The 72,089-nt window shown below is 41.2% G+C and overlaps 1 protein-coding gene and 2 long non-coding RNA genes across 3 annotated transcripts; 1 reads left to right on the top strand and 2 right to left on the bottom strand.

Annotated features, from left to right (window-relative positions):
• Positions 1-13,410: 13,410 nt before the first annotated feature.
• Positions 13,411-48,828, top strand: LOC307030701. Its single transcript, XR_013805762.1, has 4 exons — positions 13,411-13,746; positions 15,716-15,854; positions 41,987-42,092; positions 42,439-48,828. It is a non-coding gene; the product is annotated as an uncharacterized lncRNA (long non-coding RNA).
• LOC307027902 (E3 SUMO-protein ligase ZBED1-like) lies at positions 22,971-24,887 on the bottom strand (the record flags this gene model as incomplete). The annotated part of the gene is made up of 2 exons (XM_079662596.1): positions 23,458-24,887; positions 22,971-23,288 (listed from the first exon to the last, which is right to left on the bottom strand). Exons 1-2 carry the CDS (start codon positions 24,688-24,690, stop codon positions 22,971-22,973), a joined length of 1,551 nt encoding a protein of 516 aa, XP_079518722.1. The 5' UTR covers positions 24,691-24,887.
• Positions 40,260-42,078, bottom strand: LOC307030700. Its single transcript, XR_013805761.1, has 2 exons — positions 41,368-42,078; positions 40,260-40,795 (listed from the first exon to the last, which is right to left on the bottom strand). It is a non-coding gene; the product is annotated as an uncharacterized lncRNA (long non-coding RNA).
• Positions 48,829-72,089: the final 23,261 nt, after the last annotated feature.

The following is a 72,089-nucleotide window of genomic DNA, read 5'->3' as shown; positions in this document are numbered from 1 at the left end:
TGGACAAAGTGTGACCTTTTACCCACAGACCTATACTTTTTCACAGCGGCAGGTTTGTATTGTTCCCAGCCTTCGTCCACTCATGGAGAATATTCATGTTATGCTATATTCCAGGGACTGTGATGCGCCACTCGCATGGCGCAATAGGCATGGATTATTATCTGAGTAGGTGTGTCTGTGCTTCTGGTACCGGGCGGACCCAGTGGGGCGCAGACTACATCATGCATTGCCCTTAACCCAATAGCGATAGCCTAGAGGACGAAGCCATGATATACGAAATAGAACTGAAGTCACCTAATGTAACTCCAGCAGCTATGAGTATAGGCGTAGCCCTCTAAGTTCTGGGCCCCACTGGCTCCACGAATAGCTGAAGAAAAGCTTTTTGTGTGGGAGCAGATTGTCGGGCCTCCTTCCTATTTATACCGGAAGTTAGTCCGAGGGTGGGGCCCACCTGGTGGGCGTGGACTACAAGTGTTTCAGTGCTGCACGGGTGCGCAGGGGATTACCCAATAGCGATAGCCTTAAAGGGCTACACCTGTAATCATAGAAACTGGAGTTACCGTGGTAACTTCAGTTATTTAGAAAAGAATAACAAATTAGAAGGAAAAAAAGTATTCTGAGGCTCTGAGCCCCATTTATTTTCCTCACAGACGGCAAAAAAAGTCAGACATTATACGATTTACAATAAAAAACAATAATCGTGGCTTGATATTGAGTAAGAACATGTTTTTATGAACCACAAAGCTTCTGGTCTTCCAAGACCCGAACGGACAAAAAGACTTGCTGCAGGCGCAAAACATACTACCAATAGAAATACATTGCTTTTAAAATCGTTCTGTGTGACATGAAAAATAGGGGAAAATCGTGTTGGTGAACACGAATCAATAGATTAAATGTCGTGACTATAACAAGAAATGCCGTGAGACTGGGTTGTGCTGCTATAACACCTGAATTTCCCTACGGGGATTAAAAAAGGTTTATCTTATCTTATTGTCTTCTAGGCCAGGGGTTCCCAAACTTTGCCATGCCAAGGACCCCCACATAGCATTATCGTCTGGCGGGGACCCCCCTGTAGCAATTTTTTTTTAATATGATGAGTACATTATGATGGAGAATATGACAAATTAATCATACAGCTTAATACATTTTCTTAATATATATTGTATTAATAATTAATAATCAGTTATTCTTCTAAACAATTTTTGTATTTACCTTTCATTCATTACATTCATTGTGTCTTCTGTTATAAACATTCTTAACACAATATTAAACAGTAATATCAACAGTAAACATATTTTTAAAGCATTTTTAAAGTGATTTCTATCTTTATAATATTATATAATTTTGAACAGTAATATGAACAATTAACATATATCTTTGGCATTTTTGAAAGCTACTTATGCCTTAATAATATCATATATAATATTCAACATTAATATTAATAATAAAAATATTTTATATTCATATATATAAACATCAATATTTGCTACATCCGCGCTCTCATCCAGCTGCATATTGAAATATTCACTATCTCTCACTTGCTCCAAAAGCTGAGCAGATACTCAGTTTCACTCTCAGTAGCGGCAGATCGATTCTCATTGGCTTGAAGGGCAGTCGCCTGATTTAAAATATATATATAAGTAAAAAATATTAAAAGATTGGCATCAAAGGACACATAGATTGATATATGCACTGCAGTTATTAATAAAATCAACAAAAAGTTTTTTAAATAAACAAAATAAAAAATTCCCCTTTCCCTCAAACTTTGCGTGACCCCCCTGGTGCTCCCTGGCGGCCCCCCGGGGGGTCGAGGCCCCCACTTTGAAAAACACTGTTCTAGGCAAGAGGAAACGAGGAGAGGAGCACCTCACAGTCCTGAGGGAGATGCACAGTGCAGATCTGGCGCAGCAGCTGGCCGTAGTGGCCTTTTACACTTGCATTTATGTATATAGTTATGTTTATAGTTTGCTTTTTACAATAACAAGTATTTTTTATCGTGATTTCCTCTGTGTTAATAGTAAATCTAAACAAACAAAACAGACCAAAAACAACTTTCTTAATTTATTAGATAGATTTTCTTTTTTCATGATCTGTTATTTTATCAAATGTTCTTATTATGGGGCAATATTTACTGGTGCTTGAAATTCAAATATTTACTAAATCCGTTTTCCTGTGTTGAAATCGACCAGCTGTGAAGGTGGGGGTGGGGCTTGTATACATAAGTAGTGAAAACACTTCCTCGTAGTCTGCTCTCGTGTATCCTCCCTTTCGTCTCCTCCCTCACCCCTCCTCGACTCCACCGTGTGCATTTCAAGTATTGGGACGTCCTTCAACATGGCGGGTCTTGATCGATTTCCGGGTCAAGTCCCGGAGGAGGGGAAGAGAGGAGTCGAGGAGGGGTATTGAGATGAACCTATGGTCTGCAGCGGCGAGTTTCCAAATGGTATAACTTCTGAAATACACATACAAAGCATACATATTTTAATACGTAAAAGTGGTAGCTAAAATGTATTAAATACTTGAAACACTTTGGTCGTATAGTGAGCGTGACCCTAAACACATTGCTAGTTAGCGAACGTTAGCTTACCTTGGCATTGTCGTTTTGTAGTGATCAGTCGCCTGTCGTCTGCGCTGCGTTGTAGGATTGCAAAAACTCTCCTGCTTTTATCTTCTGTATTTCGTCTTGCTATACGTGTTACGGCTGGACGGCGAGGTGTATATATAGGACCCAAATGCAGCAACCCGTTGGTTGAATTAAACTCCTTTTATTCATGGAAAAGGCCAGGCAAACAAAGTAAAGCAAGGCAAAACATAAACTTGTATGAACCAAAATCCATCCAACAACGTCAAGAATCTCACACAGACTGACAGAAAAAACAGAACTTAAATGCACACAAGGTTAATCACATAAACAAGACAAAGGTGAGGAGGGAGGAGAAAACACAGGGGCCATTTCTCAATGTCGAGTAAAGCTGCTACAGAGCCACTATTTCAAGTATACTACATCATCGAGTGGCGCCGAATGCTGGGCATTTAAACAGTCCTTCGGCGTCACTCGATGACGTAGTATACTTGAAATAGTGGCTCTGCAGCCGCTTTACTCGACATTGAGAAACGGCCAGGGGCACAAGGTGAACACAATCGGGTAATCAGGCAGGAGGGAACACAGAAACAGGAAGCAACAGACAAGACGAGGGGTGAACACTTTTCAAACTAAAACAGGAAAACAAAGACAGATCTAGACAGGACAAAATATAACAGACAGATTGTGACAATACACAGCCTTTTCTGAAAAAAAGTTTGCCTCCTTGCTGTGACAAAAAGCCACATACCAAGAACCAAGTACACAATCCTTTCCATATCCTGCATTGTTATGGTGTTTGTGAGTTGTGTCGCTTTGAAGATGACGTCAAGGCAATTTTACGCAGCGTCGCCCCGCCTACACTGCGTCGTTACTACCCCAGTCACTAACTGTAATGGAAACGCAGCCTAAAGTGAGCCGGGCCAGGCCGACCCAAACCCGGCCGCGCCAAAACCTGCAGTGGAAAAGCGCCAAAACAGACCTTTTTAAGAGCTAGTCCATCCACAAACTGGTTTCTAAATATTACGTTTAAAAGCTTATATTATTCATATGAGGTCAATGAAATAATGAGAGAGAAAGTGACTCCTGTGCGGAAATGGGAACTAATCTTCTAAATGCAGGCACTGCAGAGCCAGCTGTGCAGGCCCGGTTCTACGGGGGTGTATAAGGGTGCATTGCACCCTCAGTTGAGTTGTTATGCACCCTCATTTGAAAAATTAAAAGAGAAAAAATTCAAAGTGAAAAATATTACATATATAATAACAAGAAGAATATAGTTGAAATACAAATAAATTGTAATTGTGATTAAATAACATGGTCTGCTGCATTCATTTGGTCAATTTAAAAGGTAAGTCACATTATTATAATAATAAATGGGATTTATATAGCGCTTTTCTAGACCCAAAGACGCTTATGTCAGGTGCGCGTGACCTGTACCGCTGCACGTGATGATGGACATCAGAAAAGAGTTAAAACAAAACAACCAGCCCTTATCGCCAGCAGTAACACAGCATCTACTGCAGGCAGGGTGGGGAGGGTTACTTTGTAAATGTAATCAGTTACTGATTACTGATTACATGGCTCTGAAAGTAATCCGAATACAGTTACAGTTACGTGTCTTAAAAAAGTAATCCGATTACTTTTAAATTACTTTTGGATTACTTTCTTTTTCCATCACAAATGGGTATGTTTTGTTGTACAGGAGACACAAAAAGCAAAAGGAAACTGAACGTGTTTTTACTGTTTTAATGGCTTAACAAGAGCACAACTGAAATATAAAATTCTGAAACGATGTAACAACATAATACACTTTTTGGGGATACAGCTTGGGATGTGAGGAGTGAGGGACACGGCCTAGAACGGGCGTGTCGCCTTCTGTCCTGCCAGTGTTGGCAGGACATGAATTAAAATGAAAACAAAAATAAACAAAAATAAAACATTTGATCTCAGGTTTCGGGTGTTGATTTCACTCTTCACAGTGGTGATTTTGCTGTTGTAGCGTAACAGGAGCACCTGCTCAAAGTGTTCATCGGTCATGCGATTGCGTTGGGGAGTGAACAGGTTGCCACCATGGCTGAAGAAACCCTCCACAGCAGCACTTGAGGGCAAAGTGGTGTTGTATTTAATGAAGACCTGCTTAACGGTGGGGTAGTCCTCTAGTGCACCCAACTTCTTGTTTGTGCCCTCCAGATATTTTCTGACCTCTTCAGGTGGGCTAGTGCTGGTTTCTCTGTTGGCTCCAGGACCGTAGCTGAAGAAATCCTCCTCTCCAGAGTCACTGGAGGCAGGAGCAGCAGCTTTTGTGTTCACGGCTGATTCCATCTTAAACGTCTCAGCCACCAGCATTCTGCGGACATCTTCCTTTTCCTCTTCAGGCAGCCACCACAAACAAAACTGAGGGCTTGATGCTGTCGCCAATTTAGCCTCGCGACTTGAAAACCACTTCTGGAGGCGGGAATCGATTGCACTGATAACCGTTTCAATGACTTATGAGAAGAAGCGCACATGAGGTTTCTTGTCAGACAGCCTCTTCTCCAAGGTCTGCAATGCTGGAATTACAAGTCCAAGAAAGCACTTTGTTCCCCCTTGAAGAAGGTTAAGGGCACAGGGCTTGAGTACTTCTGCATATTCATTCGGGAATGCCAACTCATTTACTAGCAGCAAGGCGCTCACAAACCTCTGCCAGTTGGGCATCTGTAAGTGACACAATCTTCTGAACTGCATTGTACTCCGAATTCCACCGTGTCACACAGGGAATGATCAATTTCATTTTCCCAATCTCCTCCACTGCCTCTGCCGCCAAAGGTGATCTGTGAGCCTTATTCCAGATTGCAGAACACTTAGCCATGGCACTGTAGAAGAGTTTGCGTGTTGCCCCCTGTGACACAGCCTGCTCCAGATCTTTAGAGGCAATGAGGTTTAAAGTGTGTGATGCACAGCGCTGGTGTGGAGGCAGACAAAACTGTAGTCTATGGAAGCAAACAAGAGACAGAAGTATTTGAATTTTATCAGACACCGAATTTATAGCATTGAAAATAATTACTTTGAAAATCATGTATCTGAATTTTTTTTGCTCCGAATTTACCTATGTGAAATAAAAATGTAAAAATTAAAGTTAAAAAAATGAGAATGTTCAAATTCAGAATCCCAAAAATTCAAGTGAAAAAAATTAGACGTCAAAAAATTCTGTGTTTAAAAATTCGTTCATATCTAGTGTACATGCATGCAGGCCATGGAATGACAGAAAGATATGTCCCCATCAACACCATATGTGAGAAAATTGGAAAAGACATGTCTAACTGTCTACCAGCATGTCGTGCACTCACTGGCTGTGGCACAACAAGTAGTTTGTACAGAATAGGAAAGACAATCAGCATCAGCAGGTCGTTTGTGACCCTGACCAGAGCTGTTTCAGTGCTGTGGGCGGAACGGAAACCGGACTGGAATTTCTCAAAGAGGCCGTTTAGTTGGAGATGGTCCTGAAGCTGGGCGGCAACTATATGTTTAACTGTCTACCAGCATGCCGTGCACTCACTGGCTGTGGCACAACAAGTAGTTTGTACAGAATAGGAAAGACAACAGCATTCACCAAACTCAAGACCCATCTCAGCGAGCTCAAAGATCTGGCCCATTTTGGACTCTCTGCCAGCTTGGAAGAGTCTTTGCCAGTCGCAAGAGAATTGGTGCTTCTGCTATATGGAAAAAAGAAAAAGTAAATTGGACTGATGTGCACAAACTTTGATGAACTGAGGTTCATAATTGCATCAACAACAGATGCAGCCTCGGAAAATCTGCCCCCAACAGAGGATGCATTTCAACAACATGTAAAGAGCAATGCTTCAGACAGCGATATGGTGTCACAGGCCAAACCCAAACCCTTGTTATGGAGTCCTGTTGGCAAGGGGTGGATTGTCAGAGATGGGGCCATTCAACCACTGCTATTTACAAAACCCCCAGCACCTACAGAAGTGAGAGACATTACTCACTTGTATTGCAAAGATGCAAAGTGTGGAGAGAGTGGAAAGTACCAGTGCCTCTCTGTTGGCCTTCCCTGTACTTCCCCTGCACCTGCTGTGCAGAATGTCAAAATGTGTCCCCTAACGTCTCTGAGGAACCTGACATTTAACATTATATTCTAGTATCTATATACTTGACCTCTCACAGAATTATTTGATGAATTGTATACTATACTTTGAATTCAGGTTCCAGTTTCAATAAAACCTTTACTATATACACCTATCCATTTGTTTTCTCTAACGTTTCTTCAGATATAGTGGGAAACCATAATGTTGCTTCCTAGCTTTGTGGGGGAGCGCGGCTCCCATACAAAGTGAAGGCCGGTGCGATTAGCTGTTCTGACTACCTCTTTGTGTTCTCTCAGTCTCTTCACTCAACCTTGCTACTTTCAATATTGCAAGCTAAACACTTTCTCATGTAGCTTTTCCCTTCGTTCCTGTCCACCCCATCAAAACTTGGGGGGGGGGGGGTGATTGGGTCCATTTATTCGAGGTCGCAGCACATACAATGAGCACAATAAGCAAATAATGTAATAATAAGAATCAGTCTTGTAATGTTATATAAAAATAGACTCCACAACGTCACTTGGTTCCCTGGAAGGAAAGCATAGAAAAAGAAAATGTCCAACGAGGCGTTCTAGGGCAGCATAGACACGTCTTTTCTGTGTTAGAGTTTTACTCGCTACAGGGTGTACTTTGAGGGTTTGTGACTTTGCAGACCATTTACATGCATAAAAAGCACATAACACACAAGGGGACAGGTAATAACCGGAAAATAATGACATGGGACCTTTAAGATGGTATCTAATAAGATCTTTGATATAAAAAAATATCAAAATCTATTTTATGAAAATAAAGTCATGTTTTCAAGAATGAAATGTGTAGTTTTAATTCCGGAATTTTTATGATGAACCCCAAAATTGTTTGTTTGGTGTACACAACAGCTAAACAGCACTGAAATACTTTTAAAATTACCACATTTTCTCTTTCAAGGTGTTGAATATTCAGCTCTGCAAAGTGACACTACAGCACTGAATAACAGTAGGCCTACATTGTTAACTCCCTGAGGGTTCTAGTTTTACACTGTAAGCACTCAAACAGTGTCAAAAAGTACCCGTTATAGAATATATATTGACTCCTAAAGTGTTAAAATCTAACTCTTTATTTGGAGTAGTGTTAATTTCGTTGACTAAAACTATGATGAAATATGTTCGTGAACGACCTTTTTTTTCCCATGACTCACGAGACAATGACGAGGCGGCACCGACGTCAGTAAACATAACTGTAACGAAATCAACAGGCAATATTGTTGACGAAAAGTGACGAGACGAAAATGTAGTTTACTAAATAAAAACTTTGCCAAAATCTCTCTTTCCTTTCGTTGAAGAAAAAGGAGGAGACTAAATATTATCAAAGATAACGTTATATTTCTTATAGTCAGTTTTTCTCCCAGCAGATCTATTTCCGGTGCTGCGGCTGGGCAACAGTTGTGTGTCTGTGCTGCACGCGGCGGTACATTTGAATTACACCGGGCAGCGGCACACTAGGTCGGGAAGACTCGGATCTAACTAACCTTATTTTTAACAGAAAATAAAATGGCAACAACAGGGCTTGGGAGCAGTGGTCGCGTTAACCGAATATCCCCCCCCACCCCCCCCCCATCAGCGCGAGTGAGTGATGAGTTGTGTACAGACCCGACGGGTAATAATGGATTATGACGGAAATGTTACGATCCTGTCCGTCAAAATGACTGACAACGAAAAAGTCTAACGCCACCACTGCCTGGGAGAAAGAAACGAGGCGATATTTGGGCCTATTTTCGCTACAATGAGGTGGAGAAAAAACGCATTGTTTTATCAGAAGGGAAGCAATGTGGCCATAACACAGCTGGTATAAACACCACAAACCTGACCAGATACTCTTTGCACAGCTGCATTCTTAATCATTCAACCTGTGTTGTTCATCAAATAAGGATAAGATAAGTTTGACTAAAATTACAAATTATTGTTTTTGGCTAGACTAGTTTGACTGAAATGTTCTATATAATCTGATGATTTAAAAAGACTCAAATGTCAACCGTTTTCATTGACAAAAAGTAGACTAATAGTTAGTTTACTTTGACTAAAATAAGACTAAAATGCCCAGACTTTTAGTTGACTAAATCTTGACTAAAATAGTTACTATTTTCTTTGACTAAAATAAGACTAAAATGCTCAGACTTTTAGTTGACTAAAAGAAAAAAAAGACAAAAGAAAAACAGGATGAAGTTGACTAAATATGACTAAAACTAAAAAGGGCATTTGACACATGGACTAAGACTACGACTAAATAAAAAAATAGCTGACAAAATTAACACTAATTTGGAGTATATATTTTACACTTTTGACAGTGTTCAGAGAACACCAAACTCTTGGACCTATATAAACCCTGCAACTGGTGTTAAATGTACTCTTATAGAGTACAATGTACACTGCAGTTTTTGCTTAGTACAATCTGGAGGCAGAATATGTATGACAACAACATTTTGCAATTATGGTTGAATTACATTTTTTGAAATCCATTGTAAGAAGGTTCATCCAGCGACCGGTTTTGCTGGCTTGGCATAAAAGGGTTAATATTCAATAACTTGGAACACATGACCTCGTTTATGAATGTACATTGGAGACTCTTATCCCTAGGCTATTCTGACTCTTATCTTGACAAAATCTGGTTGTGTCAGTTACATAATTGACTTTTTGATGCTGTAAGATGTCCTTTTGTTGTTCTGTTTATGTTTTTTTTATGTTTCATGTGGAACCTACTTGAGCAGGTCTCCCTTGAAAAAGAGATCAATGGGATACACCTGGATAAATAAAGGTTGAAATGATGAGTACAAAAATAACGTATACAAAAATAGAAACAAAACGTTTGACTCCTTTTCAGGTGTAAAACAAAAAAAGGTTTTCACTTTAGTGTACAATCTATAGACAATTCGTCTTTTGAGCTGTTTCTATCTTAATCTTATTTCTATTTATTGTTTTGTTCCAGCTCTGCCAAATCAGTCCTAACTTCCAATCATTTTCTGGAAGTTGCCAGTGAAGGGTGACAATGTGTGAGGTGGTGTCAATTTGCTCATTTTTCTTTACCTTTAAACCGGAGCGCGTGTGAAGTTTGTTACAACTTCTCACGGTTCCGACCACCGGGGATCAGCCCACTGTCTTTTGTGAACTTTCATCCTCACCCAATCACCTGGCCGAACAGGAGTCTCTTCTGTTGTCTCGTCTGGTATCTCTGTAGTTTTCCTAGCCTGTGTAGACAAAACTTGGATAATATTACTCAGAGCTCTGACATATTCATCCACTTCTATTTGTCTAATATCTAAAACTGGACCACTCCATCCTTGGAGGAGGCCCAAGCTTTGGCGTACCTTTTGTTGTTATGAGACCTATTGTTAACTACATGTTATTATTTATTAACTACAACGTCACCAAAATCAATATATCTGTATAATCATGACACTCCCTCCTTTGAGCATAAAATGCTCAATTAATATTGCAACGATTACCCTATTATGAACAGGACATGGACAACCCATAACGTTGTATTAAATATGTATAAATTCTCTGTGTACCCACAAGGCGTACAAAGATGTTGTACGATGTATCGTTTTCCGATGGTATCAATGCATATTGACAAAAAATCTGCCATTAGCACAAAAATAGTTTACATGTTAGTTCAATAATGGCTTTTGTCATGGTATTATGTATCATTTTTGCTGCGAAAAACAATATCCCTGGTTTTGCTAATGCGTCTCAATAACTCTAGGATTAAAGGATTGGCTGATACAGCTGAACAAACATATCATGACAAAATAATATTTCTCTAAACTAGAGGGAAAATATGAACTATTCTCACAGAGGGTTACATGCAGGAGAACATGAAGGGCTGGTGCCCCTCATCATAAATCAGTAAAGTCACTTAAAAATAAATAAAAAACCCTACAACTTCTTCATCCAAGCTATCAATCAGCGGTATGTTATTTAGTTTTCAGCTCATGGCTTAAAACAGATACTTCAGACCGATTATAAAAATGCGTTTATGAGAAAATGTAATCTGACTCCATATATCACATAATTGTTTGACTAAAAAACTATACTTCAACGAACAATAAATGAAGTTCCCCTCTCAACACAGCCCCGGTCTTCTGAAGGGGTCTATCTATGTACTGGCTGGTTAATGTTGTGCCAGTTTCTGTCGCCCTATCACTGTTCTCCCGCTAACAGTCACTCTCTAGTTCTGCTGGGTTCTTGTTGACTTCTTCACATGGTTTGAGACAAGCGATCCTATCGAAACACCTCCCTTTGTAGCCAGACTTCACCACAGCAGAATCAAGTTTCTGTTTTCAGGCACAACTCCACGTCAGGTCACATGTATCATCGCCCCTTGAGTTGCAGTCGGTGTAAACAGGAGGACTTGGTAAGGATCCTCCGTCTTGGGCGTGTTGATCCAATAGTTTTCTGTGTGGGGGAACAACATCACTCGTAATCTCTATCCTTCTCATAATTACAAAAATAGTCTGCTAAATGTTCTACTATGTTTTAATGTTCTACTACCAATCTGTGGATGCTTCATACGTAAATGCAATATACTACTCACTATCTTTTAAATAACATTCAACCTCTCCCTCCTGTGGTGACAGATGTGGCTCAATGTAGCTGGATTTCAAAATACCCTTCTTGGCTGAAGATTCATCACCTGGTGGTCTGTTCCTCTGAGCTTCCTCATTGTTGTGGATGATACCTGGCTGTCAGTGGCATTTGATTCATGTTTGGAAATCCTGTTCCTCTTTGACATCCCTGAGACCCCCTGCATCTATCGTAGTCATGGAAACCTCCCCCTCACACTGTGTGTGCGGAGGGCCGTTGTTTGGTGCAATGTTCTGCGGACACTCTCTGGACCTATGTGTCAGCTGACCACATATGTAGCAGCCTTCAACTCTTCTTCCTCTTGATTGCTGCTCTCCTCTCCATTGTCCCTTTTGTTGATGCTGTATGGGAGTGTATACCAGTGGCGTAGCCAGGAATTATTGTGTGGGTGGGCCTGGAGAAATGTAGGTGGGCCAGGGGGAGACTTATTAAGCGTGGGGTCTGAGCTGAAACTTCATTAATGATTTTAATGATTTTTTAATGCACTAATTGAACATAAGCATAAACTAGCAGTGAAAACAAAAACATAGGCACGGCGGCCTCAAAATGTGTGTTATACTGACATCCACATGACTAGGGATGGGTATCGTTAAGGTTTTAACGGTAGGCTTACTACAACTTTTATCGATACCGCTTATCGATCCGATGCTTTAACGGTACTTTTATCGTTTTTTTGGGAGAAAAAAATAAGGTAATCTAACTAAACAAATTGTAAACAAAACTAACATTGCTTTTTATTTAAATTAAATAGATAATATTTCAAATCAAAAGAAACAATAATCATATACATCATATTAAATAATCGGATAGAACTGTAAACAGAATAGCTGAAACTTTAACAAAATAAATAACTCAGTTACCTCTAATCATCAACCCATGTTTGTATAATTGATTTAACTCCGTGTGTCGCTGCTAGCATTCATAACACCTGACGTGGAAACGCGGCCCGTCTACACTACAGGCATGACAAAATCCTGAAGCTGGGCGTGTATAAAGCTTGGCGATTGTTTGCGAGCAACCAATCACATGAATCTCCCGCCCCCGACATACAAAGCACTAGCAATGTTAAAACGAAGTAAACTGGATATAAACTCTCCAAACGGGCGAAAAAACTATCAGTTTCACCCACTGTCTCTGCCACCTCCCTCCATGCCTGGTTCCTCCGGTTTGTATCCCGGTAAATAGTTCCGGTCGTAAAGAACCGGGTGATTTGCTACCGTAATATCTCGTTTGGAATATGAGGAAATGAACTGCGGTCTGGCTCTCCCAGCTTGCACGCGGTTTGATTGGCTGCGCTTGCACTGGCGGGATTTGCATAAACGGGATTTGATTGGCTGATGCCAAGCATCGAGCCTCAAAAGTTGAACATTGTTCAACTTTTGATGCTGATAGACGCTCGTGATGCTTGCAAAGCCATGCCATGCTGCCCACAATGAAGTTCGGCGAAGATTAAAAATCTTCTACGTCACCCCATTCAAGTGAATGGGCGAAGCGTTGAAAGCATTTTTTGATGCCTGTAGTGTAGACGTACCGTAATCGTGGATTGGGGGGGGGGGGGGTACAGCGCTACCAGAAAGACAGTCGAACCCGGTGCATTTCTCCGTCTGAATGTGGTGCACTTTTGCTAAATGTTTAGACAAATTGCTTGTGTTACCGCCGGAGCCCTTACATGCTAAACTCTTATTGCACTTTTGGTAACGAGCATCGAGACGGGTAAAGTTTAACCACACCTCGGAGCGCGTTCTCTCTGCCATCTCCTCCGTGTGTGTGTGTTGCTGCATGTAGCAGCTGCGTGTGTGTAAACTGCCCCGCCCCCTCGCAAGCAGGCGGGGATTGGAAAGATCTAAAATACTAAAAAATAATCATAGACGCATTTTGCTGTCTTTTTGCATATTAGAAACGGAGTTGGTGACACTAAAACTGCAATTGAATGTTTGTGTAGCAATAATACATATGACAGATATGTTTTACATGTCTCTCTCCAGTACCGACCGACAGAGGTGGGGACTCGAGTCACATGACTTGACTCGAGTCGCATATTTTTTGACTTGAGACTTTCTTGACTAACATTGATAAAAGACTTGACTTGACTTTGACTTGGTATTCATGACTTGAGACTTGACTTAGGCTTGAGACAGATGACTTGAAAGGACTTGACTGTTTAAAATTAAATATTTGCGTTTGTTTTTGTAGTGGGATATTACGTTTAGTTTTTTCGAAAAACTTGATTATAACGCCATGCGCGCAAACCTGGCAACCCACTAGACGGCAGGAGTGTCAGTTAACATGGCAGCGGCTAGCTTTTTACTCCAAAAATAGTGAAGTTTGGATTCAAGGATTATTTTGTTGATGACGCTAATAAGAAGAGAACAGCGTATGCAGGGTCTGCAGCATAAAGATCAGTGACAGGACCACCACAACATCCAACTTCATTCGTCACTACAAAAAAAAAACACAGAGAAAGGTAGGCTACGTGACTGTGTTGTGTTAGCTAGAAAGCTAACGTTAAGTTTAAGCTACGTTAGACTTGGTTTCAAATCGATTAAGCAAAAAGAAGACAAAACGGGTTAAATGAACACTAGAACCGCCAAGGGATTCATTTTGACTAACCCTGATACTGACGGGCTGTCATCAGAGAGAGAGAGGAAAAGAGATGCCTCGTTTATTTCCCCTGTGTTATTATCAGAAGTTACTGGAAACTTTTGAATAATGTAGTTCATCTACTTTTAGTAGTTTGTTTAAGTGTTTTAATTATGTTGTTTTTGTTTGTAGAAGTGCATCATTCCTTGATTTATTGTATGAATCTGAACTTTTTGATCTGTTATGATGATAAACTGAAGCCATTTCTAAATTAACCCAATTAAGTGAGTTTTAAATCGTCCTGCTTAGTTTATAAGGAAATTATGAAGAGGAACAAATTAAATGATTTAAAATGATATCTATGTAGGTGCTGACGCTGTTGGCGGTTCTAGTGTTAACAGAAATTTAAATTAAATGTGTACTGGCAAATGCCACATATGATATTCTTACCTGGAATTCTGCCTTTTTGAACAGACTTTTGGAGTCCTAGCTATTTTGTCTACAGTTCTGGGGTTAATATGAATCTAATATAATTGTCATCGGTCTAAATTAGGTTTCAAATGATTAACTGTGTATGTAATGAAGATCATAGTGTGGGTTGAATCCATTTGCACATGTAGGACTTACTCCCACCTCTGCCGACCGATAACGTCGGAGCTTAATGGTACCACGGTCTTTAATAATTCAGCCCTGGGACCCGTTTAATACCGGGGCTCGGTACCCATTCCTACACATGACTGGCTCGGCGGCCACAGGTTGTTTATCCTTGACAGTCGCACAGTGGGCACACACTGAGAGAGTCTTTTCATATTCAGCAAATGTGTACACGCTTCACTGCAGACCTCAAGAAGAAAAAATACTTTAATTCACTCACGGCAAAACTTACTTTACTTACTAATTTACTCATGTTAATGCACTCCCTATTCCATTGTCATGAAGGTGGAATCTAACTATATCCAGAATAACTTTGATTGGATCCAGGCTATAAACATGTTTATTTCTGCTGTAAAGTTGGGCTTTTTAACATGGGGGTCTATGGGAATTGCTCCTTTCTGCATCCATCCCCTGTTGGCCACTAGAGGAACTGCAGTTTGTGGCACTTCCTTCTGGGCTTCCCAGCTCTGTGCTATAACGCGCTGATTGGCTGTGGGTGGGCCAGACGTGCATGTGGGTGGGCCCAGGCCCACCCACAGCTACGCCACCGGTGTATACCTGTGCTTGCGGCTGTACTTGGGTAGGAGGATACGCAGGTGTTTGCTGTTGCTGAAATTGTGTGGGAAGATATCTGGTAGTTGCAGCATCCTGTGTTGCGGACAATTTCTGGCCCTATGGGAGAACTGACCACATATGAAGCATCCTTCACCTTGGAAACCTTGTCCTGTTGATTGATTACTCCCTTGGAAATGTCCTCTTCCTCCACTTTGTCTTCCTCGGAAACCTCCTCCACCTCTTTGTTGATTCTGAATCTCTGGCACTACCTGAGTTTGAACTGTTTGAGGTGTCTGCCCTGCATTCTCTGGTTCTTCCTGAGGCAAGGCAAAGCAATTTTATTTATACAGCACTTTTCAGCACGTGGCAATTCAATGTGCTTAACTACGGTGGCCGGTAGGTGCAAACGCAGAACAACGACCCAAAACGCATACATTAGAAGGAAACATCTGCAAATAATGAAATGAAAAACAAACAAACCCTGAAAACAAATACAACAGAAAAAAGCTGCATTTACAGAAGTGATGCAAACTAAATACAACACACAGGCCCTGAAAACAAACGCAACAAAACAACGCTGCACGATATGCAAAGTCCAAAGCACATACAAATCCCTAAACACATTTTTTTTAAAAACATTCCAGAAGTACTCCAGGCCAGGAAGCTCCAGGCTCCAGGTGCTACGTGGAACAGATTGATGTCTGACCAGACATAGAGAGAACGGACAAGAGTGATGGAAATCGGGGAAATAAAGTTCATTTAAGTGGAGAAAGATATAAGAAGGTAAGTTTTGTTTTGATACATAGAGCGTCATATTTATATAGCCAGCGTTAGCGTGCCTAACTACTACACCAGCTGAGGAGAGCTTCACGTGAAGAGAAGAACATTGTTAAAAGAGATGACAAATCAAGTGCAGGCGAATAACACGGGCCATAGTGAGTGCCGCGGAAAAAGGACATTTGAATTCTTAGCAGTTTGTTTATATGTATGTATTTGTATATAGATGTTCAGTGTTTCCCCTAGGATGGAGTCATAGCAGCGGTGCTAAGGCATGTGGGCCCAGTATAATGTGAGCGCGGAGCGCGTGGAATTTTTTAGTGTGTGTGCGTGCGAAGTGCGCCCGCAAATTTGTTTCTATGTGTCAGCACAAGAAAGGCTCTTGAGGCCTAGTACCAGGGCCGGTTCTAGACAATTTGCTGCCCTGATTTTAGGCGACATTTTATATGTAAAGAATAAATGGAAAATCTCTACAAAGACAAATACACTGTAAAAGCAGAAACTTATTGACATAGGTAATAGACGTCAAAATGGCTTCAAATGTATTCAGTATTGTATGAACATGTTTGAATTGGGGGGTAGATGTCACATCCTCTTGGGGGTCCGGGAAGATTTATTTTTGAACATTTTACAGTAAAATGCTTCAATCTGGTGCACTTCGAGCACACAATCACTAGAGACCTGGGGCCGTATTCACAAAGGATCTTAGGGCTAAAAGTAGCTCCTAACTGGCGAATTTAGGAGAAACTCCTAAACATAATGGGCGTGTCAGTCTTAAATGTAGGACTCCTAATTTTATTCACTAAGAGCAATTCACAAAGTATTTTAAGCCTAAAAGTAGCACCTAAGTTTAGGAGAGCTTAAAAGTCCTCGAGAGGACTCCTAACTCAGTAAGACCTATTCACAAAGAATCTGAAAATGGCTGCGAGACAAAATGTTTTGGAGACAATGGAAGACTGTGAATTGATCAAGAGATATAGGCTAAATCGTGAGGGTATCAAAATTGTTGTGGAATTAGTGCGGGATGCAATAACATGCCCGACTAACAGGAATAACCCGATTATTCCGGAAATAAAATGTTTGGCAACACTACGATATTTAGCAACAGGGAAAATGCAACTTTGCAATGCCGACGATTTAGGGATATCGCAACCATCAGTCAGCCGTGCCATAAAACAAACCATCAACGCGCTCTCTAGACCAAATATCATCCAACAGTTTATCCGGTTTCCTTTGGACAATCAACAACTACACAGGATCAAAGCCAACTTCATGGCAATTGCAGCTATGCCCGGTGTGGTCGGTGCTATTGACGGGACGCACATAAAAATAATTGCGCCATCAAAAGATGAGGACGTGTTCGTCAATAGAAAGAAAGTACATTCCATCAACACGCAGATTGTTTTCATTCATCATGATAGGGGGACTTGAACGGAGGTATGGGCTGTTATTGAAAGTGTTTAAGTGCTGGAAATATGCTCATTGGATAATAGTTTGCAGGGTGCTTTTAATTGCCCCCTTGATTTAATGCAATTTACGTATTTGTATTGTTCTCTCTCTCTCTTTAACGTGCATATACAACGTCATTATCGTGGTCTGCACAAACTTGTCATCATGCGTGTATTCTGCTAACTGCACTGTCCATAACTATTTGATAGGAATACATTTCTAGCCTAGGCTATTTCCTTGTTTTTCGGTGATTTAGTGGGCTCGTTTGTGGGATGTTGCGGATGAGTTTCACCGAGACCGCCTGCTCTGAACAACCAATCACCGTACTGACCGCTTCTAAACTCATGCACGAGAATCAACGTAATCCATAGCAACGGCGCGTCACTCTTAGTTCACTCTTAGTTCACTCTTAGTGATTTATCCTTAGTATGACTAGGTCTCAGCGGCTTTGTGAATAACTTTTAAGAAAAAACTCCTACGTAAAATGTTTTAGCGCGAGTTAGGAGCACTCCTAGCGGTAAGATAAAATGCTTTGTGAATACGGCCCCTGATCTAGGGCGTACAACTCTAAAACACCCATATGAAAAAGATCGGTTTACATTTTAATAATCAAATAAGTATATGAACATCACCAATAACCTACCATAGCCAATAACAAATAAATGTAGCTTATTTTATTTTTGTTGTTCAGTCATATCTTATTTTACCTAGTTAACATTTATTTATTTATGCATATTTTTGCATCTCTCCAACTTTAAACGATATTTTTGGTTTACTTTCCTATAGTATACATTGGAATGATTTCAAACCTCTTTTTGTTTATCCAAATAATTATAAAGGAGTGCCTTGGAAATATGTGTTTACATAATTTGTGGTCAAAACGTTTGAAACCAACTGAGATAACTTAGACTAAAATTAACTATCTAAATACTCAGAGAGTCCTTTACCTCACTGAGCCTCTCAGTCTGACAGGAGAGCTCTCCTCCACCGTGGTTGTAGAAACAGCTAGCACCAGATTCTAATAACAACAGCGGCGGCAGCGGTGCGCCCTCTCCCTTGCTCGCTCTCTCGCTACCACGCTCGCACTTTGGCTGTGAGCTGCGGGCGCCTGATAAGCCAACATCCCCCACTTTCATCACTTACAGTGCCCACTGTACAGGGCAAATTAAACGGAAAAAAAGGGTGTTACATTTACTTAATTATGATTGTTGTTACATCAAGGCCGAACTTTTGGATGAGCGCCAATGGTCAAAAATGTTTTTTCCCTCCCAGGGCTACCAGCGCAGCGCCCTCCAGATCTGGCGCCCTAGGCGACCGCCTGTGTCGCCTATGCCAGAAATTGGCCCTGCCTAGTACATACAGTGGCAATGTCTCAAGATTTAGCAAAAATACACCTTTATTGAACATACAGTAACACAAATACTACACATCCACATAACAAACAATCAAAAATGAAAAAGGGTCGCCACTTATTATTATTTAATAATAATAATATTAAAAAAATAAAGAGTACCTGGCTGGCGCCCCCTAGCAGCGGCGCTCATATTCAGCAGCGGCGCTGCCACTATTTCTATATAGGGGAAACACTGATGTTGCAACTATACAGAGCTTTAGTAGAGAGAGAGAGAGAGAGAGATGAGAGAGAGAGAGAGAGAGAGAGAGAGAGAGAGAGAGAGAGAGAGAGAGAGAGAGAGAGAGAGAGAGAGAGAGAGAGAGAGAGAGAGAGGAGAGAGAGAGAGAGAGATGAGAGAGAGAGAGAGAGAGAGAGAGGAGAGAGAGGAGAGAGAGAGAGAGAGAGAGAGAGAGAGAGAGAGAGAGAGAGAGAGAGAGAATCTTAAACTCTTAAAGAGATATACAAAAATAAGCAGTTTTAAAATGAGAGAAATCCACAAATATGAAATAATAACTTCAAGGAAAAGACATTGCAGAGGATAACCAACGAAAACAAGAGTTTGGAAATCAACCTACAAGAAAACAAAGAAGAATAAGGGTCAAGCTAGGACAAGCTAACACAGTAAACCAGGCAGGTAGGGAGCCAACAACTAATTCAAAAATTAAAATAAGAACTACAGAGTATTCAGCAAAAGACAGAAGATTGAAAATAATATTTGCCTCTGCCTAACCGATACAAAGGAATTGCGCACAAATGTGATATCTGCTAACTAGCGTGCTAAGCAACAACAAAGGCCACCATGGCTGATGCAACCGACTGTTGCATCAGGAAGCCCCTCCCCCTTGCACTTGAATACCCAAAGGAGGTAAAAAGCGCACAGGCAAAGAAAGCTTTCAAACTTAAACTTCTAAGAGATAACCCAGAGACATTAACAGCCGAATACAGCCACCAAGGAGACAAGATAGTAATCTGTAACCTCCTGCTGTATACCAACAACACTGAATCCTGGCACAAAACAATTTGTTCCCACTATAAAGACCACAAAAAGAGAGGAATATGTTGTGGCAGACAAGTTCTCATTGGAGATGAGGATAGTGACAACGCTATGATGACAGTAAACATTTATCATAATGGAACAATCATGTTCCAAAGGAGCCAGGCCAGTCTGACCTTAGTCCAATAAGCTTTCCTTATTATTAAGGCACTAACAAAGACACAAAGCAAAGAGAAAGCTAGCAGCGTTACCCAGGTCTCAGAGAGACTGAACTGGGTCAGTGACATTTTATATTTTCAAAATGGCAAAAAAATAAAAATGAAACAGCAAGTCAGTTTCAACATTTTCTGAGTGAATTCAAATATATATTTTTCATTTGTGCATGTGCCCACTGAAAAAGGTAACACTATAAGGCATTTTTATGCATTTCATTGATACACCCCTTGAAAATGTCATTCGGCAAAACAAAGCTATTTTCCATATGATATTAAAATCAATGACAATGACACAGTCACAGATAGTGAAAAATGTAATTATTGATCTATAAGGAATCTATATCCAGGTATAACATTTTCACAGCAAAACTACAAATATTAAATATTTTGTCTTTTAAGGCAATAGCTTTTCATCCGTCAACATTTTTTCCTACATTATTCCAGTACAGGTAAAAATGCTTTCAAATCATATGAAACCTCTTATTATAATTAAATTAACTTTATTAATTTAATTGTTTATGTCAAGTAACACACTATTTTATATATTTTTTGTAAAATTCATTGTTTTACTGTATGACGTCTTTCGTTTTACTGAATGACATACTGCAATATGCCATTGCACATAGATCCAATAACTGGATTTAGTCCGACATTTAAAAAAAGGATACCAAAGACTTTATAATTGAACTTTACATTTATTGACATCAAAAAACAGACTCAGTCTCATAACATCGTTCTCCATTCTCTTAACACAATAATGATGTCAAATATGAACCAGTAAGTATCTGATTAAAGTTTCTTTTTTATCACTACAACAGAATAATAACAATAACAACTCCTGTTTTTATTTCAGCTGCTATCAACAGGTAAGTGAACAGGCAACAATAGCGGCAATTCTGTTTTTCTTATTGCATATGAAATATATAATTTAACATTGTTTTATTGCAATTTATACTTTACTAAATAATGAACTCATTAGTGTTAAGAAATACACAGTACCACTGAAGGCTGGTCAGTGTTATTTACTGACTGTTTCAGACTGATAAGAACTTATCCCAGTCATCAGCTGACAATTTGGAGCTTCTACTAGAAGATGGCTCTGGTTCTGAGATAAGCGTTTTCACATCTGATTGAAAGTAATAGATGACATCGGGATTTTGGGGCCATGCAAAGCAATTCTTTCTGCCAGACTGTTGCATACAGGACACCTCAACGTCATCACCAACTACCTTCAGGACTTGCCCTACAAATAACTTTTTGTCATAAGACACTATTACCATCTTTCCAACCATGTCATCAGATTCTGAAATGGTGGTGGAGGGTGTAGCTGTTTTGGCATGAAAGTCTACCTCAGAGGGTGATTCACATTCACAGGTAAGTCCCATTCGATGGCAAAAACAGGACACATCTCTAAACATGATCTTCCCTGCGGTGTTTGCAGTTACCTGGTGAATATTCAAGGTGCCTTTAACAACCGGCACGTCATTCGGCAAAGCCTCATCCACTCTGGTGATGTCATCTTCGGATACCCAGTAGAATTTTACATTTGAATTCGATTTTTCCAGAAAGGAAAACAAATCTTGAGGCTGCTGAATATCACTTCCTTGCAACACAAATGCATCAGCACCTCTCTTGACTGAACCACCAATACCGTCTGGTGCACCCTTTCCATGGGCCTTCTCTGAGAAGTTCCATGTTATCTCTTTAATGCCTCTAAGGAAAGGCATGGTACACATCAAGTAGAAATTCTTTCGGTTTCTGTACTGGGTGAGTGGGCTGTCACTCATGAAGTGCACTGTAGTTATCCCTGTATCGGATAGGACCTCATCCAACACAGGTTTCAGATGTCCCCATTAGGGATGGGCATTTTAAGAAATCTCTTTAATTCGATCATCGTGAGACGTTAACGATCAATTATCGATTAATCGTTAACATTTATACCCGTCAAAAAAACTGTATGACGTATTGTAACGTCCACCCGGACAGGTCGGAATGACGAGCGAAGCGTATACAATCTTAACAGCTTTATTGCGGTTACAGGAAGGTTCACTGTGGGCCGGGACCACGCCAAAACAACCAAAAACAACAAACCGCTCAAAACAACGTGCTGCTCTTCCTCTCCCTAACATGCAGCCTTTCTCACCCACACGCACGCGCCCACACAGACACGCACTCAAAAAGCCCTCTGCTCTCCACCCGCCCCTAACTGCTCTCCTCACAGAAGCCTGACCATAAAACAACCGTTAACAGAACACGTGAACATTAATGCAGGTCGATACAGAATAACAGAAGTGAGAAACTCACTTTTATGTTTATTTAAATGTGCAAATGTTAAACAAAAGAAATATCCCCGACGCCTCCGCGACATTAAAAAAATAAGAGCCAGTGTTCTTAAAACAAACACAAACAAAATAAATACAATTCCGCCTCTTTTAGACATAAAACATTAACTAACAATAGTATAATGAGAAACTCCTGTGTTTAAATGTGCAAACAATAAACAAAAGAAATGTCGCGGAGGCGTCGGGGATATTAACAAATAAGAGCCAGTGTTCTCAAACAAATAAATACAATTCCGCCTATTTTAGACATAAAACATTAACTAACAATAGTATCAGAAACTCACTTCTGTGTTTAAATGTGCAAACAATAAACAAAACAAATGTCGGAGGCGTCGGGGATATTAACAAAATAAGAGCCAGTGTTCTCAAACAAAATAAATACAATTCCGCCTATTTTAGATATAAAACTTTAACTAACAATAGTAAACACAAAACAATAACACGTTATAGGCCTCGGTCTGACTAAAGGCTACGGTGGTTAGGAGGCTATAGCTTACTTAACCTACTGGTTTTTGTTGAGGAAAATTAGCATGTTAACATGCTCGGGGGTGAGACGTGAACGGAGCCGAGTGACGGTCAGTCCAGCGGCTGAAAAGACCCGCTCTGACGGGACCGAGGTGGCGGGGATGCAGAGATAGCGTCTAGCTAATTTAGCCAGCCTGGGAAACTTTCCACCGTTCACTTTCCACCAATCAGTCGGGCTGCACTCCAGAGGTGGGGGTATGTCCCTCAGAAAGTTCTGAGTCTCTGTTTCAATGCCAGTGTCCTGTGGGGTAGATGAGTATTGCTCCCCCAGGAGAAGTGCCATCGCAGAAACGTGCGTAGTGGCAGTGACAGTTGTGGGACTTCCCCGGCATGACAACACCGCCTCCTCTCTCCCAGTCTGTGGATAGCCGCCTCACCTGCATCAATTGCCTCTCCCAGTTCAACCAGTTTAGCATTAGCAATTAGTCTCTGTGGTGGCGAAAGAAAGCTCAAATGCTTGTGACGGGGATCCAGCATGGATGCAATCATTGGGGCGGATGTCACAAACTCGTCAGACCAAACCTGTATAAATAAATTATAGAAAAATGTCGGATGATCGATAAAAAACGTTTGAAAATATGCCATATCTAAATAAGCAAAGCACATAAGCGACATTTAGCTATGCCTATGTCAGTCTCGTCATCAGCGGCTATTTATTATGAGTGTCATGTCAACTAATTAGTTAGTTTACCTTCATTCTGTTGCTGAGGGAGGACTTCACTTTGGTCTTGAATTCGGTTACTCTGGTCTCGTCTCCTTCTCTCCGCATGAGATGGGTGTTGATGAGGCTGAAGCTTACTGGATAAATGTTTGAGATGGAGACGTCCTTCTCGGCAGACATGGCAGTTGTGACACACTTAAGTGCTGCTAACACAGGCTGTGCGTCCTCCATGAGCCGCCAGTGCTCATCCTTCAGCTCCAGGACCCTGGCATCTTGAAGCTTGGTCAGGGTTCTGTCCGAGAGGACAGCAACAACAGCCCAGCGCTGCTCCACAAGTCGCTCAAACATCTCACAGACTGAGTTCCACCGTGTTTTGCACGATTGAATAAGCCGGTGGGTGGCGAGGCCCATTTGCTCCTGCTTCTCCTTAAGCGCATTGGTTGCCACAGTGATGTGATTAAAGTGGCTAACGAGTTTACCAGCTGCAGAGATGACCCGATGCAGGTATAGAGCAAACCCGTCATTTATGGCTAATTGGAGAGTATGTGCAAAGCAAGCAACAGACACCCAGCTGACTCTGGTGGGATTGTTGGCAGCCGTAATGTTGGCCGCGTTGTCGTGGACGCAGGCGATAACTCTGGCTTCAAATCCCCACTGCTCTACAGCTTCATTCATCTTCTCAGCGAGAAGGTCGGCAGTATGCCGGCCTGGAAGGCTTTCAGTGAGCAGGACCGCTGAATTCATTTGCCAGTTGTCGCAAATGTAGTGGCATGTGATAGTGATGTAGCTCTCCGCTGTTAAAGCGGTCCAACAGTCTGTTGTTATAGCAACACTAGCTGCTGTGGCTAACTTGTTTAGGAGCTCCTGTTTTCGCTCCTTGTAGTGGGTTTCTATGACCCTGGTGATAGTGCGCCGTGAGGGAATCTGATACGCTGGTTCAAGTAAACTAACCACATCTCTAAATCCTTTCCCCTCGACGACACTTGTGGGGAAGATGTCCACTTCAATCATTTTGGCGATACTTTCTGTGATTTTCTCCGCCCGCTTCGCATCACAGCTCCTCCGGTTTAAAACTGAGGTGATGGTGGGCTGAACGGAGGATTCAGTGCCTCTTAACACGCTGGGATGAAGGCTCTTTAAGTGGTACATCATCGGAGTTGTTGTCGTGTTGTACTTGTAAACCGTGTCGCAGTGTATACAGTGAGCGGACTCGTTTTTTATCTCAAAATGGTCCCACACCGGACTTCGTTTCGCGCGCTTCATGTTGTTATCTTTGTGAGTGAGCAGCTCGCAGGAAGTTTTCTCTGCTGTCGCGACTCCTTACGCTATATCGCCCCCTGCTGGTAGGATGTTTTATTACCGATCATCGATAAGAAAAATACGAAATCGACAAAATCCTTAACGATCAATTATCGATCATTGATTAATCATGCCCATCCCTAGTCCCCATACTGCCCGTTCGTCATGTCGGAGGGAGTCGGAAATGGTGGCATAGGCTTGAGATTTCCCAGCTGTGTAGACCATGCATGTGTGAACTGTTGCCTTTTTTCTACTACCCCCAAAATGAAAAGACGGGACCTCAACATTCAGCTTACAGGCATAATTTTCAGAAAAGTCCATATGGCAACTTGTGGAGGCTCCTCAAAAGAGTCCTCAGACAGAGGTGTGAGGTTCATCACAGCTTCCACCTGCCTCTTTCTTTCCCTACGTCGCCTCTGATTGAGCCTCCACTGTTCCCTCTTCTTTTCAGCAGCAGATGCTGTCAGTTCTGTGACGGACGGATGATCATGCTGTCCAGCTTGCATCCTCTGTTTATACCTACAAAGTATTTATTAATTTAGTCATGTATTTATTTATTAGATATTCATTTGTTTATTCTTTTTAATGAAGATTTAAGCCAAGTTAACTGCCAAATGCACTTTGTAGTGGTACTGTAGATATGGAAAACAAATTCAGGCTTATAGACAATGCATCCTATACTGTTTACCGCCATTACTGCTCTCATACACCTTCACAGTTATACCTGTCCCTTCTCTTTGCTAGTCTCTCCTCCCTAGCAGCAGGATCTGCCCTTATCCTTGCACGGAAGTGTGCACCCCTCTCCTTGTTGGACACAGGCATCTGTTAAAATGTTTTTTTTAATAATAATAAAAAATAAAAATAAATAATACAATTAATTCAGTTATACAAACTCTATAGCATGTTAAAACAATCAATAAAGAAAGAAAGAAATCAGTTAAATCCACTGTGTCATTCGGGATAACAGATGTCATTCAGACAAACGGTTTTACTGAATGACAAATTCTGTTTTGCTGAATGACAAATTTCATAGAAATTCATTCCTAACAGGCAGTTGCTTGGTCGCCTATTAGCAACAATGACCTTGACCTCAATTTGTAAACTTCAAATTTCATCTATAACTTAATGTTTTTTAAATAAAAAACTTTATAAACACTTTTTGGACGTTTCACCGAATGACATTCAAATCTGTGACACATGGTACCACACATGGAAAAGGTGTAATCATCTCAAATTTAGGAGCAAAATGTAAACTTACCTTCAACTTGGGCAGTCTTCAAGGGTCCTCTGAGTGATGTCATCACATGTGGCCTGACTAAAGTCATGTGACTATAGTTCAAAATGGCCTCTGAACTTTGTTTTACCGAATGACATACAGGAAAATGTTTCTTTGCGGAACAAAGTCTTTTAGATATTTCTTTATGTTTTTAAAGGTGCATCTTATCAAAACTTTAAAATGTTTTTCAAGAGACTTGAAAAAATATGCCGCATAGAATAGTTCATGATTTTAAATTATTTTCATCATTTTACAAACAATTGTCTTCATTGACTTTAAGAGAGAACCGTTTTACCGAATGACATCTTACCACTTTAATACTAGAAAAATCACCCAATTTAGTATTATTTACACTATTTACGAATAGTGGTCAGTAAAGTGATGTGAGATTAATGCCTTCATACAATATTTAACTATTTTTATATAACAATATAAAGTTAACTGCTTGTGGAAACAGATATCTAGGCGTCACGTCACAGCCTGACGTAAGCTGCAGGGAACAGTGACCCTTCTCAGAGAGGAGCAGAAGCTGCAGCCTGAAGACAACGTGCAGGGAACAATGACCCTTCTCAGAGAGGAGCAGGAGCTGCAGCCTGAAGACAAGCTGCAGGGAACAATGACCCTTCTCAGAGAGAGTCTATCTCTACAGGAGGTAGAGATAGTGGAGATGAGAGAAAAACTTTCTCACTCTCCATCCAGTGAATCATTTCAGCAGATTAAGGATGAACTCTTTCAGTTAAAGAAATAATTAAATACGTCAATACAACAACTAAGAGGAGAAGTGACTGTCTTACAGGAGGACAGAGACATTCTAAAGAAAGAAATAACAGAAGTAAAAGAGGAGTTGCACCTCAAACATCAAACCACCCTGAGCCTGAAAGAGCAGCTCCAGAGCCTCACAGCCTCAGCACCGCAGCGACCCCAACCTGCCACAACAACACACTCTCACTCCATAATCGTCCAGGAGCGACGTTTGGTCAGGGTCCCGTGGCGTGCAGTTGTGACGCTCCTAGGCTCCTTCAGCTTCGTAAAGGGACGCAAATAGCTTTCAACTGATTGCAATGTATTCTCATCTGCGGCGGGATTTGACGCTCATGGAAGCAAGGCATTCGTTTGTGTCGGCTGCCCTTAAAGGCAATGTGAGCGTCCATTCCCATTGGATAACGGAGAATTGTACACCCGGAAGTAAGTATTCCCCTTACTGTCGATTGATTTTACAGTGATATCTGCACTACTCATCGACTAAAAAAACACCAGATTATCCTTGTTAATTACACAACATTGATTGGTTTAAATTGTGTGCAATGCTTTTGTATTTTTCCCCTTCGATTCGGAGAAACAAAATTTTTTTCGGAGTAAAGGATGGCAGAAGACACTACACTACCCAGAATCCCCAGCTATCATTTAGGAAAACACAATGTGCTCTGTTTGACAAACCCCGTTTATTTTTTTACCATTCATTCCAATGGCTGGCGTCTATGTCACGTGATCTTCAAATTTCTCCCTGCAGAAAAAAAAAAACATGGCCGAACTTTGTTTTATTCTCGCTGGAAAATGCCTAAAGTTTTTTAAAGTTAGTTTGGACATTAAAATGCGTTTTGATGTCATTTGATGCGAGAAATATGAGTTGTTATTTCAGATTATGTGTGCAGTGGATGTAAATGATCTTTAGTGTTCTAGTTATTACTAAGATTACTTCAGGAAATTGCGTCCATAGAACGTTTTCATTGTTACCAAGGTGGTTGCTAGGGACGCTGCTATCAATATTATTTCTGTTATGTTGTGTAACTGTTTAATGGTGTTATCTTTATTGCTACCCCCTTCCCCGTCAATGTATAGTGTTGGTCCACAGCGCAAACGTATTAGTTTAACAAAATCCGCATCTAAAGATACGTTATTTTCCCCTCTGCAATTCCAGTCTCAAATCTCACATCACATCGTCATTAACAAATACCGGAAACAGACCGAAAACATTTAAAAAAAAAAAATAATACTTTATTCCGAGTGTGCTTGCTTTTCTCTTTCAAAGTCGTCACATAACGACATTGTAATACACGGTTCGGCTGAATTAAATATTACATATCTGCCGTAGTTCTCTATTTATAGAGCTCTGATGAGAAGACTTCTAGACAAACATGAGGAACTGCCGCCAACACTGAAAACGTGACGTGGATCATAAATATATCAGCAATTAAACAACATCTTACTTTTCTTTTCACAAAATACGTCTCTTCGCAGGATCAACACTAATTCGGCTGACTTTTATATTTGATCCAATTGGTAGAAAGGCTGTATTTACACCATAAAGGTGCACAGCTGATAGAAAGGGACACCTGGTGGTTAAAGCATGTTATTGAATTTCATTAGTTTTATTATTAGATATTAATAGGATCCCTATAAATATATTCATTACTCGTTATTCTCTACTAATAGTTAATTAAAGACTGTATATAATGACTATGTTGCACATCCCTTTCAAGATTTTCTAAGGTTTATTGACATATCATATTCACAAACTGTGTAGTTATGCAATGAATGAAATACTTTGGTCGCAGGTTCCTCAATAGTGCATTACAAGACATCTATCAATATTTGTGCATACCTCCAGCAATGTTAACTATGTTGAAGCACTTATTTTAACTGATATTATACATTTGTATTATACTCTTATAAGATGTATATAGATATTTCACCCCCGGCCTTGTCAGGTATTGAACAATCAATAAATAATGAACACAGAATTATTAAATATAAAACACAGAATTTGGGTGATTATACTAAATGATTTACAAATAAACACCACTGCGTATTTACAACTGTTACACAGGCTGATGTAACGCAAATGTTTCCAACTTGGGATCGATAAAGTATATCTTATCTTAAGATGATGGATGGCTACTGCCATATTTGCAAAATGTGCCTCTGAACCTTGACAAATGCATGTTTCAGGCTTATCAATTAATGTAATGTAATGTTATCAATTAACAACAGGAGGGGTCACAAAAATAAGACCAGCTGTTAAATAAGGCTCTTCTGACCTTAGCTGGCATGTGGGTATATTAATGCTGCCCATAATGGGCACAAGCCATTTTCACCCATTTATTAATTATATGTTGTACATTTGAGTGTTTCCTATCCCCTAAACCTCCAGGGATGTACACAGTTTAATACTGGCAACTTCTTATTATGGGACATACGAAAACGTCTTTTAAAACTACAACTCCCAGTAGAGACGTGCCATAGATAGAGAACATGTTGCGAAACACAATAGCCAGCATGTGTAGTTCTGGGGACGGGGTGGGGGAGCGGGGGACTAGATGTCCAGTTTTGGACAGTCTGCAGTGGTTCCATCCCATTTCAAGTGCTGTTCGACGCTCAGCGTAACCCTCGGAGCACACTCTCCAATCACAGAGCTTGAGGACTATCACAGGGTTTATCAAGCGAAGCGGAGAGAATACTTACTTCCGGTTGTAATATTCTCTAAAGCAAATGAGCTGCTCCGACCCTCGGTCCGGACGGACTCCAACTTGTGTTTATTAATCAAACAAATAAATAAACACAAGGATAATTGTGTTATTGTTGAGTAAATGGAGAATTGCACAGGGGAAAATAACGTAGGCTATCTATGCCACAATTTTAGATGCAGATTTTGTTAAACTCATACGTTTGCGCTGTGGACCAACACTACATTGACGGGGAAGGGGCTAGCAATAAAGATAACACCATTAAACAGTTACACAACATAACAGAAATAATATTGATAGCAGCTCCCCTAGCAACAAGTAACAAGTAGTTAATAATAAAAGACATTAAGAAAAAGGCATTTTAAACAGTCATTAAAAAGCAACACAATCTACCTGCATTGCATTACTCTAAACGTGTAATAACGTGCTTTAACCAGTAGGTGGTTTGGGTTAAAAAGCTGTCAAGTTTACAGTGTTAACAAAATAAAATATACTGCTGTTTCTGGTTTAGTTTACGACGGATATATTTAGTTATTGTTTTGATATTTGTAACACAAAAGCGATGGAAAAAACCCACAGCAACACAGAAAAGATGGTCTTAACATGACCCAGGGGTCTAGTAGTTAATAAAAAACAATAATATCAAAACAAAATATTACTACTAACTTTATTGTGAAATTCAAACTGAACGGTAAAAGAATAGTTTCCGGTCTATTCTGAGCCCGATCTCTGTAGATAAATAAAAATAAAGAACTACGACAGATGTGTAATATATTTAATGCAGCCGAACCATTTATTACAATGCATTCATGTGATGACTTTCAAAGAGTAAAGCAAGCACTGCTGAATAAAGTATGATTTTATCTTTTACGAAACGTAAATACTTACTTCTGGGTGTACAATTCTCCGTTATCCAATGGGAATGGACGCTCACATTGCCTTTTTAAGGGCAGCCGACACAAACGAATGCCGTGCTTCCATGAGCGTCAAATCCCGCCGCAGATGGGAATACATTGCAATCAGTTGAAAGCTATTTGCATCCCTTTATAAAGCTGAAGGAGCCTAGGAGCATCACAACTGCACGCCACGGGACCCTGACCAAACGTCGCTCCTGGACGATTGTGGAGTGAGAGTCTGTTGGCCACGAGTAACACACAACTCACTGAGCCAAGGCCTTCAACCAGCAGCCTTCTGCTCCAGCCTAGCCCACAACCATCACCCAGTCAAACCTCACCAAACCCCACATTGAAACCATTCACCAATGGCCCAGCGCCCCAGCATGAGCCGCAACCATTTCCCTCAGCACAAACACAATTCCAAAATTGTGGAAGTCAGCGTATGTCCTGCCTTTGCTAAAAGGAGGAAAGGCCACCTTATTAAATAACTATAGGCCAATCTCTAAGTTGTCAGTTCTGGCTAAGGTTCTTGAACGTTTAGTGAGTGTACAGGTAAAGGTGTTTTTATGTACAAATGACATCCTATCTAAACATCAGTCAGGCTTCAGAAAGCAACACAGCACCATTACAGCCACAATGAAAGTGGTGAATGATGTGGCAAGTATTTTGGATAATAAGCAGAGTTGTGCAGCTCTATTTATTGACCTTTCCAAAGCTTTTGACACCGTCGATCATCGCATTTTAAAGCAGAGGCTAGCCAGTATAGGCATGTCCAGCCATGCAGTAGGGTGGTTTGTGAACTACCTCTCTGAAAGGTCCCAATGTGTTCATTTTGATGGGCTGTCTTCTGAGTGGTTGAACATTGCAAATGGTGTTCCCCAAGGTTCTGTTTTAGGTCCACTTTTATTCTCCATCTACATCAACAGTTTAGGTGAAAATGTCGATGAAGCTACTTTACATTTTTATGCGGATGATACCGTGATGTACTGTGCAGGTCCCTCCATTAAGGAGGCTGGTGTTAAATTACAGGCTGTTTTTAACATTATTCAGACTCAGCTCTCTGAACTAAAGCTTCTTTTAAATGTTGAGAAAACCAAGGTAATGCTCTTCTCTAAAGCTACCAGAGCCTGTTTTAGATATTGTAACTACGCAAGGAATAAAACTTGAAGTGGTTACCTGTTACAAATACCTTGGTATCTGGCTTGATGATTGTCTCACTTTTAAACTTCATGTCAATAACCTGCTTAAAAGGCTGAGGGTTAGGCTAGGTTTCTTCTACAGGAACAATTCCTGTTTCTCGCTTGAGGCCAGGAAAAGGCTAGTCACTGTGACCTTTTTACCTGTGCTGGACTATGGTGATTTGATGTATATGAATGCACCTGCCAATTGCCTGGTCAAGTTAGATGCTGCGTATCACAGTGCACTAAGATTTGTGACAAACTGTAAAGCATTAACACATCACTGTACCCTGTATGCAAGGGCTGGTTTGCTTTCACTAACTGTACGGAGGCTCAGTCACTGGTACATTTTTATATACAAAGCCATGTTAGGGAAACTTCCATCTTATATCTGCTCCCTGATCTCACGGAAAATTGTAAGTGGATACTGCCTAAGATCGAATGCTGTTGTTTTATTAAATGTGCCAACTGCTAGGATTGTCTTAGGGAAGACAGCTTTTAGATGCGCAGCTCCACTGTCATGGAATAGTCTGCAAATTAAATGGAAACTGAACAATCTGGTGCCACTAAATGTTTTTAAAGCTCGGTTGGATGCAACTCAATCGGAAGCTATTGGTATCTGTTTATGTGGATCATTATGTAAATGATGCTGTATGATGTCCTTTTGTTGTTCTATTTATGTTTTTATGTTTCATGTGGAACTACTTGAGCAGGTCTCCCTTGAAAAAGAGATCAATGATCTCAATGGGATTCATCTGTATAAATAAAGGTTTGAAATGAAATGAAACCAGCCACCAGCTAGACAATATTCCTCCTTCCACAATCAAAATAACAACCGACTCAGAAGCGACTGATGCTGAAGTAATAATTCTTATTGACTCAAATGGAAAATTCTTAGATGAAGAACAACTCTTTCCCGGACAAAAAGTTTAAAAAAAATATGGTGCCCAAGAACAGATAATGCACTTGATGTTCTCACAAAGGCCAAACCGGGAGAACCAAGCCACATCATTGTGCACACAGGAGCTAAAAACCTTCGTATAGAGCCAGAGAGAGTAGCTGAATCTGTGACGAGAGTGGCGCGAAAGGCTACGCAGAGTTTCCCAAACTCTAAAATAACTGTCTCCACAATCCTGCCCAGAAGAGATTCCCACCCTCTCACTATCCATATGATCAATTCAGAGATCTCCAGAGGATGTGCTGTAATGCCCAATGTCCACCTGGCACATCACCCCACCCTCAGCATTCACAGCCTCCATGACCACGTTCATCTCCGTAAGGATATTGTAAAAGTCTTTGCTAAGACACTTAAAGATGTGGCCTTAGGACGAAGCCAGGGCGGATCCACTGTTAGCCGCGGACGAGCTAGCCAGCATATAACTGGACCACCCCTATCATCACTTGCAAGAGAATATCGCAGATATCCCCTTGGATCAGGCCCCTACCCCCCTCCACCATTATTACCTCACCTTCAGAGCCACCCACCCAGAACCAGAGCCATGCAAGCAAGACAGGCCAGCACCACTCCAATAAACTCAAGGCCCACACCGGGATATCAGCCCTGCCCCCTGTTTCAGCAACCAGCTCAGAAAAGCTACGCCACTGCACTGAAGACCCCACCAAAAATCGGCAGAAACGGAGCCGACCTGGGAGAGATCACACACCTCCTTAGAATTATATGCACCAAACTGATGAGTCAGGTCGTATAAGACTTAACTTATCACACACACACACACACACACACACACACCCCCACACACACACACACACACACACACACACACACACACGTACACACACACACACACACGTTTAACTCATTTTTGAAATGTATTTGTATTCTTCACAATGACCTCTATGACACCATTCTCCATCTCTATGTGGAACATCCAAGGTATACATTCTTCTCTGTTTGGACAGAAATATAGAACAGATGAATTTAAAGAGAACACACAACATCTAGACATTATTATCCTCCAAGAGACCTGGGGCCGTATTCACAAAGCATTTTATCTTACCGCTAGGAGTGCTCCTAACTCGCGCTAAAACATTTTACGTAGGAGTTTTTTCTTAAAAGTTATTCACAAAGCCGCTGAGACCTACTCATACTAAGGATAAATCACTAAGAGTGAACTAAGAGTGACGCGCCGTTGCTATGGATTACGTTGATTCTCGTGCATGAGTTTAGAAGCGGTCAGTAAGGTGATTGGTTGTTCAGAGCAGGCGGTCTCTGTGAAACTCATCCGCAACATCCCACAAACGAGCCCACTAAATCACAGAAAAACAAGGAAATAGCCTAGGCTAGAAATGTATTCCTATCAAATAGTTATGGACAGTGTAGTTAGCAGAATACACGCATGATGACAAGTTTGTGCAGACCACGATAATGACGTTGTATATGCACGTTAAAGAGAGAGAGCAAACAATACAAATACGTAGATTGCATTAAATCAAGGGGGCAATTAAAAGCACCCTGCAAACTATTATCCAATGAGCATATTTCCAGCACTTAAACACTTTCAATAACAGCCCATACCGCCGTTCAAGTCCCCCTATCATGATGAATGAAAACAATCCGCGTGTTGATGGAATGTACTTTCTTTCTATTGACGAACACGTCCTCATCTTTTGATGGCGCAATTATTTGTATGTGCGTCCCGTCAATAGCACCGACCGCACCGGGCATACCTGCAATTGCCATGAAGTTGGCTTTGATCCTGTGTAGTTGTTGATTGTCCAAAGGAAACCGGATAAACTGTTGGATGATATGTGGTCTAGAGAGCGCGTTGATGGTTTGGTTTATGGCACGGCTGACTGATGGTTGCGATATTCCTAAATCGTCGGCATTGCAAAGTTGCATTTTCCCTGTTGCTAAACATCGTAGTGTTGCCAAACATTTTATTTCCGGACTAATCGGGTTATTCCTGTTAATCGGGGATGTTATTGCATCCTGCACTAATTCCACAACAAGTTTGATACCCTCACGATTTAGCCTATATCTCTTGATCAATTCACAGTCTTCCATTGTCTTCAAAACATTTCGTCTCGCAGCCATTTTCAGATTCTTTGTGAATAGGTCTTACTGAGTTAGGAGTCCTCTCGAGGACTTTTAAGCTCTCCTAAACTTAGGTGCTACTTTTAGGCCTAAAATACTTTGTGAATTGCTCTTAGTGAATAAAATTAGGAGTCCTAAATTTAAGACTGACACGCCCATTATGTTTAGGAGTTTCTCCTAAATTCGCCAGTTAGGAGCTACTTTTAGCCCTAAGATCCTTTGTGAATACGGCCCCTGGTGTAGATCTGATTCCAACATCCACTGTCCCCCAAATTACAAACAAATTATTCTGCCCTCGATCAAAAAACCAGCAATTAAAAAAGGCAGAGACTCAGGAGGCATTATAATTTGGCACAAATTCGAACTCTCAAAATATATAACAATAATAAAATCAGAGCCCTCCCACATCTGGATTAAACTATCCAAAAGCATCACATGTACAGAAAATGATGTGTTTTTATGTACAATATATGTTCCTCCGAGTGACTCTCCTTACTACAGAGAGGAAATATTCCCACACCTCCACACCCAAATCTGCAGATTTCAGGCTCAAGGAAAAGTGTTGATCTGTGGAGACCTCAACGCACGTACTGGAACCCATCCAGACTCATCTTCAGAGAGTGGTAACAAACATATATTTGGACAAAACTTTCCCCGCAACACCACAAATCTTCCTCGCCATAATTTTGACCCTCAGATAAACAAGAATGGGAAAGGCCTACTCCAAATCTGTCAAAGCCTCGGTCTGTACATTGTTAACGGTAGGTTTAGAGGTGACTCTTTGGGAAGACCCACCTTCTGCTCATCTCTTGGCACGAGTACCGTAGATTACATGATAACTGATTTGGACCCGCTCTCTCTCAGTTCATTTATAGTCAAACCCCTAACACCTATATCTGATCAAAGCCAAACTACTGTGTTCATGAAAAGAACAGAAACTAACAGTCCACAATCTGAACCCAATAATCTATTTAACATTAAAAGAAAATATAAATGGGCTCCAGACAGTGCACAAGAGTTCCAGAAAGCTATTGGAAACGAACAAATTCAAAGACTCTTAGACAACTCTTTGGACACCACATATGACCACAATAAAGAAGGCATAGACCTGGCAGTTAGAACAATTAACCAAATCTTCATGATAACAGCTCATACATCCCAACTGAAGAAATGCAGCAACAAGCCCCCAACACAAAAATAAATCAACTGGTTTGATGAAGAATGCCAACAAAAAAGGAAAGAACTTAGGAAAATATCGAACCAAAAACATAGAGATCCTAGCAACGCAGACGTACGCCTCCTTTACTGCGACATGCTCAAACAATACAAACGTACAATCAAAATCAAGAAGGCTCAGTACACACAAAAACAACTAACAATAATCGAGGATTCTTTAAACACAAACAAATTCTGGGAAAATTGGAAAAATCTAAATAAAAGTAAACACGATGACCCAGTTATACAGAATGGAGACATCTGGACCGATCACTTCAAACATCTGTATGGTAACATTCCTCTCAATTCTGACTCAGAACAAACACAAATAACTGAAAAGCTCAACAAATTAGAATTGGTCATCAAGGAGTCCCAGAACCCTTTGGACTTTCTAATTACTGAACAGGAACTGGACAAAAAGTTGATTAACCTAAAACAAAAAAAAAGCAAGTGGGCTTGACGGCATATTGAACGAGATACTAAAACACTAAAGTAAAAAGATTAGACTGGCTATACTCAAACTATTCAATTTGATCCTGATTGTAGGTTACTTCCCTGACAGCTGGAATCGTGGTCTCATAACACCCATTTTTAAAAACGGCGATAAATCTGACCCTAATAACTACAGAGGCATTTGTGTGAACAGTAACCTGGGGAAGGTCTTTTGTAGTATTATAAATTCCCGGCTTATAGACTTCCTTACGAAACACAATATCCTGAGCAAAAGCCAAATTGGATTCTTACCAAATCACTGCACATCAGACCAAATTTACACCCTAATTGACAAATATGTTAATCAAAATAAAAGCAAAATATTTGCCTGTTTCATTGATTTCCAAAAAGGATTTGACTCGATTTGGCACGTTGGTCTATTCAACAAACTACTTCAAAGCGGTATGGGGGAAAAACATTTGACCTAATCAAATCTATGTACACAAACAACATGTTTGTGTATCAAGATCGGACACAAGAGAACAGTCTTCATTTCTCAAGAACGGGGAGTAAGACAAGGATGCTGTTTATCACCGGCCCTGTTCAACATCTACATTAACGAACTGGCCACCATCTTAGAACAGTCCACAGCACCTGGGCTCACACTTCACAAAACAGAGATCAAATTCCCACTGTATGCAGATGATCTCATCCTGTTAACCCCGACAAAAGAAGGACTTCAACAGAGTTGAAATACAGTGGGGCAAAAAAGTATTTAGTCAGCCACCAATTGTCAAGTTCTCCCACTTAAAAAGACAAGAGAGGCCTATAATTTTCATCCTAGATATACCTCAACTATGAGAGACAAAATGAGAAAAAAAAATCCAGAAAATCACTCTGATTTTTAAAGAATGTATTTGCAAATTATGGTGGAAAATAAGTATTTGTTCAATAACAAAAGTTCATCTCAATACTTTGTTATATACCGTTTGTTGGCAATGACAGAGGTCAAATGTTTTCTGTAAGTCTTCACAAGGTTTTCACACACTGTTGCTGGTATTTTGGCCCATTCCTACATGCAGATCTCCTCTAGAGCAGTGATGTTTTGGGGCTGTCGCTGGGCAACACGGACTTTCAACTCCCTCCAAAGATTTTCTATGGGGTTGAGATCTGGAGACTGGCTAGGCCACTCCAGGACCTTGAAATGCTTCTTACGAAGCCACTCCTTCGTTGCCCGGGCAGTGTGTTTGGGATCATTGTCATGCTGAAAGACCCAGCCACGTTTCATCTTCAATGCCCTTGTCTTCAATGCCCTTGCTGATGGAAGGAGGTTGTCACTCAAAATCTCACGATACATGGCCCAATTCATTCTTTCCTTTACACGGATCAGTCGTCCTGGTCCCTTTGCAGAAAAACAGCCCCAAAGCATGATGTTTCCACCCCCATATTTCACAGTAGGTATGGTGTTCTTTGGATGCAAATCAGCATTCTTTCTCCTCCAAACACGTCTAGTTGAGCTTTTACCAAAAAGTTCTATTTTGGTTTCATCTGACAATATGACATTCTCCCAATCCTCTTCTGGATCCTCTAAATGCTCTCTAGCAAACTTCAAACGAGCCTGGACATGTACTGGCTTAAGCAGGGGGACACGTCTGGCACTGCAGGATTTGAGTCCCTGGTGGCGTGTTGTGTTACTGATGGTAGCCTTTGTTACTTTGGTCCCAGCTCTCTGCAGGTCATTGACTAGGTCCCCCCGTGTGGTTCTGGGATTTTTGCTCACCGTTCTTGTGATCATTTTGACCCCACGGGGTAAGATCTTGCGTGGAGCCCCAGATCGAGGGAGATTATCAGTGGTCTTGTATGTCTTCCATTTTCTAATAATTGCTCCCACAGTTGAATTCTTCACACCAAGCTGCTTACCTATTGCAGATTCAGTCTTCCCAGCCTGGTGCAGGTCTACAATTTGTTTCTGGTGTCCTTTGACAGCTCTTTGGTCTCGGCCATAGTGGAGTTTGGAGTGTGACTGTTTGAGGTTGGACAGGTGTCTTTTATACTGATAACGAGTTCTAACAAGTGCCATTAATACAATTAACAAGTGGAGGACAGAGGAGGCTCTTAAAGAAGAAGTTACAGGTCTGTGAGAGCCAGAAATCTTGTTTGTTTGTCGGTGACCACATTTTTATCTTCCACCATAATTTGCAAATAAATTCTTTAAAAATCAGACAATGTGATTTTCTGGATTTCTTTTTCTCATTTTGTCTCTCATAGTTGAGGTATACCTAGGGTGAACATTACAGGCCTCTCTCATCTTTTTAAGTGGGAGAACTTGCACAATTGGTGGCTGACCAAATACTTTTTTGCCCCACTGTATACTCGAAGGTTATTGTCCGACCTCGGCCATGGCAATCAACATAAAAAAGACAAAAACAATGATATTTCAAAAAAGATCCAGATGTCAGGCAAATAATAATGACTTTACAATTGGGACACAGACAATAGAAAATTGTTCAGAATATAATTATTTAGGTCTGAAAATAAATTCCACTGGAAGCTTTAATCAAGCTGTGAAGGAACTGAGAGAGAAAGCATGCAGGGCGTTTTATGCAATAAAAAGACAAATCCACATTCAAATTCCAATTTTAATTTGGATTAAATTACTTCAATCAGTAATACAACCCATCCTACTCGATGGAAGCGAAGTGTGGGGCCCACAAACAAACCAAACATTTGACAAATGGGAAAATCATCCAATAGAAAATGCTCACAATGAGTTTTGCAAACGCATCCTTCAGGTTCACAGGAGAACAACTAATAACGCCTGCAGAGAGGAATTAGGCACATTTCCATTATTAATACAAATCCAAAAACGATCAATTAAATATTGGCTACATCTAAAAGAAAGTGACCCCCAGTCCTACCACCACAAAGCCCTGCAGCATCAAGAGATGAACAAGAGTCCACTCTCTTAGCTGGTCCTGACACTCTGTTCACAAACCGGTTCAAACTGTGATCAGGGCCAGGCTGAGCCCACATCTATTAGAGTCAACCAGATTATAACAAAACACACACAAAACTACCTCACTTATTGGAACACTGAATCCCAAACACAAAGTAAAATGCAATGCTATCTGGCCATAAAAAGACAGTACACTGTGGCAGCCTACCTGAGCACAGTGACTGATGTTAAACACAGAAAGTTGTTGACAAAGTACAGACTGAGGGCTCACAGCCTGGCCATAGAAACAGGCAGGTACAAGAAAACATGGCTGCCAAAAGAGGAGCGATCATGCCAACAGTGTGGAGGAACTGCTGTGGAGACAGAGCAGCACTTCCTCACAAAATGCCCAACTTTTGAACCTGTACGGAAACAATTCTTCCCAGAACTCAAACATAAGCATCCTCAAATATTTAAAAATGAAAATAAAAAACTAAAAGTACTTCTCGGGAAATATAAAGAGAGCTGCATTGTGGCAGGACAGTTTGTCTCTGCCTGCCACAGTCTGAGGGAACCGGTCTCACATCTTAACCCTCTGGAGTCTAAGGGTATTTTCTCGATTTTTAGATGTTTTCTTAAATCACCTTTTCTTCTAACACATCTACCATGTGTTAAATATCTAAATGTTCAGGACAATCTCTGGTATTGCTATATATGCAAATTACTCACCTTAGAGCACTGTGTGATAAGATAAGTAGCTCAAAAGCTTAAAATTAGATATCCGATTTTCGGAAAATCGTCTAAATTCTTGTGAAAACACAAATTTACTCATGTGATCGAATTGTTTTGGTGTTTTAGATTTGGTTATCAAAGTCTTAGGATCACAAAAGTAGTGAAATATTTGAATTACACTGTATATAAATGTGTAATTCATGTCTAAAATGAAAATAAATTAATAAAAAATTTGAGTAAAACAGGTGTTTATCACTCTACTTTCACCACAGGTGGGACTGAGATACATTAGGACTGGATAATGACTTCATATTACATACCAAGGTTCATGTGATGTGTACAAATACAAATTGAGCATTCAAACTTTTTATTCAACCAACAATTTATTATAAAATATGTTTTTTTCAACCAACTATTTATATATATATAAGAAACTGGAAAATCTCACTATTTACAATATTGAACATCAGAACTTTCAACCAACTCTTCATTATAAATTTCAAGACAGTGTCAAGATCTTTGTCTCTCTTCCAAAACACTGGGTCTGGCTGCTGTGAAGATGGGGGTGATGGTGCATGGGCTGCTGTGTAGGTGAGGTGTACAAGTGCTATATGAGACCTCCACGAGACCTCCTTGCTGGCTGGGTTGAAGGTGATGGCTGTGGTGGAGCCTTTGTGCTGAAGTGTGTTTTGACCGGGTGGCAGCCGCAGATGGAGGTGGAGGCAGCTGTAGTGATGCTGGTCTGCTGGTCTTTGGTGGTGATGGCTCTGGTGAAGGCCCTTGAGCCACGGTAGATCTTGACCTGGGTGCCGGCACAGATGGATGTTCTGGCTCCTGGATAAACGCCGCCTGTGGGCCACTAGGCCCAGGCAGCTGTGAAACCTCTCTGTAAAACAAATGAAAATGTAGGACAATAATTACTGCATTGAAATAAAGTTCAAGTAAAATGTTGCTCATGCACAAATAACAATGCACACATAAAAAGAAACATTTGGGAGGTTGGACAGGAGTCTCTCTCTCTCTCTCTTACTCTCTCTCTCTCTCACACACACACAGGTATTTCCAGTTACTTTACATTCAGTATAAAATCACAGACACACATATACATAGGCTACATCTAATTACAAAGTCTCATCTGTACAGGAAGGTAAAATAATCACAGGCACACATATAAATAAATCTGACAGCCTCATCTGTACGGAACAGTGTGATACAATAATCGATGGCAAAAACATGTCTATAGCCACTGTAAATGATTAATTCAATCTACACATGTAATCTCACTTTTACACACCAAAATAACGTTAACACAGAGTAAACGTTTGCTCATGGAGTCTATTTTGTCCCAAGAAAAAGTTCATGACTATCGATAAAAAATATACCAATAAATCTATTGTTACTTTTCGCGGTATTCCCCACACATTGCCAGTACACCATTACTGTAATATTTACACTTACCCATGTCCAAATGGATCCTTGTTGTTGTCTTTGTCTTCTTCTTCTTCTTCAGAAGAGTTGAAGACTTCAGGTTCTGAGGCTCTATCTTCACTGCTGCTAGCGAAAAAAATCTCTAACGAAGTCGGCGACTGTAAAGTTATTTTTTTACTTGGTGGGTAGGTCCTTAGTGATTTCTCGATGTCCATTGGTCATTTCAGACCATGATGGCTGCCGGCCGAGATTTCCTTGACGGACACACAAATCCACCAATCCCACACAGTGTAAAGTCAAGCTGCTTTGAGCGGCCATATTGGCTGCTGTGCCCTGGTTACAGTCTCACAGGAGATACCGCTGGAAAGCTACACTTTCAGCGATTCCGCGGATGTCTGAATCAAATTTCTACTCCTTGTAATCGAAAATATATGATTTAATTTATGTAAATGACCGACTCCAGAGGGTTTTAATATATATCATATTCTATTTAGTATTAATGTATTATATGAATGAAATGAATCCAACATCTGGGGACAGTTCAAGAGTTCTGTGGCTCCTGTGGCAAAAATGTACAGTTTTTGGCAGAAGTTGTGTTTTTGATTGACTTGATTAAATGGATTTACTACATCAATGTATGTCTTTTCAGGCTGCCATGTTTTGTCCTTTCTGTGGCCAACATCTGGGGACAGTTCAAGAGTTCTGTGGCTCCTGTGGCAAAAATGTACAGTTTTTGGCAGAAGTTGAGCACAACAGTAAGTTCACTTTTTTTTATTGTATCTGTTTCAAATGCGAGAAATAAGGATTCAACACACTACTCTGTTTAGAATACTAATTGGCAGATGCATACACTAGTTATCAGCATGAAGGACACATTTTTTCATTGTTTATGTGAAATATGTAGAAGCCATCATTAAATTGTAGACCAATGCATGATTAAATACACAAAACATGTGTTTCATATTATACATTCATAATTGTGTATTTAGTTCTATCTTTATAGAATTAAGAATCAGATTTTGAGACAGTGAGCGGCTGGGAAAGTCACATCGCTATGGGGCACAAACAGTTGCTGACGTGATGTTTTCTTCGCATTCTCAGGCATTCCATAAGGAGGGTCAGGAACTCACGCTTGGGACCACCAGTTTCCACTCCATCCTCAGTTTGTCCCTCATCCTCAGTGAACTTAACTGACATCTCATGAGAGGGATCGAATGAGGCGCCTTTGAAGCCGTGGATTGCTCCATCCCACACATAGAGTGGTCCCCTTCCGGTGGACCTCCATGGGACCCTATTTCGGAAAAATTATGTATTGAAGTCATTGGAGAGAGAAAGATTATCTTTCGATCCCGTTTGAATTGTGCCACAAATTACACATATGATGTTTTTCAATTTAAAAGATAATTTTGCAAGTAAAAAAAAATTAAAATGTGTCGTAAAACTGTGAAGTAACACATTTGTTTGTGTGAAACGCTGAATGAACTACATCTCCGGTCTAGCAGAACAACACACGTCACCAAGATGGCCGTACCTACTGTCTTGTCAACAAAAGGATTGACTACCCTCACTAGTATCACCACAATGAAACACGTCCAGAAGAATGTCATGCAAAGCTGCCTGCCTGCCTTCCTTTGATTCTCTCTTAACTGCCTGGTCTTTTTAATGTTTAATGTCAACCATTTGTGCTGATAGCGTGAAGTAGAAAGATCGCAGATGCTAATGTAGCGTTAGCATTTCTCCTCCGGGCTTAAATTGCGTATTATAGAATGATCACACCGGTGTGACAGTACTCTTCAAAGGGTTCACGAAATATGACTAACACTCTTACTGTTTAACATGTTGGGTTACTTAATGTTATTTGGTCTTTTAAGGCTAATAAAAATTACAAGGCTGTAATGCTAACTAACGTGCTAGCTACTAGCTAGGTAGCTAACTTGATCCAGCCACTCCTGGTCCTTTCATCAGACGGGAAGCGAAAGAACGAGCAAGACCCATTGCTGGTATGATAACAACCTGGTATGAAGCACACAGGCATCTTGTTAAAGTTATCTTAGCCAGCGCCATATAGATAGATTATATCTATATGGCGCTGATCTTAGCTATCTCTTAGTGGAAGAAAACAGTTATGACATCACTTACGCGACTCTGTGATTTGTAGTCTTTCTAGTTGCGTATTTTTCATAGTCTTATATTTCAACAGTTTTAAGACAAACTTTGAATTTTTTGACATGGAAATTATTTTTTAAGATTGACAAACAACATATGTGCAATTCATGGCACAATTCAAACGGGATCAAAAGATAAGTTTTCTCTCTCCATTGACTTCAATGTATTATTTTTTCGGAATAAGGTCCCATGATGCGGAAGTAAGTGGGCGTGACTTCGCCACTCTATTGGCTCTATTAATGTTGAACCCGCTGCAAGATGTATTTGTTATTTTTGCAGAGAGTTTTGCAACAATGTCCTCTGCAGTCAGGTGTTCTGTGCTGGGAAAGACAAAGTGATGTATTGTAATATTAAATGATGAAGCTAGTAATACGATTAAGCAATAGCTCACGACAGGCCGTGGTCCGCGTCGGGCCGAACCACACCCCTTAGCTGTGATATAATGAGTATATATCACGGCCTGAAGTGAGCTATTGCTTTTATAAAACGGTTACCATGTGTGGCAATATGAAAGAAAAATACACACTCTAATTTAAATAGTTTTTATTAGTAAATAATGATGTTCAAAATAAAATAGTCCCTCCGTTGCCTTCTGCACAAAACATAGCGCAAGGTGGTTGCTATGCAACAACACTAACAGCTAGCGAACATATTAGACAGAGAGCGTTGATCCATTATTTGGTTGTTTATTTACATTAATGTGTATGTTGCTGTTTATTGTGCATCCACTGAAAAACTGTCCAGCATCAGTAGCATGGCTTACGTGGTCACTTGTATAGGTTGAGGTTGTTCTAGGCTGTTGCTTGGCGTGGCGAGAATATTGCTCCACTTTCTCCGGTCCTTGGGCTTCTAGTAGATCTGGAGAGAGCTTTCGCATCTGTGGCTACTAATGGTCATAATTTCTCTGCTTTGTTTCAAGACCCGCATCAGAAAGCTTTTGAAAGGTGGTACTTTTCCAGTTGGTCTGCCTGCTCTTTACGTAGCTCTGCATGTCGTCGTTTAGGTACTTTTTTTTCTGGAGATAGGCACTGCTCAATCCACTCCTCCATAGTAAGACCCCCCCGGAGGTCGAAGTTAATCTTAAATGTTTCCACCTTATGCTTTGTAAGTTTGTTTCGTAACGGAAGACATTTAAATATATTTATAAAACTGACAAGTCAAATCAAGCAATCTGATTGGTCAATAGCGTTTTTGCGGACCTCTTTGATTACAGATTTGAAAACATCGTTGCTTGCATTAAAAGTAGCACAATTCATTATGTTAAACCTTCAAAAGTATCTAGATATCCCTGCCCTAATGCCAAAGGAACTGCACACTGAATATGTTTTGCCGTTTGATGTCTATGTCTGGACCGCTGCGTCAAAAGGAGGATTTCTGCCCCGTTACTTCTCCGCTGCTTTCTTGTTCCAGCAAGAAGGGTATACTGTTTTTCTCAGACGCGGAGGGATACTTACTTGTTGTGAAAAGTAACTTACAATTCTACCCGTGGTATACGCTCAGTATATCACGGCTAAGAACCAATCAGATTGCTTGATTTGACTTGTCCGTTTCATAATTTACAGTATAGAATAGACAAATTAAGTGGTAATAGTAACAATTAATACCTTTGCTCCATGTTGTCTTCTGGCTCAGACTGGCTATCAATAATGATAAGTGCATACACATTTCTGTAGTTGCTGCAGTGAGAAGACAGTTGAATAATTATTTTCAAATACATAATATATGCATGTCATATTTACAAAAGAATGTCGATCCTCTTCCTGTTTTTTTTTCAATACATTGGGTTCTAAACTGACAACAGTACTTTTGTCATACTCCTGCACAATCCTTGTAAACATTTGAAATGGATGCAAGAAACAATATCTGATCTTTGAAAAATATTTGTGGGTGTTTTTTGTATAATTTCGTGTTGTATTTAATTTGCATCCTTTCTGTAAATGCAGTGTTTTTCTGTTGTATTTGTTTTCAGGATTTGTTTGTTTTTCATTTCAGGATTTGCAGCTGTTTCCTGCTAATGTATGCGTTTTTGGCCGTTGCTCCGCACTTGCACCTGCCGGCCACTGTACTGATTAAAAGCAAAAGACATTTAAGAACAAATACAGCATAAATACATTATTAAAAAAGGCATTTAAAAACAGGCATAATAAGCAAAGGTAATGAAATAAAATAAATAAATAAACACAGTAGTTACAGAATACCTGACTAAAAAGGCATACTGTAGTGTGAGTATGGGCAGCTCAATTAAAAGCAGCGGCAAATAGGTGCGTTTTTAGTCGGGATTTAAAAATAGGAAGTGTTTCGGCGGACGTGCATGATTGAGTATCATGACTGAGCTTGAATTGTTGGAGGTGTCTGCTCTGGCCTGCCTTCTCTGGTTCTATGGCCATCTCTGAAAACCTCCCCTCCCTTCTCCTTGTCTTGTTCCTACATGCTTTGGTGTATTTCTCAGCTACCTGTATCTTCAAAAGTCTCGGCTGTAGTGCTTCCATTTTGTCATAATGTTTCCTCTTTGCTGCCTGGTATTTCATATCGTGGTGAATGAGATGTTGTCTCCATTCTTCAATGGGTTTAGTGTCTAATCCCACCTTGTTTTCCAGGCATGCCTGCACTGATCGGGGAAGGGCTTTAATGACAGCGTTCTTCCACAACATTTCAACAGATGGAGAAAGATCATGTCGTTCTCCCGTGCTGTCCTCCCACACTCCTTCACATCTCTTCAAGAAGGCATGCATGTCTTCCTCCGTTCCTTTCCTCAGGTTGGTGAGGGCATATAAACTGCGTGTTGTCGGGTAGATGTGGCAAATAGCAGCCCAATAGCTCGGCCCGATATTGTTGAATGAAGTGTCATCTGGAGAGTTAGTGCACTGGGCCTGGAAATCTACTGCTCTTGCCTCTAGTCGTCCTTCCATCCGTCCAAGCAGTGCCCTCAAATCTCCCAAACACAGGTCGTCTTGGGCAGTGTACTTCTCCAGGTCACACACCCAATTTTGACCACCCCCTGAGATTGGGGGTAGCTTTGCCACTAATGTTTCCATGTCCCTGTGTGCCCATGGTTGGTATTGCAATCCTCCTTCTCCAGCTGCTATCACCGGTAACATGTGTCTTGTGCAGTTTTTGAGTCTTCCAGCTATAGCTACTGTTGTTGTGTATTGAGATCCTTTGTCCTCTCTTCCTTTGAGTTGTGCTTCCATTCTTCTGCTAAGGTCTTACATTCTACTGTGGAGTTCCTCATTCATTCTTCTGCTGACTTCTTCCATTCTACTGTTGAGCTCCTCCTCCAGCTGGTTAAATTTACTGGTTAGCATTCTTACTTCATAGTCCAATTCCTTGACACTTCTTTCTGTGGGGACTCCCTCCAAATTCAATATTCCTCCTAAAACACCAAAAGTTGGGGCTTGTATTGAGGGTTGAAAGAAAGGGTATTCTTCTGTCATGTAGGAAGGAGGCGCATCAGTCAAGCTTGGATGGAGCTTTGAAGTTTGGATAACTGGAGCTTCTTCTGTCTTTTCTTTCTTATCTTCCTTTGCTGTGAGCTCTGCTTCTTGAACCACATACATGCTGTTCGTCGATCCTTGGCTGACCGATTTTAGATGGAGTAGCAGACTTGTAACTGTTGTTTTTCTTTTTTCAGCTTTTTTCATAGCGTTTTTAGCTGGTCCATACCAAGGGGGTTGTCCGGCTTTCTCCCATGCTTCTTGCTGTTGTAGGTATTCTCCATCCTCATATTCAACTACTACTTTTCTATGGTCTTTTGTTGGTCCAGGTTGATCATCTGCTGGAATCAATCCTCTTGTTTGCCACTGTTTCAACAATTCCTCTAGTTGTTTCCATATCTTCTGTCTATCATTTGGAACTGTTATAGCACCTGATCTGATTTTTACCCTTTCCTTGATATCTGCAGTTGAGCCTGGCACTGCAAGTGCTCCTAACTTAGTGTATTTTGGTGACATATTATTTAAATACTTGAATGAAATTACTAAGTTATCAAAGGTGAAGCACTAATCCTCTGAATAGTAATAGTTGTAGTCTTTATAAAAGTATCCTATGTCATCAGAACTTAACTTTAAAATCAGGTAACCTTTTTTATTTTTTAAAACAGAATTTGGAGAAACTAAATTAAAATGTTGATGTACTGTATGTTATTTAGTTTGCAGCTCATGCCTCAAAACAGATACTTCAGACCGATTATAAAAATGCGTTTATGAGAAAATGTAATCTGACTCCATATATCACATAATTGTTTGACTAAAAAACTATACTTCAACTAACAATAAATGAAGTTCCCCTCTCAACACAGCCCCGGTCTTCTGAAGGGGTCTATCTATGTACTGGCTGGTACATTTTGTGCCAGTTTCTGTCGCTCCGTCACTGTTCTCCCGCTAACAGTCACTCTCTAGTTCTGCTGGGTTCTTGTTGACTTCTTCACTGGTTTGAGACAAGCGACCCTATCGGAACACCTCCCTTTGTAGCCAGACTTCACCACAGCAGAATCTAGTTTCTGTTTTCAGGTTCCAACAGCTTCACGTCGGTTGTATCATCACCCCTTGAACTGCAGTCGGTGTAAACAGGAAGACTTGGTAAGGATCCTCCGTCTTGGGCGAGGTTTCCGTCTTCATATTTTGGATGGAAACCCATCGTCTTGACCACGCTAGCTGTATGGATTCAATAGTTTTCTGTGTGGGGGAACAACATCACTCGTAATCTCTATCCTTCTCATAATTATAAAAATAATCTGCTAAATGTTCTACTAGGTTTTTAATCTTCTACTACTAATCTGTGGATGCTTTATATGTAAATGCAATATGCTACTCACTATCTAAATAATATTCAACCTTTCCCTCCTGTGGTGACAGATATGGCTCAATGTAGCTAGATTTCAAAATACCCTGTTGTAGCACCTGATCTGATTTGTACCCTTTCCTTGATATCTGCAGTTGAGCCTGGCGCTGCAAGTGCTCCTAACTTAGTGTATTTTGCTGACATATTCTTTAAATACTTGAACGAAGTTATCAAAGATGAAGCACTAGTCCTCTGAATGGTACCTTTGTAGTCTTTATAAAAATATCCTATGTCATCACAACTTAACTTTAGAATCAGGTCTTTTTTTTTTTTTAAACAGAAATTGGAAAAACAAAAAATAAATGTTTGGAAATTATGCAACATTTTAAAAAAAATGAACAGTGTATGTTTTTGACTTTGGAATATGAAAAATAGAAATATGGTGAAAATCCAAATCTGCTGTTTATAGTGTATACTGAAGTGTATGGAATTATGCAAATGTCATAAACTGTGTTAACTTCAATAAAATGGTGTTTGAATATTCTACAGTGCAGGTTGAAAGACTATTATGTAAGGTTTCTTATCTTACAATTAGAAACCACATGTAATTATATCTGTGTGGTGAAGTATGTGTTCATTTATAACACTTGAAATTAAACTTCAGCATAATTGTATCTTTACCTAAAATGTGTTGTATTTATACTATTACTCCTGTGACGTGTAACAATTCTGTACAACCAACAGAGTGCACTGTTTTAATGTTCAGCTTCATCCACCAGGGGTAGCTATTATAGAACTGAATTATATGCGACAAGAATAAACTTATCTTTCTTAAAAATATCTTTCAAATGGGAAGAAAATTTAAATATGGTTAAGCCGGCTGGTTTTTTAACTTATCGGTTAATAAACAGCAGGGCTTACTATTCAATCCTTCTACCTTAACCTTTTGGTTAGTAGGCAGCACAGATTTTTTCACTGTCTCAGACGTACCTCCTACCCACGGTCATAATGAGCCCACGGGGGCCATTATTACGCTTCGTGTGGACAGCACTGCACACACCTCCGCTCATCCCTTAGTGGTGTTGAGCGTGAAAGCGTGGTTTACGAGTCTTCTCCTAAACGGCGACATAATGAGAGCCTGTGTGAAATTCAGCGTGTGGAGGGCTCTGGCGTGGTTTGCCATCAACCACAGCACATCCAGAGAATGTACACCCGGCGGTATCAGAGTATTACTCAGGGTGGCGGCGTGTGTCTGATGGACAGATGGATTAGCAGGCAGATGGGCAGAGGGTAGTCTTTGCAGTTCGCCTCTCCCCCCTGCAGTTCTACGGGATACAGGGAACCCTTTCATCCCAGAAACAGTGTCTTGCGCTCCGTGCAAAGCCCAGGTGCTGGAGTGTGTTCACCAGGGAGACTGGTTCATATCCATAATCCTAAAGGATGCATACCTCCACGTAACCATCATCCCGAAACCCAGAAAATTCCTGCGTTTTCTCATTACTGGCTCTGCGCTCTTTTTTCAAAGTGGGTGGAGACGGCTGGAACAGCTATACACAGAATGGGCGATGAGTGTTATTTTACCTGGACGACCGGCTGTGGCTGGATCGCTCCAGGGAGGAAGCGGCTTTACGCAGACGATACAGCTCGTATCTCATCTGTCAAGCCTGGGCTTCATTATCAACTGGAAGAAGAGCTGTCCTCTTCCATAGCCGCGGGAAGTAGGGATGCTGGGGGTAATGCAGCACCCCCTGTTGGCGAGTGGTGTACATTTGAAAAACTGAGTGACCACCTAAATAAAAATGATTAAACTCCATAAAATAGTTATGATTTTACTTAAAATAAAATTAGCTGTATACATTAGCATATAATAATCATAGTATATATTTCTATCAGTCAGGTGGCTTGAATTTATTTTCCAAATAAATAAAATTCGAGTCAATTGAAGCGACACACACACTGCCGAGTGACAACTTTCTAGAATGGCGCAAATAAGGATTTTGGATTTTTTTCTCCAACAAACAACCCAATAAAAAGAGTGGACCACCAGCTACTCCTCAGCCCACCACCTCTACAACTAGAGTAATATGACACAGAACAGACTGACACATCTGACTTTGATGCATGTCCATAGTAACATTTTGAACAATGTGGATGTATCTGCTCTAATGAGGGTCTTCATTAGTGCCACACCAGAGAGGAAGGCTACATTTGGAGTTTTGTGAAGCCCCAACACAAGGTAAGACGATATTTTCCTTTATGCTGCTGCCGCTGTGCAGTGTTTTGCCTTGTCAATCAGTTCAAATTGAATTCATAGTTTTATTAATATTGTAAATAATATTTTCGTATGAATATTTGTCATGTTATGTAGGTTTGTAAGACCCATAGTTAGCATGTGGGCATGTGCAGCTGTTGCTAAGTGATGTAGGTCTATAATGGTTTATTAAGCCTAACAGTTAAGGCGAGACACCCCAGGTGAATAGGGTACATTTTTTTAACTTAAAGATATCGGCTAGAAATTTCTCCAGTTAATTACCTATAATAAGGCAAATGTTTCTTGTATTACAAGTTGTCTGAATATGCAAATGAGCCATTATCTCATTACATTTGCGCATATTTTAACACATTTCAGGAACCGATATCTGAACTTTGGATAAAGCCAGGTTCAAAATTCTCGTTTCATTTTGTAGTCATATTAGCATCTAAGGCTTTTACAGAAGGGATTTTGGATAACTCTTTTTATCACTCCATAAATCAGAATATACTGTCAACAGCCCTAAAATATAAATTTTCGCCATGTTTCTAGGTATAAAATCTTATATAATTCAGGCTATGAATGACATATGAACAAACCCTTACAGATGTAGCACTTCATTTCAGACTCCAGTTTACAGCTTCCTGCCTACGACCTGCCTAAGACCAGTATAGAGTAGAGATGTTAAGATTCACCGATTCGCATCGGTGCACCGGCATAAACGTTCAAGATGCGAGTGCACCGGTTGAAAGAGTGCACATCGGCTACAGTTTGGGTTGAACTCGCGATGCATCGATTGCGTAGCGTCTTTGCATCGGTAAAAAACCGATTCATTCATATAAAATCCCCTTATCTTGTCAACGTTCAGCAGAGACGATCTTTGATATTTGCTTCGCCACTACGGAGAACGAGAGTCTCAGTTATCAACACACACGGAAGTTGAGGAGAAAGAGAAACACAGCGCAGCGAAAAATACCTACAAATCAAACGTTTGGCAACACTTTGGATTGTTCAAGAAAGACGGTGTAATAGTCATTTATGCTATATAGTTGACCGCAGGTCATGGAGAGTAATAAGGTATCCGTAGACCTTTGTATGAGGTATCTTTATTACTTAACAGGTCTACAGCCATGATACATACGTAGATCCGTCCTAGATGCGGACTTGCATACACACAGTATCACTCCGCAGCCGCACCCCATCAGTAACGTCCTGATGGTATATGTGCGCGGCACTATTACTACAGACGGTCAACTTGAAAAATCACTCGCAAATTGTTAACGATGCCGAGCCGCTTTAAAGTACACAAGTAGTACGAGGAACTTAGCGACGAACATAAAGAGGTGACATGGGGTCTGCGGCTGAAAAGAGAAACCTGAAAGTGAGACATATGAGTTAAATCACTCAGTGAGGTGTTCTGTCAGAGAGAGGTGTTTAGCTTACAGCAGCCTGTGACGGCCAATAATAATTTAAATGTCTTCCTTACTGTAAGCAGTTATGAAATACCTGTTTGTGAAAGGTTATTTGTTTTCTTTATTGTTCAGATAGAAACCACTGCTTCCTGCTCACTGGTGAGTTAGCCTCTGAGTGTTAAGCACATCAGGCTGGCAGCTGTATGGGCATTGCTCTATGGTAGCTGTTATTTGCACATTGTTAATCATGAGCAATGCATCCTTACATTGTTTAACTGTGAGGTGTTATACAATTGTACTCTGGAGAGCTTTTAAAGGTAAAAAAATAAACGGCATGATGGGATGTGCAGTACCAAATATGTAAAGCACTTTTTTGTTAATGTATGATTTGCTGCATATAAGGAATAAAACAAAAATCCTCTGTCGTACCATATTGAAGTATCATTATTTTTGCATCGTGTTGAATCGCATCGTATCGCCCCGAATCGCATAATGTTGAATCAAATCGTATCGAACTGTATCGCAACAGGGGTGAATCGTATCGCATCGCATCGCCTGGTGTTTCAAAGGTATCGTTAATGTATCGTATCGTGGTAACGTATCGAGATGCGCATCGCATCGGCCTCAGTGATGGAGATGCACATCCCTAGTATAGAGGAATGTTAAGCCCTCCCACTATTTTCCAAGAGAGCGTTGGCAGATTTTCAAATTCAGGTTTTAACCAGGAGATGGCGCTTCATTCACAAATACAGAAAGACAAGTTTCAGGGACTTTCAGTTGTGTTTTGAAGAGCATTTGAACACATCAATATTTTAGATCAACTAACGTATATCTAATCTTGTAATTCAATAATATATAGTCTTTATATGTTAAATAATCATAATAATAATGTAAATGTTTAGATTACACTTCTTTATTTTTTATGCTCATACTTTTACCTTCACAATCGTTTGCTTTAATATGCAGAATATTTTTTGTATATTTTTGTGTTTGCTTCCTCCTGCTCCCTTTCGGACACATACTGTATGATTTATTATTATTATTAATATGAAGATATTATTAAGATAAGATAAGATGTTACTTTATTGATTGAACATTTTAGTTTAGAATGTGTTGTCCCACGGTAATTCAGAAGGCTCACAGGTCACATTCCGACCATTATTTAAAACAATAGATACTTTCACACCGTCTACAGTTTGATTTGTATAGAGGGAGCTCTGTGGCTAAATGGCCAGCGATTAGGTGTGGCGCATTTATCATAGGTGATCAGAGCTAACTGCCTGCCGTCAGATTTCATTTAAAAAACAGATCTGATTTTAAGACTATTTCTGCACTCATAAAGAATAATAAGAATAAGAATAATGCGTATTGAACTGGTTTCATTAATTAATGAGTTTATTTAACACTAGAACCGCCAATCGGGACAATTTGTGTGATGTGTGTTGTGTGTGCGCAATGTAACTTTTTTTCAATAAAATATTAAAGTCTCCCAGTCTGTGAAATTTCCTGAAAGTGTGTTATGTAGCACCCTATGTTGTTAAAAATTGCATTCTATAGCGGGATTTGACGGGTTTAGGTAGGCCTATACAAAACCCTCTGGCGGTTCTAGTGTTAAGGTAATTAGGTACAGTAGAAGCCCTTTTTTTATCAGTAACAAATTTAGCAGTTGAACATAAAAGTCAACTAACTGAGGGTCACTTGCAATGACAGTGTTGTGTCTAACTGTAAGCTTGTCACTCAGAGTAACCTACAGTTAATTTAGCTGCTGGAGAAGAAAGATCAGGGGGGAGGGAGGGAGAGAGCTGTGGTTGATGGGCCATTAGTTGTGTAAATACACAGCTGAGAGCTGCCGTTTCATTCAGACTGTTTAAAAAACGGTAACAACGGCCTATTTCATAGATCAAGGCAGACTGGTGCACAGACTCTCCTGTCCTGCCACGCGACACGCCCGTTCTAAGCCATGTCCCTCACTCCTCACATCCCAAGCTGCATCCCCAAAAAGTGTATTATGTTGTTACATCGTTTCAGATGTTATGTTTCAGTTGTGCTCTGTCTATGTTCAGTGATGCAAACCTTTTGGCGAAATTCGCCGTTTTGAATCCAAAATAGGTCGTTTGTGTGAGTCAAGTAGATCTGCAATAAAATTATTTTTGAGGTGTGGGGGGGTCTAGGACCCGGAGTAATCTGCGGCCGTGAGCTATTATGTGCCATCATGACACGCATGGTGTTCTTTTTTTATATATTATAATGAAGTGCGAGCTGTGTGCTCAAGTCTTCCTGCCTGTCGGCTCTGCTCATGGATGTATAATAAGGCTCTGCTGCTCCAAGATGATGGTCTAGCTTCAGCAGCTACATTACCTACGGGTGCGTTCGTTAATATTAACGGTGCGTCCGGAGTCACTGTGGCACAGACTGGACCGTTGGTGAACAGCTGTTAGAACGGGCCGTTCAGGTGTTCAGAGCAGAGCTCCCTGTCGGAGCGGCAGAGCGTGATGTGAACTGAAACGTTTTTCTGTGGCAATATTATTTAAGGAATCGTTGAGCTAGCTAGCTATCATACATTGTCACTATCTGCTAACGTTAGCTTTAGCCTTCTATTTCTAATAGTTTTTTTCATAGGCTATAAACAGAGGTGGTATAAGTATATATATATATATATATATATATATATATATATATATATATATATATATATTGTACTTGAGTAAAAGTAGAAGCACTCAGGTCTTGTACTAGAGTTAAAGTAGAAGCACACAGATGTTGTACTAGAGTAAAAGTAGAAGCACACAGATGTTGTACTAGAGTAAAAGTAGAAGCACACAGATGTTGTACTTGAGTAAAAGTAGAAGTACTCAGGTCTTGTACTTGAGTAAAAGTAGAAGCACTCAGGTCTTGTACTTGAGTAAAAGTAGAAGCACACAGATCTTGTACTAGAGTAAAAGTAGAAGTACTCAGGTCTTGTACTTGAGTAAAAGTAATAGTACCAGACTGTAGGAATACTCTGTTACAGTAAAAGTTCTGCATTCAAAATGTTCCTCGAGTAAAAGTAGAAAAGTATTATCATCAAAATATAGTTAAAGTAGCGACTGTAAAAGTAGTCATTGTGCAGATTGGTCCATTTCAGAATAATATATATATGTTTTATAATGATTGATCATGAAAGTGTTCTCAAAGCTGGTAAAGGTGCAGCTAGTTTAAATTACTTTGTATACTAAAGGGTAGCTTGTGGATTTACTCCAGGTGGAACTAAAGTCTGATTTAACACTTGATTATATTTCACATCATTCATCCACATCTGTAAAGTAACTAAAGGTATTACATACATGGAGTGGAGGAAAAGTACACCATATACCTCTGAACTGTAGTGGAGTAGAAGAACAAAGTAGCAAAACATTGAAATACTTAAATAAAGTACAAGTATCTCAAAATTGTGCCCAAGTATAGTACTTGTTGAGTTTATGAACTTAGTTACTTTACACCATGTGGCTATAAAGATAGAAAGACTAAGCCTTGCACAGAGGCATGAAAATACATTTTCAAAATGCTCAACAGTGCTGCCAAAATTATAAACTGACTGCTACACAATTAAAATAAATGCTTTTATATATTTCTATTAGATGTGACTCTTTGGCGTTTCTGTTATTATTAACACTGCTGCTTTAGTTGTTCTGACTGCTAAAATCCTCTGTTATTCCGTGGGGTGGGGGAGCCGGGGGCTCGGATCCTTGTCACCTTTTTCATACCTGATGAGTTTGCATCCCTGTATGTTAAAAAGCCTCAGTCACCTTAATTCATGTAATAAAAACATCTCAGGTCAGTAACACTCAAAACTAAATGTGCAATACCATAGAACAGGGGTGTCCAAACTTTTTTCACTGAGGGCCACATACAGAAAAATATGCGAAAGGTTGGGCCACTCACTAAAGTTAAGGTATATCGCCTCACCTCTAGATATTAACAGTAATAAAAATCAATCAATCAAATGTAGGTAAATCATTCTTGATAATTTATTATACTTAAAGAAAAAACTTTATACATCACATCTTTCTATGTATGGGTATTCATTTATCTATTTTAAAATAAAAATCAATCAAATGTAGGTAAATTATTCTTGATAATTTATTATACTTAAAGAAAAAACTTTATACATCAAATCTTTCTATGTATGGGTTTTAATTTTTTTTACAAAAAGGGTTGGCAGCTCATTCTCAAAACTGCAGCCTCAGATTGCTTCTTTGTCAGGATGGGGACCCCCTTCACAGCCCTCTATAAAGAGGGGAAAATAACAGGACAAGGGAAAGGGTAGGCTTTATTTAACCTAGTTATGCAAATAATTTATTGCGGTTGTTAACACATCAGCTAACGTTTTTTAGAAAAATGTTATCAACTTTAATTGACTGAATTTATTAAGTAATTGGGCTTTTGAACACATGAATACTGTGTAATATATTTTAACTCACCTACAATGGGAACAGCGTTGCACTTAATGGGAGCAGTGATGCTGCGCTCTGGACTGAAGGATGTAATAAATCGCTTCCAGTCTCTCGCACCTTGGCGCACACCATAGATGCCATTCCTTTGCGCTCGCCTGTCATAGCGGGAGCCCCGTCCGTTGCAACTCCACACAGCTTGTCCCATTTAAGTTGCATCTTGTTAATTGCACCTAACACGGCTTTAAAAATGTCCTTACCCGTTGTTGTGCCCTTTAGACTCCGAAGATCAAGCAGCTCCTCCGTAATGCAAAAGTTATCGTCAACTCCCCGCAAAAAAATTAACAGTTGTGCGGTGTCTGTGGCATCTGTGCTTTCATCACATGCAATCGAGTAAAAATCAAAAGCAGAAGCTTTATGTGACACTTGATTTTGTATGTTAGCTGACAAGTCTTCGATTCGCCGCACAATTGTGTTTCTGGACATGCTCACGTTGTTGAATTCCTGCATCTTTTCCGGGGACATTATTCCAGCGACTTTAATGAGGCACTGTTTAACGAAGTCACCGTCTGAGAAAGCTTTCCCGTGGCGCGCTATGAGTTGAGCTACCTCATAGCTAGCTATTGTAGCATTTTCTTGTGTTTTGTTAGCACGGTAAAAGTACTGTTGTTGAGCCTGCAGGTTAGCTACCATTTGCTTGACTTTCTCCTCTCGCTCAGCAGCAGTGTAGGACGTGAAGGTCGGATGCTTGGTTTCGTAGTGTCGTCGTACATTGTAGCCTACTCTTTCATCACTGCAACCGTTTCATTGCAAATCAAACTGACACATTTCCCCCTGACTTCTTTGAAGAAATATTCATTTTCCCACTGTGTTTGAAATTTTCTGCATTCACTTGCTATCTTGCGTTTCTTTGGTTCTGCCATTTTGTAGTCGCGGATTTTTTTTATTTGAAACTTTTTTTTGTGGAGAAGCTGCATTAGGACTGCAGCTAGTGAGTAGCTCCACCTACTGGTCAAACTAAGAACTACAATACAGTCAAGTGCAAGTTTCATGTGTGGGCCACATTCTATTCTATTTTTATAATTTGCTGCGGGCCAATAAAAAATGGATCCCGGGCCGCAGTTGGCCCGCGGGCCGTACTTTGGACACCCCTGCCATAGAAGATGTACATATTGGAATGATTTCTTAACTTACAGTAGGCTATTTTTTACAATGTGTGTTGGAAGGATTTATTAAATGACTATGAATATTGTCATTGTTGAAGGCTTTTAGAGAAGGGTGAAATATAAGCCTTCATAACATTTTATACCTAAAAACATAAAAGCCACAATAAATAAATCACAATTATTCTAGTTCTTTTTACCTTCCGTATTGCTTTCAACCCACAAGCTTTTATGTTGTTGTTACGTCACTAACTGTAAGCTTGTCACATACAGTCTATGGCAGGGGTCGGCAACCCCTGGCACGCGGCACCGTAACCAGTGGCACACTAGGAATAAGTGGAATAAGTGTGCAAAAATATTTAAATAGTATTTTCGGATCCTGAACGAGACCGCCGCCAGAGCGCTTATCCCCGTTACCTGCAGAAGGAAGCCATGCACGCAACGCAGCCCCGCTCTCTTTATCTCCAGGTGACTTTCTGCCGCTTTCCTCCGTGGTATGGTGCTGATCGTTTCACCACGGAGGAAAGCACTTCACTAATTTCAGTACCCATAAGGAGCTGTACAAATGCCGCAGTTTTTGCGTGGCTGTGTATTTAGTTGAAAGCCCAGTGGCGATCTGCTCATCTCTCATCTAAATAATATGCTACAAAGGGGCGGACTGGCCATCTGTGTGTTGAACTTTCCTGTCGGCTCCCAGACCGTAGTCGAGGAGGGCAGAAGCAACAAGCTTCAGGTTCAATAACCCACTTTAGATTAAATGACTGGAGAGAGGCGAGCTCTTCTTGGGAGGCCGTTGCGTTTATTTAGCTGTTCTTCTGTTTCACAAAATATATCACAGATCTCTGTTTTTCTGCTGCCTCGTTTCACTTCCAGAAACATACACACGTTCCCTCACTGTCGCTCTACCATCCACAAACACACATGCACAAGCCACACCCCTCTCTCTCTCTCTCTCTTAAAGGGACAGCGATCTCATCTCACTGTGCATGACCCTAATATCATAACATGTGTGCTCTGGAGAATCACAGAACGGACGATCGTCCTTATTATTATGCCGTTCAAACCAATTATTTAAATGTGTTTGTTAAATTCGGCATCATGTAAGTTGCGCTGACAGGTCCACACACTGCTTCCCCGCAGCGAGGCTCCCCCGCCCTCCTGCTAATAGTTCACAAGCGTCAAGCTCCTCAACCCCCCCCCCCCCCCCCTCGTTGATAATTCTCGATCGTTGGCACGCTGATACATTTTTTTTTTTTAAATTGCACTTCATATCAAAAAGGTTGCCGACCCCTGGTATATGGTCACTCAGAGTAAACTACAGTTAATTTAGAAAAAGATCAGGGGGGGAGGGGAGAGAGAGCTGCGGATGCATGTCAATTTAAATCAATACATACAACTATTTTTTAAATCAATAAAAACATTTTCTAAATCCATAAAAGCATTTAAATTAATATTGGGAGTCATGTCGTTACTTTGTTGAGAATGTGGCCATGTAATAAGTGGGATAATTTGCAGTGACTTGTTCCTTATGGGGAAAATAACACCCTTCATGCAGATCAGGATCCCTCTGCTACGCGTCGTGATCCTGATCTGCCGACGAGTCTCCATTCAAATATAAATATTTTTAGTGAATTACTGAGTTTAGGCACGCTAATAACGTTTTAATGAAGTTGAATACAGTATATTCATATGTGTCAGTGATTTCATGTCAATTCGGCGAACATAAAACATAAATGATCGTGGTGAAGATGATGATTAAATTAGGATTAAAAATCGAGAGCCGGGCTGCATTTCCTCCCGTTCGTTTTTTTCCGACTAAACAACATTATTTTGTTAAATAACAACATGGTGATGTTTTGTAAATGATTACATGTCTGTCAAGTCCTTCAGGGTTCTGGCCTTCAACAGTGATTTAGCCTGACTTGAGAGGCTGGAGGGCAACAGAGGACGCTTGGGCAACTCAAATTTTGTTCTTTTCGTCTTTCTTTATTTAAGACAGCTCCAAGAATTAATCAGGTTAAAAACCTTCAAAACATAAAAGGACAAACAAATGTTAGCTCACATGCTACACAAATTAAAAACATTTTGCAGGCCTCACTGCATTCTCAATAATAACACAAACCATGTTTTAATTAAAAGGATAAATTGTTATTTTAAACCACATCATTAACTTAAATGAATTAATCAGAGTGTTTATCTCTAAACTGGAAAAAAGCACCACAGAAAACCTCATCTGAACACCTGCGCTGTCTAAATTACACAGCAAACAAACGGAGCACAGGCAGACCGCGCTGCGTAAAAAGTAGACGATTGCGCAATAGCACTGAAAAGTGAGGCAACAGATCAAGTACATAAACACAAAACACAATAAACACCGGAGAAACATACCAACGGCGTCTCCGGAGCCTCACATACACTGTCGCCTGGTTCCCTCTCTGTGGCTTTGAGAACAAGAGACCGGCCATCACAAACTACGCCCCTTTTGTTGCCGTGTTTACCGGAAGCAGCATTCATATTTTTTCGATACAGCTCACTTATGAAAGGTAGCCTTGGTCCAAAATACAAATACCCTCTCTTGGTATTGAACAATACTACAATAATAATAACACTACTCTAAACGAAAACACATAATTATTTCTCAGTCCGTTTTCCACAGATATTACTTGAGCTCCTGGTTCCTGAACTCAAGGAGCTCACACCACTCTTCACCTTCAAATCACACCTGTTCTTCCACAGGAAGTAAGACGACAAGGCGCCTGACATCCCTATGAAGAATCGTGGCAGGGATCTTGCTTGGATGTCCCTTGTACCCTCCATAGACTTCATGCTTCATAACTGAGACTGGGTAGCTGGGAAAGGTTCTCACATTTACATCTCTTACGATGCCTTTTCCATCAGTATTTACACTGACCACTCTGGCCAGTTTGTAATGTCCTCTGTTGGGGCAGAATCTCTGCTCCGCGCCTTTCCTATATGAGCGGGTTCTCAAAAGAAGGAAAAATTCAAAGCAGCCAGGATAAGGGTTAAACAATAATCTGCTTTAATGGCGGAAACATACAAATACTTCACCTAATCACGAAGCACTCTGCAGAGTACTCCGGGCTCAGGTTCTACCACCGTGTGAGACACGTCTCAGGAACGGCAAGTCAAAAACAAGAGCGCCGATCTTCAAAATGATCACAACATTTATACACAGAGTTCACTTCTGAGCGAGCTACACAGTGAGTTGGCAGTTTTCCATTGGTCGGTTTCCCTTCTGGGCGGGATCCCAGGTAGTAAGTCCGCAGTTGTTGATTCCATGTTGCTTCTGTGCGCGTGTGTGTGTGTGTGTGTTTGTCCCTCTGCCCTCAGGCAGATCCCCCAATCAATGATTTGGAGTCATGACAGAGGACTCTTTGACAGGACACATACTCATTCCCCCTAAACATCTTCAACACATACAAACATTGTATCATGTATTTTATCACACAACAGTCACCTGTTTTTCTTTATGAAAGTCATATTTGTAAATATCCAAACGCCATCGTCCCATGACAGTCACCGAATCACCCAACCAACATAAGTTAATTGTTCTTGTGGCTTAATGGCTTCGCTGAACTTCCCTTCACCCCAAAGTCAGCTTACTAGGAATTAATACATTTTTTTGATAAGCTCAAAAGGACGTTTATCTTGTTTACTGCTGGGTGACCCAAGTCTCAAGGCCTGCAGGATCTGTAGGAGATAAACATTAATTCTACAAGACTTTAACTGCCTTATATCTGAAAATGTATCCGGGAATTCCCCTGTTGATTGCAAGGACTATTGATAATTAACAGAGAGACCCTAGGGGCCTCTTCTTGGTATCTGCTAGGCAGAAGTCACTCAATGCAGAAATCACAAGTTTAACACACATTCTATATAAGGTGACATTAAAATGAATATACCAGATTGAACTTTCCTGCCATAACACGTTACTTTAATACTTCAAATAATTCAAATAATACTTCACCTCTCAGGGCATTTTGGTCAGCCAGCCACACTACATCTCCCACTGCGACGTTTCGATTCCCAGTATGCCACTTGTTTCTCACAAAGAGATTCGGACCGGCCAACTGGCTCCATTTCCTCCAGAACCTGCTGACCTCTGTTTGGATAGTTTTTAGCCTCTTGTATGGGTAGCCTTCAAACTCGAAATCCCTAGTGTCCCCCGAATGACTTGCTCTTCCTAGCAAGAGGGAATTTGGGCTGATGTACTCCACAAGGCCCTCTCGGCTCTGAGTCCTGGCATCTATGGGTCTCTCATTTGCAAGGTTAGCGGCCATGAAGAGAAAGGTCTGGAACTCAACCCATGTGAAGACTCCTTCTCCTCGAAGGTTGCTCAGGGCCTGCTTTACAATCTTGACTGCAGCCTCTGCTGCTCCATTCCTAATGTGGAGAATCTGCAGGATGGATTTTCCATGTCCACTCAGTCCCATGTTTTGCAGCTTCATCTTCCAGCTCTGACTTGGTTAATTGGTGTAGAAACCTGTAGAGCTGCTCAAGAGCAGGTTTGGCCCCAACAAAGTTTGTGTCAGGATCCGACCACAATTTTGCGGGGTGTCCTCTTATTGAAGTGAATCTTTGGTAAGCCAGCAGGAATTCTTCAGATGACAGGTCACTCACCAGATCAGTATGTATGGCTCTTGAAGCCATGCAACAGAACACTATCCCCCAGACTTTGAGTTTGACCCGTTTTTTCACCTCATCTTTCACTTCGTACGGGCCAAAAAGGTCCAATGTTGTGAATTCAAAAGGCTTAGCCGGGCAACGCCTTCTCAGGTGGCAGGTCACTCATGATTTGCTGGCACCGTTTTGCTCTGATCTTCATGCATGTAACACAGCTGTCGACCGCCTTCTTTGCAAGTATTCAACCTTTTATCACCCAGGCTTTTTTCCTCATCCTGAGAAGGGTTCCTGCCACTCCCTCATGACTTGCTTTGTGGGCTTCTTGTGCCAGTAATGTGGACACCCATGCTTCAAATGGTAACAGCGCCACTGCAGTCTTGTCTTCATTAAAAATCTGGATCCGGCCTCCACAAACCAGAAGTCCTGACTCCTTATGTCTGTAAACCGCCAGCTTGCTCATGGTAGTGTGGGGGAATGTTGCATTTTCCTGAGCTGCACGGAAGAGATATTTCAGGGGGTCATCAAGCTTTTTTTTTTTCACCAATTTGCTGCCCTAAGCAAGATTTTAGCTGGCAATGAAAAACCTCTACAAAAGACCAATACACTACAAACAGAGAAACGTATTGATATGGTGGACAGCTTATATAAAAAGGTTTCAAATGTATTTAGTATTGCCTGAACATGTTTTAATTGGGGGGTGGACTTCACATCATCTAGGGGGGTCCGGGGGTGCCCCCCCGGGAAGATTTTTTTTTAACATTTTAAAGTAAAATGCTTCAATCTGGTGCACTTTGAGCGCCCAAACTAGAGACTGATCTAGGGAATACAACTCTAAAACACCCATATGAAAAAGATCGGTTTGCATTTTAATAATCAAATAAGTATGTGAACATATCCAATAACCCATAGCCAATAACAAATAAATGTAGGCTAACTTGTTTTATTTTTGTGGTTCATTTATATCTTATTTTATCAGTTAACATTAATTTATTTATGCATATTGTTAAATATCTCCAGTTTTAAACAGTATTTTTGGTTTACTGTCCTACAGTACATTGGAATGATTTCAAACCTGTTTTTATTTATCCTAATAATTATAAAGGAGTGCCTTGGAAATATTTGTTTACATAAATTGTGATCAAAACGTTTGAGACCCACTGAGATAACTTAGACTAAAGTGAACTATCTAAACACTCAAGAGTCCTTTACCTCACTGAGCCTCTCAGTCTGACAGGACAGAACTCTCCCTCCACATTATTGTAGAAACAGCTTCTTATATCTGTTAGCGCAGCAGAAGCTAACAACATTCCCCGCCGGTACCGGTGCACCCCCTCTCTCTATCTCTCTCTCTCACGCTGGCTCTGAGCTGTGGGCGCCTGATAAGCCAACATCCCCCACTTTCATCACTTACAGCGGCCATCGTACAGGGCAAATGGAAAATGTAACCGGGGTGAAAACGGTGTTATCTTTACTAAATTATGAATGTTGTTACATCAAGGCTGAAAATTCTTTTTTTTTTAATTATATTTGTATTTAATCTTGTGGAAGTGCAGTTCCCCTATCCTCCACCAGGGGGTGCTGCAGCACCCTCAGCACCCCTACTTCCCACGGCCCTGCTTGGGCTTTATCTACAGCTTGCCACTCAGGCTCCCGCTTCAGCTGTTTTCCTGTCCTCAGGACTGTGCCCTCCACAGCACGTTTGTTGTTGGGGAGAGAAGTGGGGTCCTCAGTCCAGGGATATTTTTCATCCCAGTGTGGTGATGCGATATGAGAATCCTGCCTGACGTAGGTTAGGCTTGCCTTTATTGTATCCAGCTCTCTCTCCGCCGCCAGGGTCATCTCTTTACCTCCTGGTTGGCAATTTTCACAACGACATCCTCCACACTTAGGCTCACAGGCTGCTCCAATGCTGTCCCACCTTCACCATTCCAGGAACTCACGATTAGTTGCAGCTGTGAACTTTACTTCAGCCATATCTTCCTTTTGCAACTGTGCTGGTTTTTCTTTTGGAAGCTTTATCTCCTCATACCTGACTGCAGCTGTTCTCATGAAGCGAGCAAAGTGTGTGTTGGACCTGTGTGCCACCACTTCAATCTCCTCAAACAGTTCTGGGTGTGCTCCGCCTATTGTTTTTCCCAGTGGACTTTCCCACAAAACAAGGTCTCCAATCACCTTCACTCTTTGTGGAGCAATTCTTCCTTCCTTGTGGCTTATGAGGAGCTCAACTTCTTCTGACCTCTTTAATTCTTCAGGCTTGACCTCTGGGAAGAACTTCTGCAGTTTTTCAGGACTGACGACTTTATGCACTTTGGCGATCTCCCTTAGGCCATAGCAGACAAGTTCATGTGCCTTCTCTGTCCCTTTAGGAGTCTTGACTCTCCCCCTAAGGAGGTATCTTTTTGTGTTCACCTTCATGGTCATCCCTCCTACACCATACACAATCAGAGTTATCTCTTCACCTTGCAACCTCAGCCTGTCAGCAGCCTTATGGGTGATGTAATTTGTGTCTGAGGCAAGGTCCACCACAGTCCCAATCTTCTGCCCTGCATTTGCCGTGACCTCCATCAGCATCATGCTGACAGGAATTTCCTTGTCCAAAAGCCTTGACTGTCCTCCAGCTCTGCCTGTTACTGCTTTTTGGTTGGTAAAGGCTTTCCTGCACCTTCCTGCACGCTCTGGGGAAAGCTCAGCCAAGAATTTCTCCTGCTCCTCTGTTAGTTTGCTCTTACTTCTCCAGTCTCTTCCTCTCCTCTCTTCAAAGGGCACTTTGCTTCCCCCTTGTGGACACAGAAAGAAATGGTGATCTGAGGTGTCTCCTTTTTTATAGTCTTTGTTTCTGCACAGGTAATTGTCTCTGCTATATCCTCCTTCCTCATGACATCCAATACACTTTCTGCATGCTCCTAGCTTCTTTAGAACAGCTCTCTTCTCAGGCACAGTTAGCCCTTTGAACTTCCTGCAGAAGAATATCTTGTCATAGTGTCTCTCATCTCCACACACAATACACACTCCTCCATGCTCGGCCTTCTCTGCAGATCTTGTGGAAGCATATTTCTTCTCATACCTCCTGTCTGGATGGTCTTGTTTGTCAGTTTTATCACCGCTCTTTAGCTGTTCCAACCTCTCCAGAATCTCTTCCTGCTTTTTTTTTTAAATCTAAGGAGCATGTCGAAGTGGTTGTCTAGTGTGACATTATTGTTTGGATCCACCATGAAGACCAGCCAATCTCTCTTCACAAAGTCAGGTAACTTGCACTCTATGGATTTGATTATGAGTGGGTTCTTCATGGCGCCTGAGTTTCCCAGTTCTGTGAGGTCTGCAAGGGCTTTTTCCACATGCTGTATCAGCTCAATCAACTTTCTTGGCTGGTTTCCTTTTACATAAGGGATTCTCTCCAGTTCTTCTAAGATTTCTATGGCAATAGTTGACTTATTTCCATATCTGTTGTCCATTATCCTGAACATGTCTTCAGCAGTGTTGTAGGTTGAGAGTCTTAGTTCCTTTGAAATCTTGTCATCCACACTGTCTAGAAGATGAATTTTCTTAGCTTCAGAAGATCCAGATTGCTCCCCCTGTCTTTGCAGGCTTTCCCAGTCTTTCCTCCAACGGTGGTATTCTCTTCTGCAGCCATAGAAGATGGGAAGACTTGTGGGCTTAATCCTCACGACTGGTATTGCTGGTGATGGCAGTCCTCCCCTTCTACATGGCACTTCTGCCTCCACTTCCTCTGCTGCAATCCTGCGTGAGTTGACAAATTTAACTTGCCTCATCTCAAGTCTATTTCTTATTGCTTTGAGGTCCTTGACTCTGCCAGCTAGATCTGATTTCGCCATCATGGGTATCCTGCACTCCCAAGCTGCCATCACTCTGGTGGCCTCCTTCATCCGCCTCTCTAGAATGGTCAGGAGCACCCCATAGCCTTCCAGGTTGGTTCCTTCCACAGGCACATTCCCAGCTTTTTCACTGGCTTCTTCTGCTTCCTCAATTGCAGTGACAAAGCTCATATCGGCCATATCTGGACCACAGGTTATCTTGAATAAGGCCTTTCACCTCTTCCATTCTGGCTTCAGCCTCCTCTGCATTCCTTTCACCGTCGGCCTCTTCCCGCTTTGCAAGAGCTTCTTCTTCCTTTCCTTTGGCCTTTTGAGCGTCTGCCTGCAACCCAGCCATGCAGTCATCATTTGCTTCAAGAACCTTTTTTAATCCCTCTTTCAGCTTGTTGAATTCCTCTCTTAGCTCTGCCTCGACCATTCTACCTGCTTCTCTGTTGAGGTAGTTGGCCTGCCTGGTGAAGTTGCTTTTTGCACTAGTTCTTGCTTTATGGAGCTCTGTAACTGTCTTCCCCAGGATTTCTTCCGCCATTTTGAGCTAATGAAAATCCACAGTTTCCCTTCTCTGCGTCAACAGCTTTCTCTGGACGTCTGAAGCCTTTTATCTTCTGGCCCAGGCTGCTCCGCTTGGTTTTCAAGTGTCAAGTCCAAATTACAAAAATGTTTGGGGCGTTTTTGGCGCAGTGGTTAGAGCGTTGGTCTTCAGAAGGGGCGTTGGTGAACTCCACAAGGGGCGTTGGTGAACTCCAGTTTGAATCCCACCTCAGCCGTTGTGTCCCGCATTTGCTCCTGTGGGTAATGTCCACAGTAATGACTCTTACATGTCTAATATGTTTAATGTGTATTTGCAAAGTGCTTTGAGCACCTGTAAAAGCGCTCTAATAAAAAATGTAATCCATTATTATTATTTATTATTTTGCAGGCCTCACTGCATTCTCAATAATAACACAAACCATGTTTTAATTAAGATTGATAAATTGTTATTTTAAAACCACATCATTAACTTAAATGAATTAATCAGAGTGTTTATCTCTAAACTGGAAAAAAGCACCAGAGAAAACTCCATCTGAACACCTGCGCTGTCTAAATTACACAGCAAACAAACGGAGCACAGGCTCTAAATTACACAGCAAACAAACGGAGCACAGGCAGACCGCGCTGCGTAAAAAGCAGATGATTGCGCAATAGCACTCTCGCAAAGTGAGGCAACAGATCAAGTACATAAACACAAAACACAATAAACACCGGAGAAACATACCAACGGCGTCTCCGGAGCCTCACACACACTGTTGCCTGGTTCTCCCTCTGTGGCTTTGAGAACAAGAGACCGGCCATCACAAACTACGCCCCTTTTGTTGCCGTGTTTATTCATATTTTTTCGATACAGCTCACTTATGAAAGGTAACCTTGGTCCAAAATAAAACGAATACCCTCTCTTGGTATTGAACAATACTACAATAATAATAATACTACTCTAAACTAAAACACATAATTATTTCTCAGTCCGTTTTCCACAGATATTAATACATATTGACTTTCGTCTCGTCAATGTCTCTTATTTAGCGCAGTATGATAACCGTGACACATGGACCTTAACAAAGTTCCGCTGTACATCCAGCGGACTGTATCTGACTTTATTTCACATGAGCTCAGTGTGGAACCACACTGCACCCCCTGGTGGATCAATGATCCATTGCAGCTGGATTCATTATAATTACATTTATTTATCACGGGGGAGGTCTCAAGTCAAGCTGGAGGTTTTCCCTTGAGCGAGGGCAGATCACGTACCAATCACGGCCCTCGCGTTTCATACTGTCTGAAATGAAGCGCTAACTCTGTATGTAAAAGCCTTCATAATATTGATAGAAATATAACTGGAAGGTTTGGTGTATCTACGTGCTACTGAAGTGGAAATGTCGGACTCAGAGTAGGAGAAAAAACTCATTTTGAGAAAACAACCTTTAAAGATTGCAGTGTGACTCTAGCTAAACCCTCCTGTTCTTTGGATGACAGCTTGCGCCTCTACGAACTCCGTGAAGGTATTTCATGTTCGGGGTCATTTGTTTTTGTATAATCTTGCTTCGTGCAAGTGACAATTGTTGTTGTCTTCTCTGTGAACGTTTTTTTTCGCCGTTCTTTTGCCATTTTGAGATTTAAATTTCTAGCGGAAAGCTAACCAGGAAGTGTTTTAGCACACCACGTGACGCATCTGAACGAATCACGTCAGAAGTTGACACCAGCCAATGAGATTTTGTTTCTTGGATTAAGACCCTGTTGTACTTTCACGATTGGTTGCTAATACAAAGGAAATGACCATATTTGGATCCGAGGAGATTGTGCAGGAGAGACGGAGCTTTCCAATGATACCTCTGATGACATGGTGCAAACAGCGGTCGCGGTACTTCATATTACGTCAGAATGCTAACTTTTGATGGATTTAGGAAAAATCTACAGACGCAAATAGACAAACTATAGTAAAATGAACACTTAAATGTGTATTTTGTACGTTTTCCTTCCAAAAACCTGAAAGAAAACATGTTATGGAATCAAAATAGCACAACATCTCAAAATTGACCAGTGCATGAAAAACGATGTTTTTGCCTGCGGTGTCTGCCCTTTAACAAACAATTAATGCGGCTCGTATGACTGACAGCCGGGCGCGGCCTGGCACCGCCTTTTTAATTTTTTTCTTAAGCGGCCCCAACCCCACTTTTGGCAGCACCCCCTGAGCAAAATGACTTCCCGCTGCTATGTCCTCTTCCCTCCCAGGTTATCATTTAATTGGGAGTGGAATTGAACTCAGCCCGCATGAGAGCGCGACTCTCGCAGCGGAGAGGGGAGAAAGTGACAGCTCTCCTCCGGCGCGTCACACCGGTGACAGCCCTCTCTGTGATGCAGCTGTTAGACACGATGTCAGCTGTGTCACGTGTTGTCACGTGGTGATCACCCTGGTTCTCCTTCACTTGAGGAGACTCCAGAGGTGGTTTATTCGCCTGCACATCGACCCTGTGCGTCAGGAGACGCATTGTGTACATTCCTCCTTCTGTGGGTTTAGATCTGACCTACTGGAAAAATCTCCACGTCCTGTCAGTGGGGGTGCCCCTGGGCAGAGTGACGTCACACACCACAGTGTTCACAGACGCATCCCTCGCAGGCTGAGGAACGTGCATGTCGCAGGCAGGGGGGGACAGTGGCCGGCTCACATGTCCCTCCATATAAACGTGCTGAAATTACTCTCCGTACGGAGAGTTATCCAGCATTTTCGCCCCTTTGCTGTACAATAAACATGTGTTGATTCGAACAGAAAACAAAACAGCGGTGGCCTACATAAATCGCCAGGGAGGTGTATGATCAGCGCAGCTGCTGAACACACCAGAGCATCCTACACAGCCAAATGGACAGCGTTCCGTGTGGTGCGTAGGGAAAAGCCTGGACCCTGTTACGGGCCCCCTGCCTCGTGCTGTCGTTCCTCCAGCTGTTGCTGGACAGGAATTGGCACCATCATACTAATTTGTTTTCTCTAACGTTTCTTCAAATATAGTGGGAAACCATAATGTTGCTTCCTAGCTTTGCGGGGGAACGCAGCTCCCATACAAAGTGAAGGCCGTTGCGATGTGCTGTTCTGACTACCTCTTTGTGTTCTCTCAGTCTCTGCACTCGACCTTGTTACTTTCAACATTGCAAACTAAACTTTCTTCTGAATATTCCCCTCGTTGGTATCTAACCCATCAGAACCTGGGATTAGTGAATGTGTCTATTTATTCTATAGTCATAGCAATCTCATGAGCACAATAAGCATATAATGTAATAATAAGAATCAGTCTTGTAATGTTATATAAAAATATTAGCAAATGTTACTTTTAAAAAAAAAAAAACATTGATGTAAATACATACACATATCGATATGTTGTATAAATATTGCAAATCAAAACCTTTATCGACCACTAATTACCAAAAATTGCATTTCTATCCTGTTATTTATGCATTCAAATCGTGATTCAAATGGCTCGCCACAAACTTCAGATTCATGTTAGCGCCTGAGTACCGCCCTATTGGTGTTTGATCAAATTTGATTTCTAATTTTAAATAAAAGGAAATAAATTCACAGTTATTGTCAAACAGGAGTTAAATCAATTTCTCGCTTATTGTAAGAATGTATTTCACCATATTCATATCTAAATGATCGGGAAATTACGTTGTAATGATAATAAATCACCTCCCTCATTCAGATTAATGTCGATTGTTATTTTTTATGTTTGAATGTTAAAAAATAACAATAGACAGTGTTGTAGAGCCAATGAATTGGAGTCAGCAGGATGATCTTGTATACACGCTACACAAGCTAGAATTACAACACAACACAGGTGCATTCACTAACTCGTCCGTGGTGCAACACACACTATATAACCCAGTGAATTGTGTCCCGTAAATGTCACCAGTGTAAACATAATTATGTAAATAACCCAATTTGTGTTCTGTGAAACGGAAAAGGATATTACATTGTTTTTGTTACTTTCGTTGCAGTGTCTTAAATGTAATTTAGGTTAACTTCCTGTTTTAATTAGAATTATTATTATTACTGTCACGATTTTTGTGTTCTATTTCGTATATGGCTTCGCCCTCTAAGGTTATTGCTATTGGGTAATCCCCCTGCGCCCCCGCGCAGCACTGAAACACTTGTAGTCCACGCCCACCCACAAGGTGGGCCCCACCCTCGGGCTTCCTTCCGGTATAAATAGGAAGGAGGCCCGACAATCTGCTCCCTCTTTTCTTCAGCAAACCACAGCAGTTACCGAAGCACAGAACCATTAAACATCATGAGCAACAACTGCGTCCGAAATTGTCCTTCATGTGGCTCAGGATATATCATGAGCTATGACCAGCACGAAATGTGCGAATCCTGCCTGGGGCCAGAGCACGCGGACGCGGCTCTCAGGCAGCAGGTCGCTTGCTCACATTGTGCCCGTCTCCCATCAGCCGACAGGAAGCAAAGAGCGGACGCTCTAGCTGCTGCGGCCGTGGAGGACGATTGGCCCGCCCAGGAGCACGTGGATGGCAGCATGTCCCTGGAGCCGAGTGCCGGGCAGGAGTCGGACGACTCCTACCCCGTCTCCCTCCATGGTTCACCGTGCGGTTCTCCCCTCCCTCCTCTCCCCCGGACGGGGGAGACAGAGTCGGAGCAGGGGGCTGGTTTGGCGGCCGAGCATGCGGTCCCCTTCTCTGTCGCCACAGGAAGGAGGAAATCAGCAAGGCAGCCAGCACGTCTCTCACTCTGTGCGCGTTCGTCGCTGTCTCCCAAGCGAGGATTTCCGCGTGGGTGACACAGATCCAGCGCCACCTCGGGCTGCAGCAGGCTGAGCGCCCACAGCGGCACCAACTCCCACAGCAGCCACGGCGTCCCAGCGGCGAGTCAAAGGGGAGTGAGGCTCCCCCGCTCCTGGTCTGCTCCGCGAGAGCCTCCGAGGAAGCGGAGCCGGTAATTAAGCCGGCTGCCACTAATCTGTTGATTAAGTAGACAGCAGGGCTCCCTGCAGAAGCCTGCTGGTTTTAACCTATCGGTTAATAACCTGCAGAGCTCGCGGCATTTCTCTCACCGAGATACGCCTCCTACACACGGTCATATTAACCCATGAGCGCCGTTATAATGCCTTATGTGGGCAGCACTGCACACACCTCCACTCATCCCCTGAGCGTGTACACGCCTCATGATGACAGCCGGAGTGAAACGCAACGTGTGGAGGCTTCCTCGCAGCCCTTTTGCCTCATGGGCAGCGGCGGCGAGGGCAATGGCATGGCTCGTCACCATGACGACCATTACAGCACATCATAAAGAAGCCAGAACGGGGGAATGAGCAGTATTCCAGGCTGAGTGCCCCCAGCGGCAGCGCCCGCAGCGCCACGGCATCAGGGCTCCCTGCAGAAGCCTGCTGGTTTTAACCGCGTTTAATAACCTGCAGAGCTCGCGGCATTCCTCTGTCCGAGATACGCCTCCTACGCACGGTCATAATAAACCCATGAGCGCCGTTATAACGCCTCATGTGGGCAGCACTGCACACACCTCCATCCATCCCCTGAGC

Source organism: Notothenia rossii (genome assembly GCF_949606895.1).
Source record: "Notothenia rossii genome assembly, chromosome: 2".
Classification (NCBI taxonomy): domain Eukaryota; kingdom Metazoa; phylum Chordata; class Actinopteri; order Perciformes; family Nototheniidae; genus Notothenia; species Notothenia rossii.
The sequence above is the reverse complement of the archived record's forward strand: the minus strand, read 5'-3'. Positions and strand labels throughout refer to the sequence as shown.